Source organism: Mesocricetus auratus, unplaced genomic scaffold (assembly GCF_017639785.1).
Source record: "Mesocricetus auratus isolate SY011 unplaced genomic scaffold, BCM_Maur_2.0 Super-Scaffold_100003, whole genome shotgun sequence".
Lineage (NCBI taxonomy): Eukaryota > Metazoa > Chordata > Mammalia > Rodentia > Cricetidae > Mesocricetus > Mesocricetus auratus.
In genome coordinates, this window is record NW_024429188.1 from 43,531,317 (window position 1) to 43,603,405 (window position 72,089).

Below are 72,089 nucleotides of genomic sequence, written 5' to 3' on the forward strand. Positions count from 1 at the left end.
AATCTGAGGTCTGAAATCAATAAAAAAGAATTAAAGAAACCAATATAAAGAATAAATGAAAGAGCTTGTTCTTTGAGAAAATAAACAAGGTAATAAAACTCTTATCAAAAGTAACTAAAAGGGAGAGACTGAATATACAAATTAACAAAATCAGAGGCAAAAAATGGGGACATAACGACAAATATCCAGGAAATCTAAAGAATCATTAGTCATACTTCTAAAATCTGTATTCTACAAAATAGGAAAATCAAGAAGAAATAGTCAATTTTTTATTGTTATCACTCCCCAAGGTTAGAACAAGATTACATAAAAAGCTTAAATACCTATAGCCACTAAGGAAGTAGAACCAGTCATTAAATATCTTCCAGCCCAGAAACCTACATTGCCAGAGTATTTTACACAGAATTCTATAAGACTCTCAAAGAAGAGTAAATTACAATATTCTTCTAATTATTCCACAAAATAGAAGCAGAATGAACATTGTCAAACTCATTTTGTGAGGTCTTAGTCCCCCTGAAACCCAAGTCCCACAGAAAGATTCAACCAAGAAAAACAATTACAGACTAATTATCTTCATGTACATAGATACAAAAACACTCAACATATTCTTGCAAACGAAATCCAAGAACATATCAAAAAGATCAAATAGACTTCATTCCAGAAATGCAAGGATGGTTCAATATATTAAAATCAGAAAAGGTAATCCATCACATAAAAAACTGAAAGAAAAAAGGATGCATGATCATCTCATTAGATGCAAAAAAAGGCCTTTGGCAATATCCAACAGACATTCATAATAAATGTCCTGGACGATATTAGAGATAAAATGGACATACCTAAGCATAATAAAGAAAATTTACAGGAAGCTCGTTGTCAACATCAAATTAAATGGAGATAAACTCAAAGCAATTTCACTAAACTCTGGGACAAAACTCTCTATATCTATTCAATATAGTACTTGAAACTTTAGCTAGAGCAATAAGACAAGACAACTAAAGAAGATCAAGGGGTTACAAATTAAAAAAAAGAAATCAAACTATTGTTATCTGCAAGTGATATGTTAGTACACATAAGCAACACCAAAAATTCTACCAAGGAACTCCTAGATCTGATAAACACCTTCAGTGATGTGACTGGATGCAAGATTAACTCCAAAAACAGTTAACCAAACAAAAACAATAGTGCTCTTATACACAAGTGACAAATGGACTAGCAAAGAATTCAGGAAAACATCACTTCATAATAGCTAACAAATAATATAAAATATCTTGAGGTAGCCATAACCAAGCAAGTGAAAGACTTGTATGACAAAATCTTCATGTCTTTGAAGAAGGAAACTGAAGAAGATATCAGAAGATGGACAATCTCCCATGCTCATGGATAGGTAGAACTAACAGTGAAAATGGCCATTTTATTAAAAGTAATTTACAGATTCAATGCAATCACAATCAAATTTCCTACTCAATTCTTTACATACATACTCGATTTCATATGGAAAACCAAAACAACCCAGGATAAATAAAACAATCATGAACAGTAAAAGAACTTCTGAAGGTATCACTATCATTTCAAGCTGTACTACAAATCTATATTTTTTTTGAAAAAAGCAAAACAAAAACTTCATAGTATTGGCATCAAAACAGACACATTGATAAATGGAATTGAATTAAAGTCACAGTCACAAATCCATACACTCATGGATACCTGATTTTTGCTACAGAAGCCAGAAATGTACAATGAAAGAAGAAAGCATGTTCAACAAATGGTGCTGGCATAACTGAATTTCTGTAAGTAGAAAAATTCAAATGGATACATATTTATCATCTGGCACAAAAGTCAAGTCCAAGATGTCAACATTAAACCAGAAACACTGAACCTGCCAGAAAAGAAAGTAGGAAATAGACTTGAAAGCATCAGCACAGAAGACAACTTCCCAACCATCCATAGAACAGGCACTACGATCAACAATTAATATAAAACTGAAAAGCTTATATAAGGCAAAGGACACTATTAATAGGACACGCACAGCCTACAGAGAGGAAAAAGACTTCCCCCAACTCCACACCTAATAGAGGGCTAAAATTCAAAATATACAAAGAATTCAAGAAATTGAAGTGTCAACAAAACAAAGAATCAAATTAAAAATTGGGGTACAGATCAAAACAGAGAATTCTCAAAAGAAGAATCCCAAATGGCTGAGACAATGTCAAAAATACTTAGACATCAGGGAAGTGCAAATCAAAACTACTTCTTTGATATTTCATCTTATATTGCTAAAATGGCTAAGATCAAAAACCAAATGACAGCTTAGGCTGGTAAGGATGTGGAACAAGGGAACACTCCTCCATTGCTGGTCAGAATGAAAACTTGTACAGCCACTTTGGAAATCAATGTACTGGTTTCTCAGAAAGCTGGAAATGTATCTACCTCAAGACCTATCTATACCAACCTGTAGCATATATCCAAATGGCTCTCCATTGTACCAAAAGGACATTGCTCAAATGTGTTTCTAGCAGCTTTATTATTAATAGCCAGAAACTGAAAACAACCTATATGTCCTTTAACTAAATAATTGGTAAAGAAAATATGGTATATTTATACAAATGGTGCTATTACTGAACTGTTAGAAAAAATGACATCATGAAATTTGCTGGCAAATGGATGGAATTAGAAATAAATCATCCTGAGTAAGGTAACCCAGACCCAGAAATACAAACACAGTGTGTTCTCAGATATAATTGCATATTATCGTTTATAGGAACTATATTTACATTATAGTTATTAAAGAAGCAAAAAACCTCTATAATGAAAACTAAAAATCCACTATAAGAAATATATTCTGCGTTCATGGATAAGAACTAATATTGTGAAAATTACCATCCAACTAAAAAAATTTATAGATTCAAGGCAATCATAATAAAAATATTCACAATAGTCTTCACAGAAATAGAAAAATATCCTAAAATTTACATGGAAACAAATAAAATCCTAGCTACTCAAAGAAATTCTGAAAACAAAATAACACTGGAGGAATTGCTGTTCTACCTTGAAAGACATATTATAGAGCTATAGTAATAAAATAAGACAAAACTGGCACAAAAGTAGATATGTAGAACAATGAAATAAAATAGAAGACAAACATAAGTATTCATAAGTACAGCTATCTGATATTTGACAGAGGTAAAAAACAAACATTGTAAACAATAATTTTTCATTTTTGTTGGAAAAATTGCATGTCCACATGCAGAGAATGAAATTATACCCACATCTGTCACCCTGCACAAGCAATAGATCCAAGGCTAACATAGAATCTAGCTTAAATATTGAAATACTAAAACTGTTAAAAGAAAAAATAAGCATCACTCTATAAGATACAGATGTAGGAAAGGGCTTTCTGGATTGGATTCCATTTTTCAAGGAATTAATGCCAACAACTGACAATGGGGACCTCATAGATCTAAAAGCTTATGTACAGTTAAGGAAACAATCAATCATATTAAAACAATCCACAGAATGTGAGAGAATCTTTGCCAACTTTGCATGTAACCGGTTATTAATATCAAGAAAATACAAATGACAGAATTAAAGATGAAATTAAAATTTGACTAGGCATATAAATAGAATTCTCAATAAATAAATAAAAATTGCTAAGACATACCTCAAAAGTGCTTATTATCCTCAGAAATTAGCAAAATATAAATCAAAATAACTGAGATTTTTGTCTCATTCTAATCAGAATGGCTAAGATAAACAATGCTGGTATAATGGCAAATGCTGGTGAAGCTGTGAGAAAGATGAACCCTTACTTACTGTTGGGGTCATTGCAAACTGTTCCAGTCACCCAGAAAATCAGTATGAAGAATCCTCAAAAATCTAAAAATTAATATACAATATGACCCAGCTATACTACTCATTGGCACACATTGAAAGGACTTGACATCCTACTCGGTAGGTACTTGTTCAGCAATGCTCATAGCCACCCTCTTTATTATAGCCAATTAATGGAAACAATCAAAATTTCCCTCAACAGGTGAATGAATAATGAAAATACGGTACATACACATGATGAAGTATTACTAAGCTACAAGAAAACTGATTTTTGCAAGTAAATTGATATGGCCCTAGAAAAGAGCATATTAAGTGAGGTATCCTGGACCCAGAAAGACAATTGCCTCACAGTCTGTCTCTTCTGCTGCTGACAGTGTTCCCTACAATATCCATGGACTAACTAATATCAAGTACCAAACTTGAGAAACCTCCTTGCCCATGGTTGGTCAAACAGTTCCCTAATGAATATAGATTATTGATGTAGCACTTAGGTGCATCTCAAGGTTGAGTATGGGCTCTTGTTGCTGAAGACACAATACACTTAGGGCATAGACCTCAGATGATTATAGCTGAGACAACCTGGAAAGCCTATTTTTGCTTCCCTAACTCTATAAAACACTATGCAAGCTGCCAAGGGAAGGAAGCAATTAAACAGTCCTATCCAGTTGCAACACCTAAGAACTGTGACAATTGCAATCATGGTAACATATACCTAAAAGGGCAATAATTGGCATGCACATATTGGTGACAACTAACAGTTGTCTGATTGAACTTAAGGCCCACTCAACAGGAGGGGATTAGAAATAATGCCTGGTATTGGAAACTTAACCAGTTTCCTGGGGCTAGTAAGGCCATGAACTTTACTCCAGTTTACTAGACCAGCATAATTCCTTAGTACATTCTAAATCTTATCCTTATACCTAGAGATAAGTATAGTCACCTCTTATCAAAGAAGCCTCTTTTTTACAGAGTGTGGATGGAAAATCATGACTAGACACAATGCAGACATCAATAGATCCCGGGGAGCCCAACCTTACTGGATACATCTACATCGAGTCTTGCATCTATGGATCAAGGAACATCATGGAAGTGGGCAAAAAAGATTATGAGAGCCAGAATTTCAGAAAGTCAACTGTGAAATAGTGTCTCTTATTAATTGCTGTATAGACAACACGTAAGAATGTCAATATCAGTGGACAAATTAGCATGGAAGGGGGTAATTTTCTTGGGATTGTGCCCCTACACAAAGAACAATAGGCACCTAATGACTTCTAAGAGAAAAAGAATTAGCTTTTCCAGGGATGCAACTCCTTATTGTTTGCCAAATGCATATTGATATGCATTGAAACCATACACATACAAACAGTAAAAACAGAATCAGAGTGTTTAACATATATATATATATACATGTATATGTAATAATAATAATCAAAGTAAATGAGGTTATTGACTTGAAAATAGGGTGACATGAGGATTTCCACATTTCTTGAATTTGACAAACATTACTTCAGTCAATTGGGAGACAGACAAGGGGCTTTTTTAATGTTTTAAAATAATACCCTTTGCCCTTATGTAGTGCATATATAAGAGCCAAAAGTAGGATAAAATATCCAAAAGAGATCTCAGAGGACACCTTTACTTTCAGCAAAATATTTGTGTCCATTTTTTTTTGCTGACAAGCATTAAGATAATTTGACTATAATATTATTATCCTGACAAAGGCTTCTGAGATTGTATAAACAACCCTAAGGTAGGAAAATATGATGAGACTGAAGCTCAGAGAAAGGAAAACTATTTGACAGAGTCACATTGCCTAGATCTGGGCCAAGCTGTGAAAAGAAATTTTTTGCTTTAATTATGCCACAACAAAATTGTTATTTCTCTGTGTCTGAATAGCTGTTCTTCCACAATAGCAATTTGTTCATTCTCATTCTTTATATTATGCAGGTTAATGCATGTTTACATCTCTGGAAACACTGAATATGGATCCCCTCTCAGAATAAATTAGGTCCCCAACAAATATGTATCCTTATGCTGTCATTATTTCTTTCCCATTAATGGAACAAATGACCACAACAATACTTACACAAACAGTAGCAGCTGGCACAGGGTACACTGTGTCTATCACATTAACATTTGCAACATCAATAGATACTCTTTTTCAAAAATGAAGCTTAGTGTGATATTTTGTTTCCAGGGCTCTTTGTGTTCATTTTTATTTCTTTTCAAAGTTTCCAGACCTACATATCATTCTGATGCAGTATGTTATTCAACCATGTCATAATATAAGGCAAACAAGAGAACAGAAAATTAATATTGAAATGAGGATAATAACAGCACAAAGTAGGTTCTTCACCATGATTGACCTGGATCAGGCCCTCATACTTAAACAGACACCTACAAACAGCATACTAATAATTTTCTCTTCTGTAATCTACCTTACATCCCTATTATCCTTGGCTTCATTACTCTCAACACATTTTTCTCCCAGATAACTCTTTCTGAAACACATTTCTCTTTACATTTATTCTAACATTCTTCTCCAAACCAAATAGTGACTCAAAAACTTTAATTGAATCATACCCAAGTTCTGGATCAACATTAAGCATCTTCTGTATTCGGGATCCTGCCATACACTGTAGGATGTCAGAGCCACCACCAATACCTGAACATGAATAAAATTCAGCTATTATCTTTCTTTGTGATCATGTTCAAATGTAGAGCACAGTTACTTTTTCTGTGAAATATATTGAATACCTAAGACCGCATAATTGTTTTAAGAAAAATAAATTATATAATACGTATGAAATTAACTTTGTAAATTTCATACAAATAAGAAATTTTTGTAATTTTATTAAGACCTTATGCCCCATCGTACTCCTGCAGAATCTTTCATAACATAACCCCTTCCCAATTTCATGTACCCTCCATCTCTTGCATGTACACACACACACACACACACACACACACACACACACACACACACACACACACTTCTACCAAACAATGAAAGAAGAATTAATAGCAATCTTTCCTTTCTCAGGGAGCCTCTAGTTCCAGAAAGATCAGAAATCATCTGACCATGAGACTTTCAGCTCCTGCGGGACCAGAGAGCACCCCATGACCAGGAATCTAGTGTAGTGGTCTCAGAAGTCACTAACAGCCTCAATTTCAGCTCCAGTTTGCCAACATTTCCTTTAGAGAATGGAGCTTTGGTTCCAGTGCTCTCTGAAGTCACTGTGGGTATGGGGTTCTGATTTCTGAGTTTCCAGTGGCCACTTAAGAAAATGGAGTCTAAAGTTTTGTGATCTCAGCAGTTGTTGTGTGCCTGTGGTTCTAATCCCAGCCTTCATGTAAAACACAGACTCAGTGAGTTTGATATTTAGTACCCTACCTTCAGTGGGTTCATATAATTCAGGGATGACAAAATTTTGATTCCACATTTGTCATTTGTCCTATTGACACATAATCAAGTAAGATCAGATTAGCTACTAAATTTGACAGGCAACACCAAGTTTCTTGAACCCATGAAGATATTCTAGAAATTGTTTCAGAAAACCACCACCCATCAAGACTCAGGAACCCATGCTCAAGAAGAGGTAAAAAGACTGTAAAAGTCAGAAGTGGTAGATGACTCCAAGCAGACAACGGCATTTTCCAGCTAGAACAGAACTGATACACATGTGAATTCACAGAATCTGTGACAGTAGGCACAAGACCTGCACAGATTCTTACCAGACAAAATCCTAGCACTGGGAGTGGGGAGCACACTTAAAGTCCCACCACATATTTGCAATACTTTACTTCTAGAGAAAGGAAAGCCAGTTTTCTCCAATCTAATGTGCCTGAGTATACCCACTGAACTACAGAGCCTCAAGCTCACAAGTAGTTGACAAACAAAAAATGGACTCCGTGTTTTGTGATGTGTGTGTGTGTGTGCGTGTGTGAGTGAGTGAGAAAGAGAGACAGAGAGAGACACACACAGAGAGATTTTATTTTATTTTGTTCTATTTCTGCTGTATTGTTTTGGTTTGTTTTCTCATTTTTGGAGACAGAGAGAGAGAGAGACAGAGAGAGAGAGAGCCAGACTCCCAGCCAGCCACACACACACACACACACACACACACACACACACACACACACACACACACACAAAAACACAGAGGGGGGCATGGGGTCACTTATGTAAACTAAAAAGATAGCATCTTCAACAAATGTTTCTGGCATAACTGGATATTGGCATGTACAAGACTACAGATAGATACATGTCTATCACCTTGCCCAAAACTTAAGTCCAAATGGATCAAAGACCTCAACATAAATCCAGCCACACTGAACCACTTAGAAAAGAAAGTGGGAAATACCCTTGAATGAATTGGTACAGGAGACAGCTTCCTGAACATAACACCAGTAGCACAAACACTGAGATTGACAATTAATAAATGGGATCTCCTGAAACTGAGAAGCTTCTGTAAGGCAAAGGACATAGTCAACAAGACAAAAAGGCACCCCACAGATTGGGAAAAGATACTCAACAACCCCACATCTTACAGAGGGATGATCTCTAAAATTTACAAAGAACTCAAAAAGCAAGTCTACAAAACACCAAAGGATCCAATTAAAAAGTGGGAGACTGAACTAAATAATCAATTCTCAATAGAGGCGACTAAAATGGCTGAGAGACACTTTAAAAGGTGCTCAACATTCTTAGTCATTAGGGAAATGCAAATCAAAACAACTCTGAGATATCATCTTATTCCTGTCATAATGGCTAAAATCAAAAACACCAATGATAGTTTATGCTGGAGAGGATGTGGGGAGAGGGGAACACTTCTACACTGCTGGTGAGAGTGCTGACTTGAAACTTCTACTGCTACTTTGGAAATTAGAATGGAGATTCCTCAGGAAAACAGGAATCAGTCTACCACAAGACCCAGCAATTCCACTCTTAGGCATATACCCAAAAGATGCCCATTCATACAACAAGGATATGTCTGTTCAACTATGTTCACAGCAGCATTATTTGTAATAGCCAGAACCTGGACGCAACCTAGATGCCCCTCAACCAAAGAGTGGATAGAGAAATGTGGTACATTTACACAATGAGTACTACTCAGTGGGGAAAAAAAGGAATCTTGAATTTCTCAGACAAATGGATGGCACTAGAAGAAACCATACCGAGTGAGGTAACCCAGTCACAAAAAGACAAACATGGTATGTATTCATTCATATATGGATTTTAGATACGGAACAGGGAAGTGTCAGCATACAATCCCAATGCCATTCCCAAGATATATGCATGGTACCCCAGAGAAGTGGAATGAGCTAAGATCTCCTGAGCAGATTGGGAACATTGGGGGAAGGAAAGGGAACCAGGAAAAACAGAGGGGGATAAGAGGAGGGGAGAAGAAGGCATGGGGGAGCAGGAAGCTTGAGTCGAGGTAAGAATAGAGGAGAGCAGGATGAGAGATACCATAATAGATGGAGTCATTACAGGTTTGAGGAGATACCAGACACTAGTGAGATGTCCAGACATCTACAAAGATAACACCAACTGGCAAACTAAGCAGTAGTGGAGAGACTACATTAATGGGTGCTCCTTGATGATAAGGTTGAAGACTACCTTATATGCCATCCTAAAACCTTCATCCAGTGACTGACAGAAGCAGAGACAGATACCCACAGCTAAACACTGAACTGAACTGGAACCCAATGACAGAGATGGAAGAGTGATGAGCAAAGGGGTCAAGACCGTGCTGGTGAAACCCACACAGACAGCTGAATGGAAAAGGGGGAGCCCTTTAACCCCAGACTGATGGCTGAGAGGCCAACAGGGGACTGATCCAGACTCCATGAATGTAGTGTCAGTGAGGAGGCCTCAGAAATCTCTGGGGCCTTGGCTAGTAGATCAGTTCTTACCATGGTGTATGAATGAACTTTGGGAGGCCATTCCACATAGAGGGATGCTCTCTCAGCCTGGACACATGAGGCAGGGCCTAGGTCCTGTCCTGGATGAAATGTGAGACTCTCGAGAACCCCCCAAGGAGTGCCTCACCCTCCCTGGGGAATGATATAGGAATTTGGTGGTGTGCTGGAGGGGTACATGTAGAGGGACAAGGGAGGAGGGGTGGGAGAGGGAACTGAGATTGAAAAAATGAATAATAAATAAATAAAAAGTCGTGTGGGGGAGACCAGGATACCAGCAGACCCAGGTAGACCAGAGGACCAGCTGTTCCAGCGGGAGCAGCCAAATCAGGCCCTACATCTGGGCCTGTGTCCCAGTGTCTGGGGATTGCCTGGGAAAGGCACAGAGCTTCCAATCCTGGCAGGAGCCAAGCACCACAGATTCCAGTTCTTCTCTCCCACCAATAAGACCAGGAAACCAGGGGATCCAGAGGTTCAGGGAGACCAGGGGACCAGCTGTTCCAGCGGGACCAGCTGTTCCAGCGGGACCAGGTACAACAGGCCCTGAATCTGGGCCTGTGTTCCAGTGCCTGGGGATCGCCTAGGAACTGCACAGAGCTTCCAATCCTGGCGGGAGCCAAGCACACCAGACTCCAGGTCTTCTCTCCCACCAACGAGACCAGGATACCAGCAGATCCAGTGGATCCAGGGAGGCCAGGGGACCAGCTGTTCTGGTGGGACCAGGTACAACAGGCCCTGAATCCAGGCATGTGTTGCAGTGCCTGGAGATCACCTGGGAACTGCACAGAGCTTCCAATCCTGGCGTGAGCCAAGCACCCCAGATTCCAGGTCTTTTCTCCCACCAACGAGACCAGGAAACCAGCAGATCCAGCAAACAGACCAGGGGTCCAGGTGGGAGGCTAAGCACCCCAGATTCCTAGTCTTCTTCTCCACCCATGGGACCAGGATGAGGACTAGGAATAGAAGAACTACCAGATTATTGGACTTGCTAGCACCCACCAGAAGGGAAAAGGCAAAACATGCAAGAAATGAAAGAAGACACAAAGCAACAAATGCAAGAAATGGAAGAAAAAACACAGCAAAATATGCAAGACATGGAAGAAGAAACGAACCAAAAAAGGCAGGATATGGAAGAAAAACCAAAAAAATACAAGAACTTAAAGAAAAAGCAAACCAAAAAATGCAAGAAATGCAAGAAAAAACAAACCAAAAAATGCAAGAAATGGAAGAAAGAACAAACCAAAAAATTTATAAAAGGCAACAAATGGACAAAAAGATAAACCGAAAATTGCAAGAACCAATGCAAACAGTACAAGGGTTAAAAACTGAAATAGAGACAATAAAAAAACACAATATGAAGAAAGGCTAGAAATAGAAAAGCTGGGCAAAAGGTCAGATACTACCGATACAAGTATTACCAACAGAATACAAGAGATGGAAGAGAGAATCTCATGTATTGAAGATACACTAGGAGAAATGGATTCATCAACCAAAGAAAATCTTAAATCCAACAGATCCTTAACACAAAACATCCAGGAAATATGGGAAACCATGAAAAGACCAAACCTAAGAATAATAGGTATAGAAGAAGGAGAAGAAAACCACCTCAAAGTGGCAAAAAACATCTTCAACAAAATGATAGAAGAAAACTTTCCCAACCTTAAGAAAGACATGCCAATGAAGGTACAAGAAGCTTACAGAACACCAAATAGAGTGGATCACAAAAAAGTCCCCATGCCACATAATAATCAGGACCCAAAATATACAGAATAAAGAAAGAATATTAAGAGCAGCTAAGGAAAAAGGCCAAGTAACATATAAAGGCAAACCTATGAGAATTACACCTGACTTCTCCATGGAAACCCTGAAAACCAGAAGGTCCTGGATAGATCTTCTACCAACACTAAAAGACCATGGATGCCAGCCCAGACTACTATACCTGGCAAAGCTCTCAATCACTATAGATGGAGAAAACAAGATATGCCATGACAAAACTAGATTCAAGCAATACGTATCCACTAACCCAGCCATACAGAAAGTTTTGGAAGGAAAAATCCAACCCAAGGAACTTAACTACAACCAGGAAAACATAGGCATTAGAGAATCCCTCTCTACCAACAGCCAAAAGAAAAAAGGGGTAAAATTCCACCAACAACAGCCATCTCAAATCAAAGAAAAATGAGGAATTAATGATCATCAATATCCCTCAACATTAATGGCCTTAACTCACCCATAAAATGACACAGGCTAGCAGAATGGATTTGAAAACAGAAACCATCCTTCTGCTGCATACAAGAACCACACCTCACCCTCAAAGACAGACATTACCTCAGACTTAAAGGTTGGGAAAAAATTTTCCCACCAAATTGACCCAAGAAACAAGCAGGGGTAGCAATCCTAATATCTAACAAATTATACTTTAAAATAAAATCAATCAAAAGAGATGAAGGAGGGCATTACATACTCATCACAGGTGAACTCCACCAAGATGAAGTGACCATCCAGAACATCTATGCCCCCAAATAAAAAAGGCATCCACATTCGTAAAAGAAACATTACTAAAACTTAAATCACATATAAATTCCCCCACACTTATAGTGGGAGATTTCAACACACCACTCTAACCACTAGACAGGAATACCAGACAGAAACTCAACAAAGAAGCAAAGGGTCTAATAGAAGGAATGACCCAACTGGGATTAAGAGACATCAATAGAACATTTCATCCACATAAAAAAGAATATACCTTCTTCTCACCACCACATGGAACCTTCTCAAAAATCGACTACATATTTGTCAACATATCAATCCTCAGCAGCTACAAAAACTTGGAATAACTCCATGCATCTTATCAGACCACCATGCTTTAAAATTAGAATTCAACAACAACACAAATTGCAGAAAACCTACAAACTCATGGAAATTGAATAATGCACAACTGTACCATTCTCCTGGATCAAAGAAGAAATATAAAAAGAAATTAATGACTTCCTAGAATTCAATGAGAATGAAAACACAACATACCCAAACCTATGGGACACTTTGAAAGCAGTGCTACGGGAGAAGTTCATAGCACTAAGTGCCCACATAAAGAAACTAGAGAATTGTTACACTGGAGAATTAACAGCACAGCTGAAAGTTCAAGAACACGAAGAAGCAAACTCCCCCAGGAGAAGTAGATGCCAGGAAACAAGCAAATTGAGGGCTGAATTCAATAAAGTAGAAACTAGGAAAACAATACAAAGAATCAATGCAACGAAGAGTTGATTCTTTGAGAAAATCAGCAAGATAGAAAAAACTTTGTGCAAACTTACCAAACAGCAGAGAGTAAACATGCAAATTAACAAAATCAGAAATGAAAATGGGGACATAACAACGGACTCTGAGGAAATTCAGAGAATCATCAGGTCATACTTTGAAAACCTGTACTCCACAAAATTTGAAAATTTAAAGGAAATGGACGACTTCCTGGATAGCTATCACTTGCCAAAACTAAATCAACAACAGATAAGCAATTTAAATAGACCTATAACAACTATGGAAATAGAAGCAGGCATCAAAAGTCTCCCAACCGAGGGAGCCCAGCTTCAGGTGAGATTGGGTCTCCGGCTGGGACCGCCCGCCCATCACCCATCCCCCTCCATCTTCGGGGCTGCTCCCGGCTTCCAGAAGAGCTGCCCACACAGGAAAGAGATCAGCCCCTCCAAGACCCCAACCCAGCGAGCCCAGCTTCAGGTGAGATTGGGTCTCCGGCTGGGACCTCCCGCCCATCACCCATTCCCCTCCATCTTTGGGGCCGCTCCCGGCTTCCAGAAGAGCCGCCCACACAGGAAAGAGATCAGCCCCTCCAAGACTCCAACCCCAGGGAGCCCAGCTTCAGCCCGCAGTAAGGAAGGAGACCAGTGGAGACGGAAAGACTCCACCAGCACCCACTGGAAGAAGAGATGGGAAGAAGACAGAATAAGAGATCACTCAGCAATAGAAACACCAACATGACCCCACCAGAATCCAGGGATCCAACACCAGCAAGACCCGAAAAGCACTACATAGATGAAGAAGAGGAGACAGACCTTAAAAATTATTTCATGAAGATGATGGAGAGCCTCAAAGAAGAAACGAGGAAATCCCTTAAAGAAATAGAAGAAAAAAAAACAAAAAAATCCATGAAATGGGGGAAAAAATTCAAGAAATAAACAAATCTCTCAAAGAATCTAAAGAGCACCAAGAAAAAACAACCAAGAAAATTAAGGAAACAGCTCAAACAGTTGAAGGATTGAAAGCTGAAATAGAAAAGATAAAGAAAACACAGAATGAAGGGATGCTGGAAATAGAAAAGCTCGGTAAACGGTCTGGAACTACAGATGCAAGTATCACCAATAGAATACAAGAGATAGAAGAGAGAATCTCAGGTGTTGAAGACTCATTAGAGGATATAGAGTCGTCAACCAAAGAAAATCTCAAAACCAACAAATCCTTAACACAAAATATCCAGGAAATATGGGACACCATGAAGAAGCCAAACCTGAGAATAATAGGTATAGAAGAAGGTGAAGAACTTCAACTTAAAGGTACAGAAAACATATTCAACAAAATCATAGAAGAAAACTTCCCTAACCTAAAGAAAGATATGCCTATGAAAGTACAAGAATCTTACAGAACACCAAATAGGCTTGACCAGAAAAAGAAGTCACCTTGCCATATAATAATCAAAACATCAAACCTACAGAGCAAAGAGAAAATATTAAGAGCAGCTAAAGAAAAAGGCCAAGTAACATACAAAGGCAGACCTATCCGAATTACACCTGACTTCTCAATGGAAACGATGAAAGCCAGAAGATCCTGGTCAGATGTCCTACAAACACTAAGGGAACAAGGATGCCAGCCCAGACTACTATATCCAGCAAAGCTCTCAATTACCATAGATGGAGAAAACAAAATATTCCATGACAAAGCCAGATTTAAACAATACGTATCTATGAATCCAGCTCTACAGAAAATGCTAGAAGGAAAATCTAGAACCAAGGAAGATAACTACATTCACAAAGACACAGGCAATATATAATCGTACTTTACAAAACACTAAAAGAAAAAGGGAGGAGAAACAATGCAAAATAACTTCACTAACAATAAATCAAGCGCAAACAAGGATCACCAATCAATGGTCATTAATATCCCTCAATGTCAACGGCCTCAACTTGCCTATAAAAAGACACAGACTAGCAGAATGGATACGAAGACAGAACCCTTCCTTCTGCTGCATACAAGAAACACATCTCAACAACAAAGACAGACGTTATCTCAGAGTAAAGGGCTGGGAAAAGATCTTCCAATCAAACGGCCCCAAGAAACAAGCGGGCGTAGCAATCCTAATATCTAACAAATTAGACTTCAAATTAAAATCAATCAAAAGAGATGAAGAAGGGCACTTCATATTCATCAAAGGGAAAATACATCAAGACGAAGTCTCGATTTTAAACATCTACGCCCCAAATACAAAGGCACCTACATTCGTGAAAGAAACATTACTAAAGCTCAAAATGCACATAAAATCTCACACACTAATAGTAGGAGACTTCAACACTCCGCTCTCACCGCTAGACAGGACCTCCAGACAGAAACTTAACAAAGAAACAAAAGAATTAATAGAAGTTATGACCCAACTGGGTTTAACAGACATCTATAGAACATTCCATCCAAATACAAAGGGATATACCTTCTTCTCGGCACCACATGGAACCTTCTCTAAAATTGACCACATAATAGGAAACATAGCAAATCTCCATAGATACAAAAAATTGGAATAACCCCCTGCATCTTATCAGACCACCATGCATTAACATTAGAATTCAACAATAACACAAATCGCAGAAACCCTACAAACTCATGGAGATTGAACAATGCACAATTGCACCATCCCTGGGTAAAGGAACAAATAAAAAAAGAAATTAAAGACTTCCTCGATTTCAATGAGAATGAAGACACAACATACACAAACTTATGGGACACTTTGAAAGCAGTGCTGAGAGGAAAGTTTATAGCACTAAGTGCCCACATGAAAAAACTGGAGAACAGTCATACTAGAGAATTAATAGCACAGCTGAATGTTCTAGAACAAAAAGAAGCAAACTCCCCCAGGAGGAGCAGACGCCAGGAAATAATCAAATTGAGGGCTGAAATCAATCAAGTAGAAACAAGGAAAACATTGCAAACAATCAATGAAACAAAGAGTTGGTTCTTTGAGAAAATCAACAAAATAGACAAACCTCTGTCCAATCTAACCAAAAGACAGAGAGAGAACATGCTAATTAACAAAATCAGGGATGAAAAAGGGGACATAACAACGGACTCTGAGGAAATCAAGAGAATCATCAGGGCATACTTTGAAAATCTGTACTCCACAAAATTTGAAAATTTAAAAGAAATGGACAATTTCCTGGATAGATATCACTTGCCAAAACTAAATCAAGAACAGATAAATAATCTAAACAGACCTATAACCCCTAATGAAATAGAAGCAGTCATCAAAAGTCTCCCAAACAAAAAAAGCCCAGGCCCAGATGGCTTCAGTGCAGAATTCTACCAGAAATTCAAAGAAGAGCTCATTCCAATACTCGTCAAAGTATTCCACACAATAGAAGCAGGAGGCTCACTGCCAAACTCTTTCTACGAGGCTACAATTACCTTGATACCCAAGCCACACAAAGACACAACTAAGAAAGAGAACTATAGACCAATTTCCATCATGAACATTGATGCAAAAATACTCAATAAAATACTTGCAAACCGGATTCAAGAACACATCAGAAAAATCATCCACCATGATCAAGTAGGCTTCATTCCAGGAATGCAGGGATGGTTCAACATTAGAAAATCTATCAATGTAATCCACCATATTAACAATCTGCGAAAAAAAAACACATGATCATCTCACTAGATGCTGAAAAAGCCTTTGACAAGATCCAGCACCCCTTCATGATAAAGGTCCTAGAGAGATCAGGGATAACAGGAACGTACCTGAATATAATAAAAGCAATATACAGTAAACCAACAGCTAACATCAAACTAAATGGAGAGAAACTCAAAGCAATTCCTCTAAAATCAGGAACAAGACAAGGCTGTCCACTCTCTCCATATCTCTTCAATATTGTACTTGAAGTTCTAGCTACAGCAATAAGACAACAAAAGGAGATAAAGGGGATACAAATAGGAAAAGAAGAAGTCAAACTTTCATTATTTGCAGATGATATGATAGTTTACATAAGTGATCCAAAAAACTCCGCAAGGTTACTCCTAGAGCTGATAAACACCTTCAGCAATGTGGCAGGATACAAGGTAAACTCAAAAAAATCAGTGGCCCTAGTATATACAGATGATGAAGTGACTGAGAAAGAAATCAGAGAAACATCACCTTTTACAATAGCCAAAAACAGCGTCAAATATCTGGGGATAATGTTAACCAAGGAAGTGAAAGACCTGTATATCAAGAACTTTGTGTCTTTGAAGAAAGAAATCAAAGAAGATACCAGAAAATGGAAAGATCTCCCATGCTCTTGGATTGGTAGGATCAACATAATAAAAATGGCAATCTTGCCAAAAGCAGTCTATAGATTCAATGCAATCCCTATCAAAATTCCATCACAATTCTTCAAGGACCTGGAGAGAACATTAATCAACTTTATATGGAAAAACAAAAGGCCCAGGATAGCCAAAACATCCCTATATAATAAAGGAACTTCAGGAGGCATCACCATACCTGACTTCAAGCTCTATTATAGAGCTATAGTCCTGAAAACAGCTTGGTATTGGCACAAAAATAGGCAGGTAGACCAATGGAACCAAATCGAAAGCCCTAATTTTAACCCACACACCTATGAACACCTGATTTTTGACAAAGAAGCTAAAACTGTACAGTGGAAAAAAGAAAGCATCTTCAACAAATGGTGCTGGCATAACTGGGTACTGGTATGCAGAAGACTGCAGATAGATCCATGTTTATCGCCTTGTACAAAACTTAAGTCCAAATGGATCAAAGATCTCAACATACATCCAGCCACACTGAAACTTTTAGAAGAGAAAGTGGGAGATACTCTTCAACGAGTTGGTACAGGAGACCACTTCCTAAACATAACACCAGTGGCACAGGCACTGAGATCGACAATTAACAAATGGGACCTTCTGAAACTAAAAAGCTTCTGTAAGGCAAAGGACACAGTCAAAAAGACAAAAAGGCAGGCCACAGAATGGGAAAAGATATTCACTAACCCTACATCTGACAGAGGGCTAATCTCCAAAATTTACAAAGAACTCAAGAAACAAGTCTCCAAAACACCAAAGGATCCACTTGAAAGGTGGGGTACAGAGCTAAATAGAGAATTCTCAGTAGAGGAGGCTAAAATGGCCAAGAGACACTTAAGAAAGTGCTCAACATCCTTAGCCATCAGGGAAATGCAAATCAAAACATCTCTGAGATACCAACTTACTCCTGTCAGAATGGCTAGAATCAAAAACACTGAAGACAATTTATGCTGGAGAGGATGTGGAGAGAGAGGAACACTCCTCCACTGCTGGTGGGAGTGCCGACTCATACAGCCTCTTTGGAAATCAGTATGGAGATTCCTCAGGAAAATGGAAATTAATCTACCACTAGACCCAGCAATTCCACTCTTAGGCATTTATCCAAATGAGGCAGGTTCATACAACAAGGGCATCTGCTCCACTATGTTCATAGCAGCATTGTTTGTAATAGCCAGAACCTGGAAGCAACCTAGATGCCCCTCAACTGAAGAGTGGATAGAGAAAATGTGGTACATTTACACAATGGAGTATTACTCAGCAGAAAAAAACAATGGAATCTTGAAATTCGCAGGGAAATGGATAGCACTGGAAGAAACCATCCTGAGTGAGGTAACCCAGTCGCAAAAAAGACAAACATGGTATGTACTCACTCATATATGGATTCTAGATATGGATCAGGATAGTGCCAGTCTGCACTTCCACAGATAGAGAGTCTGGGAAACAGGAAAGAACCTAAAAGATATGCATATATGCATAGTACCCAAGAGAAGAGGATGGAGACAAGATCCTCTGAATGGATGGGGACACGGCGAGGGGTGGGGGGGAGTGGGACCTGGGAAGAATAGAGGGGGTAAAGAGGAAAGGAGTTGGTCATGGGGGAACAGGAAGTTGAGGGGGTGGGGGTAGAATAGGGGGAAGAGGGAATCATAGGATCGAAGACAGATCAGGCACCAGAGTGACCTCGAGTGATCTAAAGGTATAACATCAATTGGCAAGCTAAGCAATAGTGGAGGGACCACCTCGAATGCCCATTCCTGATAATGAACTTGATGTCTATAACCATCCGGGAGCCTTCATCCTGTGACTGATGGAAGCAGAGGCAAACACACAACTAAGCACTGAACTGAACCCAAGGAACCCAGTGACAGAGAGAGAGAGGAGCGATGAGCAAATTGGCAAAGAATGGGCTGGCAAAACCAGCAGAGACAGCTGATCTGAACAGGGGAGAGCTCTTGGACCCCAGACCGACAGTGGGGAGGCCAGCATGGGACTGATCTGGACCCCCCAAATGTGAGTGTCAGTGAGAAGGCCTGGGCAACCTATGGGGCCCTGAGCTGTGGATCAGTGTCTATCCCTGGTATACAAACTGTCTTCAGGTGCCCATAGCACAAAGAGAGATGCTCTCTCAGCCTGGACTCTTAGGGGAGTGCCTTGACCCTACCAAGAGTAAAATGACAGACTCTAGATATCCCCTATGTGGAAGGATTTGGCAATAGGGTGGGAGGGAGGGGGGAAGGGGAGTGTGGGAGGAGGGGAGGGAGAGGGAACTGGGATTGGCATGTAAAACAAGCTATTTAAAATTAAAATAAAAAATGATAAAAAAAGTCTCCCAACCAAAAAAATCCCAGGTCCAGAAGGACTCAGTGCAGAATTCTACCAGATATTCAAAGCACAGCTTATACCAATTCTTCTCAAAGTATTCTACGCAATAGAAGCAGAAGGTTCTTTGCCAAACTCTTTCTATGAGGCTTCAATAACATTGATCCCCAAGCCAAAGACACAACTAAGAAAGAGAACTTCAGACCAATATCCCTCATGAACACTGACACAAGAATACTCAATAAAACACTGGCAAATCGGATCCAAGAACACATCAAAACAATCATTCACCGCAATCAAGTAGGTTTCATCGCATGGATGCAGGGATGGTTCAACATATGAAAATCCATTAATGTAATCCACCATATAAACAGGCTGAAAAACAAAAACCACATGATCATCTCACTAGATGCTGAAAAAGCCTTTGACAAAATCCAACACCCCTTCATGATAAAGGTCTTGGAGAGATCTGGGATAACTGGGACATACTTAAACATAATAAAAGCTATATACAGTAAACCAACAGCCAACATCAAACTAAATGGACAGAAACTCAACACCATTCCTCTAAAATAAGGAACAAGACAAGGCTGTCCACTCTTTCCATACGTTTTCAACATTGTACTTGAAGTTCTAGCCAGAGACATATGACAACAAAAAGGGATCAAGGGGACACAAATTGGGAAGGAAGAGTTTAAACTTCAACTATTTGCAGATGACATGATAGTTTACATAAATGACTCAAAGAACTCTACCAGGGAACTCTTATAGCTGATAAACACCTTCAGCAAAGTGGCAGGCTACAAGATCAACTCAAGAAAATCAGTAGCCCTACTATATACAGATGATAAAAGGGCTGAAAGAGAAATCAGAGAAACATCACCCTTTACAATTGCCACAAACAACATAAAATACCTTGGGGTAACACTAACCAAACAAGTGAAAGACCTGTATCGCAAGAACTTTGAATCTTTAACGAAAGAAATTAAAGAAGCCCTCAGAAAGTGGAAAGATCTCCCATGCTCTTGGATAGGTAGGATCAATGTAGTAAAAATGGCAATCCTGCCAAAAGCAATCTACAGATTCAATGCAATCCCCAACAAATTCCAGCACAATTCTTCACAGACCTTGAAAGAACAACAATCAATTTTGTATGGAAAAACAAAAGACCCAGGATAGCCCAAACAACCCTGTTCAACAAGGCAATGTCCAGAGGCATCACCATCCCTGACTTCAAGCTCTATTATAGAGCTATAGTCCTGAAAACAGCTTGGTATTGGCACAAAAAGAGACAGGTAGACCAATGGAATCGAATTGAAAACCCGGATATTAACCCACACACGTATGAACATCTGATCTTTGAAAAAGAAGCTAAAAATTTACAATGGAATAAAGAAAGCATCTTCAACAAATGGTGCTGGCATAACTGGAGGCTGGCATGTAGAAGAATGAGGATCGATCCATGTCTATCGCTATGCACAAAACTTAAGTCCAAATGGATCAAAGACCTCAACATGAATCCAGCCACACTGAACCTCTTAGAAGAGAAAGTGGGTGGTACCCTTGAACCAACTGGTGCAGGAGACAGCTTCCTGAACATAACACCAGTAGCACAGACAGTAAGATCCACAATTAATAGAGGGGACCTCCTGAAACTGAGAAGCTTCTGTAAGGCAAAGGACACAGTCAGCAAGACAAAAAGGCAATCCACAGAATGGGAAAAAATATTCACTAACCCCACATCTGACAGTGGTTTGATCTCCAAAATTTACAAAGAACTCAACAAGCAAGTCTCCAAATCACCAAAGGATCCAATTAAAAAGTGGGCTGCAGAACTAAATAGAGAATTCTCAACAGAGGAGTCTAAAATGGTTGAGAGCCCCTTGAGAAAGTTCTCAACATCCTTAGCCATCCGGGAAATGCAAATCAAGACAGCACTTAGATACCATCTCACTGCTGTCAGTATAGCTAAAATCAAAAACACCAACGTCAATTTATGCTGGAGAGGATGTGGTAAAAGGGGAACACTCCTCCATTGCTGGTAGGAGTGCCAACTCGTTCAGCCACTTTGGAAATCAGTGTGGAGATTCCTCAGAAAAATGGAAATAAACCTACCACAAGACCCAGCAACTCCACTCTTAGGCATATATCCAAAAGATGCCCATTCATACAACAAAGATGTCTGTTCCACTATGTTCATCGCAGCATTATTTTTAATAGCCAGAATTTGGAAGCAACCTAGGTGCCCCTCAACCAAAGAGTGGATAGAGAAAATGTGGTACATTTACACAATGGAGTACTATTCAGCAGAAAAAAACAATCGAATCCTGAGATTTGCAGGCAAATGGGTGACACTAGAAGAAACCATCCTGAGTGAGGTAATCCAGTCACAAAAAGAGAACCATTGCATGTATTCTCTCATATATGGATTTTAGACATAGATCTGGGGAACACCAGCCTACAATCCCATGGCCGGAGAGGCAGGGAAATAGAACCTTCATTTTGTGGCTGATGGAAGAAGAGGCAGACTCCCACGGCTAAGCACTGAGATGAACTCAAGAAAGCCAGTAACAGAGAGGGAGGACTGATGACCAAAGGGATTAAGACTGGGCTGGTTTAACACCCAGAAACATCTGACCTGACAAGGGTTAGCTCTTGAATCCCAGACTGATGCCTGGGAATCCAGCATGGGGCTGATCAAGACCCCCTAAATGGGGGTGTCAGTGAGGAGGCCTAGGCAATCTATGGGACCTTTGGAAGTTGACCAGTATTTATTCCTGTCATAGAAATTGACATTGGGTGCCCATCCCACAATGAGAGATGCACTCTCACCCTGGACTCTTGGGGGAGGTTCTAGGCCCTGTCCTGGATGAAATGACAGACTATGGACACCCCCATGGAAGAACTCACCCTCCCTGGGGAAAGGAGGTGGTAGTGGGTGGGTAGTGGTAGGGGGTGGGAGGAGGGGAGGGAAAGGGAGAGGAATGTGAGATTGACATGTGAAGAAACCTTGTTTCTAATTTAATTTAAATTTAAAACTAATATTTTTTAATAAAAAAAGTTGTGTGGGGTTTAGAATTTCCTGTTTCAAAAGGCATATTTTTTAAAATACTTGGATATATGAGAATAAAAATGAATATGCAGATAGGATTTGGGCATGTAAGGTAAGGGCTAAAAGAGGAGTATGGGAAAGAGGGATCAATATGATCAAAATACATTATACAGAATTCTAAAAGAACTAATTTTAAAAAGAATAAACCAAGTTAAGAGGAAAAAACAAGTTGGTATGGTGCATGCTAGTTGAAATTACCCAGATTTGGAATGGTAAATACAGTATGATTTTTAAGAAAATACATACGAAATGTAAGAAAAATTTCAACAACATAGGAATAGTATAAATTTGTGGTTACCAAAGACACAAGAGGGAAGTCCAGAGATAAAAATAAAAGGTTACAAAGCTTTAGCTATGTAGGATGAATAAGACTAGTCACAAAATGTATATTAAGAAGACTATAATTAATATTCTTTCCTTCATAGTCAATTCATTTTTTTCTTGCCAACACCAAATGCCATCAGTGAATTTTTTTCCTCAGTGTCAAAAAAGGGTGCATAGAATTTGCCAGGAGATAGGGTTGTTTGTAGGGAAATCTCTCTTCTTGTCAAATACAATGGGATATGCAATGCATGTCATTATTTATTTGGTTTGGTTTGGATTTGGTTTGTATTCTTCTCAGTTTTATGGTTTTTCAACTTTGGAATTGTGGCTTATTTTAGTTTAATAATAATTGTTTCACTTATTTTAAATAACAACTGCAGTTTCCCTTCCCTCCTCTCCTCTCAGACCACCCACTCCCACTTCCCATCTACCCCCTCCCTTTCCACTCCTCCTTCATCTTGATTCAGAAAGGGGCAAGCTTCCTATGGGCTTCAGCAAAGCAAGGCACATCGAGTTGAGGCTCCTCCCCTTGCAAGACTGGGCAAGGTAATCCAGCATGATGAACAGATGATCAGAAACCAGGTGAATGGCAGGGATAGGTCCTGATCCCACCATCAGAAGTCGTAAAAAGAGACCAAGCTGTGCAACAGTCACACACACGCAAATGGCGTAGTTCGGTCCCTTGCAGGCTCCCTATCTCTTGGTCCAGAGTCCATGAGCTTCCACAAGCTCAAGTGCTATCTCTGTGGGTTTCCCCATCATGACCTTGATGTCCCTGGCTTGCACAATCCCTCCTCCCTTTCTTCAACAGGACTCCCAGAGCTCGTCCCAGTGCTTGACTGTGGATTTCTGCTTCTGTCGATTACCAGATGAAGGCTCTCTGATGACAATTAGGGTAGTCACCAATCTGCTTACAGTAGCTGGCCAGTTCATGTCATAGTCAGTTTCTATAGGAAGTAGAAAGTAGATTTTCAGTACAGTGTTTTTAATATGACAATTAGTGGCTATGTAAAATAGCATACTTAATTATGAGTTCAACTCATAAATTAAAAGGGAATGTTACACACCTTAAGTATACACTATTCAATTAGATTTTAGCTGTTAGAGAAAGGGCTGAGAATAGGAGGGAGTACAATGGGATATAAGGGTACACTGTGGAGTGATAAATATGCTATCTTAATTATACTATTTTATATACATGTAATCTACTATAAATTAAGTATTATCTCAATAAAATATTTTTAAATTATTATGCTAAAATTGCATGGAGACTTTTTAAATTTAAATTAGAAAAGCCATAGTGTCTTTATGAACAGAAAGACATAATAATTTACTAGAGATTTTGTTGGTTATTTTATTATTTACAATTTAGTCATTATAAATTTAAAAACTGATCACCTCAAGTGAGGATTAAAAATAAACAGGATTGTGTTTTTTGGGAAAAATTTCATGGAGTCTTTATATTTTTTCATGCTGGCTTTTGCTAAGGAGCAACAACAAGTCTGGCACTTACTATGTAGCCTGAACTGGATATAATCTAGTAGTAATTTTCCTACCTTAGCCTTCCAAATCCACTGCTTACAGACTGAGGTTGCTATAGCCAGGTTGGAGGCTTTTAAATGCAGATTGTAGCACCTACCATATTTTAATTTCAGTATATCCTGAATGGGAATTAATATTTCTAATATAATTCCACACAAGTTGAAATTCCAAATAGTATTCTTTTAGAAGATTACTATTGGAAACAAAGCTAATTTCTTTTAACAAATTATCTAAAAAAGAAAAGCAAAACAGGAAGATGGACCCAAATATTAAAGGAGAAACAAGAAACAAATCAACCACATGCTATGTGTGGACATTTTATTCTGATCCAATAAAAACTGATCCAACCAAAACAACTACAAAATACTGAGGATATAATTGAAGGAATTGGGATTTTTATAATACTGAGCTTGCTACAACATTTGAGATATGATCATAGCATAATGTTTATATTACTTTTAAGTCACAGAGATGCAGGCAATTTATATATAATATGCTGAGTTATTATTTGAATGATATGTAATTATATGATTATATTTCCCAAGGCATCCATTATGAATAAAACCTTTTCCCCAAGCATACCTCTATAGGAGGTGATGGAAGCTGTGAATGGTATATGGTAGAAAGTCCTGATTGCTTTGGAGATGCCCTTAGAAGATATTTTTGGATCCTAGTCTCTTTTATTATCTTTTTTGAAAATATCTCGTATTAAACATACATTTTTACATGTGAACAGGCACACATAGCTACACCCAGAAACACACCTCCTTACATTATATTGTAATTGTGCTACTGTGATCTACCACCTACCTTCAGCCTTTTGCTAGATTAAGAAACTGTGCCACTCTGAACTTTTTGCCTCAAAAAACTGAGCTAAAACTTTTATCTTCATAAATTTTGTTTCCTAAATATTTAATTAAAGTAGCACAAAACTAATAAAATTTACTTAAATAGCAGTTGGGGGGAGACAATTCAATAGGTAGAAATGTAAAGTAGAAAAAGTTTTGTCATGAGTTCGTGATTGTTCCCACCTTATTCTAGGTACATGGAAATCCATCATAATAGTGTCTTTACTCCTGTACACGTGTGAAAACATCAATAAGAATAGGTTCATATATACGATGAAATTCAGAATGGTAATACTCAATAATAATAAATGTCATTGGACTATCACAAAACTATTGAAACCAGTAGGAAGGGTATAAAACTTTTAAATGTATTTGTATACACAAAGGAAACAAAGGAAGAAAGGGGAAGAGATTGATGATTTCCTTGGCTGGCTGAGCTAGCCAACTCCTAATGTTTTTCTCAATTCAATACAAATTAGATTTACATGCAGTATGTTTCTCAAATACAGAGGGCAGCCAGAGACAACTTCACAAATACTCAGTTAGTGTAATTCATTTGGAACTGCCTGAATCAGTTGTCACAATATTGTGTGTTTCTTTTTCTCAGAATGTAATACCCAGTTTGTGAAAAGGATCTCCAGAATACCAGATCAATGTGCCCAGACTAGTCAGCCAAAAACTACCCTACTACAAGTGCTAAGAAACTGTTAAATACAGGAGACTGATATATATATATATATATGTATATATATATTAATCTATACTGGTCCAGTAAGTCCTTTATCTTTATATCTTCCCCTTCTCTCCACTATATAATGGAAAATAAAGAATATATTTAAAGTCCATTTTTATTTGACTCATATATTTCAAAGGGAAAATGTCCTCTAATTTATGTTTGAAAGTAAAAATCGGTCCTAACCAGGCAAGACTGTGTGCCTAACATCTTTATGTTCCTCATTAGGCTATAAGCTTTGCCACCTTAGAATGTTTTCTGATAAATAGTAGGTAGTCAGAAAAACAGAGAACAGGTGAAATAAAATTGTAATTTACTCAAAAAATTACTTTTCTACATGATTCATTTGTCTCTATTTAGTTCTAAGTTTATCCTAACATTAAAATAAGAAATGAGTCACTTTTCAAATTTTAGAAGCATTTAGAAATCTCTGAATAAATAATTAATCTTATATATATGTAATTAAATGGACTTTAATATTTCCTTGAATATATATATATATATGTATGTCTGTGTGTGTGTGTGTGTGGGTGTGTGTGTTTACAAATTTTCTCTCATTACAGCCTTGGCTGCTTCCCAGAGATTATGCATCTCTACCTTCAACAAATCACTAGGTAATCCTTGAGTATTTCACATATTCTGTTTGTATTTTATGGGAATAATTTGTTCATAACATACGAAAGACAGCCATGAGTGATTATTATGATGATCAGAGTTTTGTAATAAATTTACTATTTCCTATGAAGATATAAAATGCATCTCTCCTGCTTTATGATTCACAAAATCTCCAACTGCAAAAACGTTAAAAGTGCATTATGATGGTATCAAAGTTCCAACTTCTGTAACACCAGACTTGTCTTTTTTCCCTCAGAAATGATTGTGCCAAAATGGCTGTAGTCTACCCTTATGAGATGTCATGATACCAATCATTGCCCTTCTCATATTTGCTTACCTTAGGCAATGCCTTTTGATATGTTTTAACAAACCCCATTTTGCCAATATACAGACAAGAACCCAATTCATAAGTGACATCTTCCTCTTTCGTGTTTATAGTTTGAAATCTGTCTAATTTGTGAGGCAATTAACCATGTACTAGCCAAGACCTTTCTACTATTATCATCTTAAATATTGCTCAAGAATGCTAAGAAGACTGACTTTCCCAATGTGGCAAAAGAATACTCCAACTAGGAATCGAATATTTGCTAGATTTGAATTCCATATTTGTGGAAAATGTTCAAGTGTTTTCTTTGTTTTCGTTCTAATTTGCTTTCTGTACAAATAAGGAGAGGAGGGTACAGAGAGTGGTAAGGCTTATACATGGATTCTTTAGCTTTCTTGATCTTGATAGCACACATCAATATTTTGTTACTTGAACAAGAAGGTGAACAACTAGATGGATACATAGATAGTTCATTTTTGTTCATATCCATGTATGTGTCATAGTGAATTTTACTAAGGAGACATTCAGTACATATTTGCCATTAATTCTGTTTCCAGTATTTTATAGTTAATGTTGCCATGCAATAGAGGAAAAACAGCTTGTTTTATTTCCAGCTGTTCTCTTCTAAGTCACTAGCTTAGGGAAAAATAATATGTACTAGATAGAAAACCAATCCATTCCCATTTGATTTCATTTCATCTCTTTTACGTCAGGAAAAGCATGAGGGTTTAATGTTGGATTTGAGGTACATGTATTTCTTTGATATTTTTCAATTTTTAAACTACCCAATGCCAGTAACAGCTACAACCTCTTTCCCCGCATTTGTATTATTTTATTCATAATTGTGCATACTTGTCTAAAGCTTGTTTTTGCATACCTTTATTTTGAGGGTGCATATTTATTTTTCTAATTATAAGAGTAATATAACCACATTACAAAACTGCAGCAAATAAAGGAGAGAAAAATAACACCCTTAATTGTAAACCCTAATAAAGGCACTATTATCGTTTTGATGTATTTTCCATTAAGTTTGTTTCACTTGTTCACAGATTTTTAAAAATATACATATATAGCATTTTCATTTTTCTCCTGCTCTTTTCATTCCTCATTATAGAAAGAGTTTATTTCATTACCTAATTTTTGAAAGCATTATTTTAATAGAAAGAACTCTGTAACAATAAAATCTGATATAAAAAGATATAAACAGTTCTTATGCCATCAACTTAATATAGCACTTAAAAATTATTTTTGAGGTCCATTGTCTCCTATTTATACTTGTACATATTTTTATCTTTCTATAAGTTTTATTTGCCCTTTATTTAAACTGCATATTTTTTCATAGAGCTCCATTGTTTTACTATAAAAATATAAAGGTTTTGCAGATGAAATGATAGTCTATGTAAGTGACCCAAAGAATTCTACCAGGAAATTCCTACAGCTGATAAACACCTTCAGCAAAGTGGCAGGATACAAAATTAACTCAAAAAATCAGTAGTCCTACTGAATATAGACAATAAAGGGGATAAGAAAGAAATCAGAGGAACATCACCCTTTACAATAGCCACTAACACCACAAAATATCTTGAAGTAACTGTAACCAAACAGGTGAAAGACCTGTATAACAAGAACTTTGAATCTTTAAAGAAAGATATTAAAGAAGACACCAGAAGGTGGAAAGATTTCCCATGCTCTTGGATAGGTAGGATCAACATAGTAAAAATGGCAATCTTACTAAAAGCAATATACAGATTTAACGCAATCCCCATTAAAACCCCAGCACAATTCTTCACAGACCTTGAAAGAACAATAATCAACTTTGTATGGAAAGACAGAAGAACCAGAATACCAGAAAATGGAAAGCTCTCCCATGCTCTTGGATAGATAGGATCAATGTAGTAAAAACGGCAATCTTACCAAAAGCAATTTACAGATTCAATGCAATCCCTATCAAAATACCAGCACAATTTTTCACAGACCTCGAAAGCACAATCCTCAATTTTATGTGGAAAAACAAAAGGCCTAGGATAGCCAAGGCAACCCTGTACAATAAAGGAACTTCCGGAGGCATCACCATCCCTGACTTCAAACTCTATTATAGAGCTACAGTCCTGAAGATAGCTTGGTATTCGCATGAAAAAAAGACAGGTAGACCGATGGAATCGAATCAAAGGCCCTGATATCAACCCACATACCTTTGAGCACCTGATCTTTGACAAAAAGCTAAAATTATACAATGAAAAAAAAAGCATCTTTAACAAATGGTGTTGAAGTAACTGGATGCTGGCACGTAAAAGACAACAGATAGATCCATATCAATCACCATGCACAAAACTTAAGTCCAAATGGATCAAAGACCTCAACATCAATCCAGCCACACTTAATCTCTTAGAGGAGAAAGTGGGAAGTACCCTTGAATGAATTGGTACAGGAGACCACTTCCTGAACATAACACCAGTAGCACAGACACTGAGATCCACAATTAATAAATGGGACCTCCTGAAACTGAGGAGCTTCTGCAGGGCAAAGGACACAGACAACAAGACAAAAAGACAGTCCACAGAATGGAAAAAGATATTCACAAACCCCACATCTGACAATGGGCTTATCTCCAAAATTTACAAAGAACTCAAGAAGCAAGTCTCCAGAACACCAAAGGATCTAATTAAAAAGTGGGGTATAGAACTAAATAGAGAATTCTCAATAGAGGAATCCAAAATGGCCAAGAGATACTGGAGAAAGTGCTCAACATCCTTAGTCATTAGGGAAATGCAAATCAAAACAACTCTGAGATACCATGTCACTCCCCACAGAATGGCTAAAATAAAAAAACACTAAATACAGTTTATGCTGGAGAAGATGTGGAGAAAGGGGTACACTCCTCCACTGCTGGTGGGAATGCCAACTTGTGCAGCCACTTTGGAGATCGGAATGGAGATTCCTCAGGAAAATGGAAATCAGTCTACCACAAGATTCCACTCTTAGGCATATACCCAGAAGATGTACCCTCATACAATAAGGACATCTGCTCAAATATGTTCATAGCAGCATTATTTGTAATAGCCAGAACCTGGAAAGAACCCAGATGCCCCTCAACTGAAGAGTGGATAGAGAAAATGTGGTATATTTACACAATGGAGTACTACTCAGCAGAAAAAAATGGAATCTTGAAATTTGCAGGCAAATGGATGACACTAGAAGAAACCATCCTGAGTGAGGTAACCCAGTCACAAAAATTCAAGTATGGTATGAACTCACTCGTACATGGATTTTAGACATGGAGCAGGGCACTGCCAGCCCACAACCCCACCACCATTGAGTCTGGGGTGCAGGGAGGAACCTAAGAGAGATATGCATGTTAACCCGGAGAAGGATTTGGGGATGTGATCTCCTAATTGGATTGGGGGGGGAAGAAAGGGAGGGCAGAAGGAGATGGGAGAAAGAGAGGGAGAAAAGAGGAGGGGAGTGGAGGACATGGGAGAGCAGGAAGGTTGAGCCAGGGTAAGCATAGAGGAGAGAAGGATGGGAGATACCATAAAAGAGGGAGCCATTATAAGTTGGAGGAGAGATCTGGCACTAGTGAGATCTTCACAATTCTATAAGAATGACACCAACTAGCATTAAGACTACCTTAAATGCCCTCCCCTGATAATGAGAATGATGACTACCTTCTATGCCATCTTAGAATTCTCACCCAGTGTATGATGGAGGCCGAGGCTGACACCTACAACTGTGAACCGAATTGTACTCCTGGAAACCAGTTGCAAAGAGGAGTGATGACCAAAGGAATCAAGATCAGGCTGGCAAAACCCACAGAAACAGCTGACCTAAGCAAGGGGGAACACATGTACCCCAGACTGATGACTGAGGAGCCAGCATGGGACTGATCCAGACATCCCTCCCACCGAGCCTGGTGACAGAAAGGAGGCCTTGGCAATCTGTGGGAACTTGGAGAGTAGAGAAGTATTTATTCCTGGCATAAAGATGGACTCTTGGAATGCATACCACGTGGAGGGATGCTCTCTCAGCCTCTACACATGGGGAAGAATCTAGGCCTTTCTCGGGATGATGTGGCAGACTCTGAAAATCCCTCATGGAAGCCCTTGCCCTCCCTGGGGAGCAGAGGGGCATGAAGTGGGGGTGAGGGGTTGGGAGGACTGGGGGTGGGAGAGGAGGGGAGGGAGAGGGTACTGAGAGTGACATGTGTAAAAAGTTAAATAAAAAATAAGAACAAAATCTAAAAGCAAGCAAACAAAAAGGAGTCGAAATACACTATAAGCCTAACTAAATATGCTCATGAAAATATCTCATGTTTCTGTTATCTTTTGTATCAATAGATTTTCATATTATAGGCATTGATTACACAGTATTTCAACATCATGTTTTCTCACTTCCTTAAATATTAAACCATCCTCATAGTGTTACACAAACTGTATAAAACCTGCTTTAATAAAAATGAAGAAACATTGTAATCTAAATATAATAATATTCTCCAACTCTTGGAACATTCAACAAATTTTCTTTTTGTTTTCATGAAACACTTTCAGCCATGCTTTATACTTAAGGAAACTATTGACCTAACAACAAGCAGACCTTTAAAATATCTGAAATATACTATAACATCTTAGTAGTACATCATAGCTGTATTACAGATGTACATAGTCTTCATGAATATCATTTTAAATGTAAAAAATACTATAGTTTCTTCTAGTTCAATTCATAGATTCCATCGTTTTTTTTCTTCTGAATAGTACTCCTTTGTGTAAATGTACCACATTTTCTTTATCAGTTTTTCAGCTGAGGGGCATCTAGGTTGTTTCCAGGTTTTGGCTATTACAAATAATGCTGCTTTGAACATAGTTGAACAGATGTCCTTGTTGTATGAATGTGCATCCTTTGAGTACATTACTAAGAGTGGAATTGCTGAATCTTGAGGTAGACGGATTCCCAGTTTCCTGAGTAATCATCAGCAATGGAGAAGTGTTCTTCTTTCTCCACATCCTCTCTAAAATAAACTGTCATTGGTGTTTTCATTTTAGCCACTCTGACAGGAGTGAGATGGTATTCAGAGTTGTTTGGATTTGCATTTCCCTGATGGCTAAGGATGTTGAACACTTAAGTGTCTTTCAGGCATTTTAGATTCCTTTATTGAGAATTATCTATTTAGTTTTGTACCCTAATTTTTAACACTTTTAATTATGTATTTAAGTTAGAAACAAGCTTGCTTCCAATGACAGTCCCAGTTCCCTCTCTCTCCCCTCCATGCCTACTCCCCCCACCAACATCCCCAGCTCCCCACTCAATCCCCACTCCATTCCCCAGGGAGGGTAAGGCCATCCATGGGGATTCTCTAGAGTCACTCATTTCTTTCTGGGGAGGGCCCTGGTCCTCCCACAAGTGTCCAGATTGAGAGAGTATCCCGCATTGTAGGATGGGCAACCAAAGTCCATGTGTGTGCCAGCGATAAATACCGATCTACTACCTAAAGTCCCGTAAATTGCCTAGGTCTCCTCACTGACACCCACATTCAGGGGATCTGGATCAGTCCCATGCTGGCCTCCCAGTCATCAGTCTGGTGTCCAAGATCTCCCCCTTGTTCAGGTCAGCTGTTTCTCTGGGTTTCACCAGCCCAGTCTTGAACCCTTTGCTCATCACTCCTCTCTCTCTGTCACTGGGTTCCAGGAGTTCAGTTCAGTGTTTAGGTGTGGGTGCCTGCCTCTGCTTTCATCTGTCACTGGATGGAGGCTCATATTTGTCTTTTTGTGACTGGGTTACCTCACTCAGGATGGTTTCTTCTAGTGCCATCCATTTGCCTGCAAATTTCAAGATTCCATTGTTTTTTTTTCCGCTGAGTCGTGCTCCATTGTGTAAATGTACCAAATTTTCTCTATCCACTCTTCAGTTGAGGGGCATCTAAGTTGCTTCCAGGTTCTGGCTATTGCAATTAATGCTGCTATAAACATAGTGGAGCAAACGTCCTTATTGTATGAATGTGCACCTTTTGGGTATATGCCTAAGAGTAGAAGTGCTGGTTCTTGTGATAGACTGATTCCCATTTTTCTAAGGATCTCCATACTGATTTCCATATTGGCTGAACAAGTTGGCACTCCCACCAGCAGTGGAGGAGTGTTCCCCTTTCTCCACATCCTCTCCAGCATAAACTGTCACTGGTATTTTTGATTTTAGCCATTCTGACAGGAGTAAGATGTTTTCTCAGAGTTGTTTTGATTTGCATTTCCCTGATAGCTAGTGATGTTGAGAACATTCTTAAGTGTCTCTCAGCCATTTTAGTCTCCTCTATTGAGAATTCTCTAGTTCTGTAGACCACTTTTTAATTGGATCCTTTGGTGCTTTGGAGACTTACTTCTTGAGTACTTCGTAGATTTTGGAGATCAGCCTTCTGTCAGATGTGGGGTTAGTGAATATCTTTTCCCATTCTGTGGACTGCCTTTTTGTCTTGTTGTCTGTGTCCTTTGCCTTACAGAAACTTCTCAGTTTCAGGAGGTCCCATTTATTAATTTTGGATCTCAGTGTCTGTGCTACTGGTGTTATGTTCAGGAATCTGTCTCCTATACCAACTCATTAATGTTTTCATACAATGTATTTTGATCATATTCACTCACTTCTCAACACCTCCCAGAAGCCTCCCACGCCCCTACACAACCAAGATCATGTTCCTTGTCTCTTTCAAAAACTATAAAACAAGCAGCCAAAAAACCCCAAAACTAAGAAAACCATAACAACAAGAGAAGAACAAAACACACACACACACACACACACACACACACACACACACACACACACACACACACACCACATAGGATTCCATTTTGTGTTAGTCAACTACTGGTTATTCATCCTGTCCTGATATGTGATTGGTGAAAATGAGAAAACCCCTTTTTCTTTTCCCAGTGGGTATCATTTGCAAATACCTTCTTAGTTGGGTGGTGGGTTTTGTGTGATCTTTCTCTTCTCAGTGGTAGGATGTTGTCTTGTTTGAACCTATGCAGGGCTTGTACATGTTGCTAGAGTCTGTGAGTTCATATGTGTATCAGTCTAGTTTTGTTTGTAAAATAATCTTTTCCCTAAGTTATCCACCACCTATAGCTCTTACAATCTTTATGCCCCCTCTTTTGCATAAATTCTTGAGCATTGAGAGGAGGGGAGGTTGACAAAAATTTCCTAATTATGGATGAGTGTTCCAAAGTGATTCACTTTATGCACAGTTGCTATTCAGTGTCTCTGTTTAATTTACATTACTAATAAATATATTATATATAATAGAATACAAGGTTGTATGAGTAGGGAAGGGAGTGGATATGAGAAATACTTGGGGAGGATTGTGAATATGATTAAAATTCATTGTATGAAACTCTAAAAGAATGTAATAAAAATGAGAAAAATAAAACCACGTTTTTCCCAAACCTCTATTAATGAGTATTTACAATTTTTGAAAGAGACAGAAGCTAACAAATCTATCTATTCACATGGTATTCTTTATATCCCCCTGTCGTGTTAATACTATTTCATTAAAATATATTTGACTAACATTTTGAGCAGTAGAAGCACTTTAAGAATTTTTACATACCCTTTCCAGTTCCTTTTTGTGAGATGATTCTATCATTTTGCCCAGTGGTCAGCAACTTACATAAAGCTTTCTTTATTTTCACATTCTTGTCAGTTTGAGTTCATTTTTCTTTGATTCCAGGATAAGAGAATGTGTCACTCACCCTTTGCATTCTTTTTTCTACTCTTACTCAAAGTCCTTAAGAATTCTAGCTGATAAAAGCTTTTATCTCAGGTATTTGGAAAGAAACCACTCTGCTAAAACTGATCCTGTTAGGTACAAGTAAATAAAGCCACGGATGTTGTCAGATGTCAAAACTCACTTATTTTTCTCATATGACCATGGTATCATTTCTTTTCTTCTTATTGTTGTATTGAACACAAGAGTTATTTACCTAACACCCACTCTGTACAAAGTACTGTGGCTAAGCAATAGATAAGTGATTCTCCAGTATTTATCCAAAACTCTATTTACTCATAAAATTCCTTCCTCATATCTGTATTGATTCACCCCTGTTATGGTTTCTTTCTTTCCTTCCTTCTTCCTTTCTTTCTCTTTCTTCCTTCCTTCCTTCTTTCTTTCTTTTTCTTCCTTCCTTCCTTTCTTTCTTCCATCCTTCCTTCCTGCCTTCCTTCCTTCCTTCCTTTCTTTCTTCCTTTCTTTCCTCTAACTTCGTTATTCTTACTTAGTTTCTTCTTTGCTTTTGTTTTCTTCAAAGTCACCCTCCCCTTTACATAAGTCATCATATAATTTAAGGTGGCCTTCAATTTCATATCTTCCTGCTTCTATTAACTGTGAGCTCATATTACAACTTTGAACCACCATGCTGGGTTTTCAGGATAGCTTGTTAACCAGACATTATTTCTTCATGCAGTTTTAACAGTGATAGCACGTTTTACTTTTTTCCTACTAACTGTTAACTGTTGCCGTTCCTGAAGTTAAAGAGGAGTTGATTTCACCATACTTCTCTCATTTTCTCTCTGGATAAAAATATATGTTTTACCTACATGCTTGATTTTCTCACAGTCTTTGTTTATTATTTCTAAATCTCAAGCTCTTATTTAAAAATATATTTTGGCATTCTGCTGGAGAGATGGTTCAGCCATTAAAGGCTAGACTCACAACGAAAATGAAAATATATTTTGACATTACGAGAAAAGCACAGGTGGTAAGTTCAGCTCACAAGTCAGTTCTGCCTCTACTATAGATGTGCTCAGAGGTATTGAGATAGTTCTTTATCCTGTCTATGCTCCACTTTGTCCATAGTCATACAAGGAGTTAGGAAAATTGGTTTATTAGACCCCTTCCTGCTTTGCCAGTCTGTGGTTTTGCTGCTCTGGAAGCATTTTTGTGTAATGGATTGTAAATCTCTCCTCTATGTTTCTCTTTGTCACAGGTATTGTCAAGAATGCTATTGCATGAGACAGTTCCCACTCTCTGTACAATTTTTGTATATATTCATTCACCTTGTTTTGTTGCATGTTTTCTCCGGAGCTTAGCAGAGTTCTACTGCACATTAAATTCTGCACTAACCCCATTTCCCACTCGGAGACCTTATGCAATTTTCACAGAAATAGAAAATGCTAGTACTGGAAGTGTAATCAGAGTTTAGGGGTAAAAGCTCCATCTCTAGCAATCTCACCAGGTTGGGACCATCCACCTATTCTAAAGAGATGTGTAGTGGTGGAAAGCAGAGAAAAGAGGCTTAATCAATGTGTTGTGAAGAGGCAAAATAAAGGACTCAATGTCCCAGAGTTTGTCTTTAGAGTATTGACAAAAGCTTCAGATTTAAACAGGAAGAATTTGGACAACGGGGAAGATACATTTATAATTAAGCAGCCCTGTTAAAAGTGTGTTCTGGTTGATCATTGTCTCAGTTATGATTCTGCAAAGTGGTCTGAAGGAATTATTATCAATGTCATTGCTTGGGGGAATCCATCTATTTCTTACACGATGATGACTTCTAGTCCAGGGTGTTGCCTTATCATTGTGGGTAATTGGCCTCATGAGGGGTTGGTCTGTCTTATGAGGGTTTGATATTCATGAAATCTAAAGTGTCTGCAGATTTAGGATAATGATTTTCCTTCACTTTCAGCCTTGAAGAGAGATGAGATGGTGTCACACATGCACTTTGTCAAAAACATAGAAGAATACACTGTGTCTTTTCACGATGTCAGAATCTATTAAAAACAGTAAGTTTACAAATTTTCAACAGGTTTAATGAGAGAAATTTGTCATATAATCCCGCCTAAATTGGTAACTGGGTCAGGGTGAAGGCAAATTCTTTTATTCTAATCTTGATTACTAATATTCCACAGCAAACATATCTCTGTGCATATATATGATTTACAAAATGAATACAAATGAAAGAGTCTACAACAGAGTTGGTGACAATTCAGAAGTGGATGAGGAGAGTCAGTAATGGTAAGATAACCAAACTGATTAATACCTGCAGGGAGCTTCAGCTGCTGGAGTCAGGGTTTGAGAATAACAGCAGCAGAGTTCAGCTGTGAGATGAAAGGCCAAACTAGTTCTAAAGCAGCAAATGGAGGGCTCAGGTCCATGTTCACATGAGCCAATATATGTAATGTTTATACACACATACATCCATAATATATACACATATATATTCTACACAACAAAATGCTAGATATTTATTACTAGAGAAAGGAGTTCAAAGATGTTATATGATCTGACCCTTCATTATATATCATCTTCTACTACTTGCCTTTTATTCACTTTCCAAAGACACATAGCATACTTCAAAAATAATATATGAACAGCCACGTGTGTTGGCTAGATTTCTGCTACCTTGCCACAAGATAGAATTGTTTGGGAAAAAGGAACCTCAATTGATAAAAATGTTCCCACAAAAGTGACCTGAAGACAAGCCTGTGATACATTTTCTTGGTTGATGGTTGATGTGGGAGGACACAGTTTACTGTGGTTTGTACCACCTCTGGATAGTGGTCCTTGGCCTTGTAAGAAAGCAAGTTGAGCAATCAATAGAGTGGTCAGTAATCACCACTCCTCCATAGCTTCTGCCCCATTTACTGCCTCTAAATATCTGCAATGACTTCCCTCAGTGATAGAATGTGACCTGAGAGCTATAAGATGAGATAAACCCATTCCTTCCAACATTTCGGTCATGGTGTTTTATCACAGTAGTAGAAACCCTAAGACAGAAGTGGGCATCAGTTCATGGGGCATTGTTGAGACAGACATAAACATATGTTTTGTGAGGACTGTGATAATATTTTGGAACTTTGGAATGGAGAAACAATTGAATGTTCACAGCTTACTGAACTGTTCTGTGGAAACTTTAAAGGATAAGAATGTTGAGAGCAACATGGATAATGGAGGCTTGGCTTGTGAAGTTTCAGAGCAGACTTTGAGTGTTCTTTAAAGACTCTACTGAAGCTGATACTTTTAGGGTTAAGAATCTGTAACTCAGCTGGAGAGATGGCTCAGAGGTTAAGAGCACTGGCTTCTGTTCCAGAGGTTCTGAGTTCAATTCCCAGCAACTACATAATGGCTTACAACCATCTGTAATGAGATTTGGTACCCTCCTCTGGCTTGCAGGTATATTTACATACAGAATAATGTATATATAATAAATAAATCTTTAAAAAAAAGAATCTGTGGCTCTAGTCAAATGGGACTGGCAAATTGGCTGTGGTTAAAAGAGACCAGAACCACAAAGAGAAATCTTTGTTTTACTGGAATAATTGATTATAATCATCTGGGGCTGAGAAATTACTGGTGATTAATAAGAAAGCAATATAGCTGAGGATTTTAAATCTGAGAACATTTCGCCACTGTCAGAAAAAAGAAACTGTGGTCCTTAGGTATGCAACGTTGTACTTCATGCCAGCAACTAAACTTGGCAATGTGTAAGAATTTCTTAGGTACTATCGATTTTTTAAAATTAACTTTTTTATTTAATTTAAAACAATATTATTTTACATATCAATCCCAGTTCCCTCTCCATCCTTTCCTCCCATTCCCTACACCATCTCCCCATCCCATACCCATCCACTCCTCAGAGAGGGTGACACCCCCCCATGGGGGATCATCAAAGCCTGTCACCTCATTTGTGTCGGAACCAAGACACTCCCCCTCTATCAAGGCTGAGAGAGTATCCCTCAATAGGGAATGAGCTCCAAAACTCAGTTCATGCACTATGGATAAATGCTGGTTCCACAGTCAACAGCCCATTGACTTCCCAAACACTCCCCAACAGACACCCACATTCAGGGGATCTGGTTCAGTCTTATGCAGGTTTCTCAGCTGTCAGTTGTGAGTCCATGAGCACCTACTTACTCAGATCAGATGTTTCTGTGAGTTTCCCCAGCATGGTCTGGGCCCCTTTGCTCATCACTGCTCCCTCTCTACAACTGGATCCCAGGAGTTCATATCAGTGCTTAGCTGTGAATCTCTGCTTTTGCGTCCATGAGTTACTGCATGAATGCTCTATGATGGTATTTAAGGTGGTCATCAATCTCATTATAGGGGAAGCGCATTTAACTATTGCATTTGAGGATAAGAAGGGATTATAGACAGTATCTGAGGCTTTGCATTGTGAATGGCAAGGACAGAATCTTCCTAAAGGCAGAGATTTGATAGCAGTGAAAACTCCATGTTTGAAGGCTTAATGGAAAAAGGCTGAGATTTGGCACCATGTGACAGGTTAGAGTACCTGAACATAGCTCAGGAGAGGCTATTGGAGAAAGTGTATTTAATTTGCAGCAGACATTTCATGGAGCTGGACCAAGACTAGGAGAAGAAGTGAATCCTGTGCATGGCATAGCTAGAGAAATGCAACCTTGTTGGAATTAAGTTTTCGTATTTTTTTGTGATTGTGTCTAGGTTCTTCCTTCTTGAAGTAAGAGAGCATCTAATTTGTTTCTAAAACTTATAACATTTATTTTTTGAAGTTATGATTGTATTTCCCATTCCATCCTTCAAACCCTCCCATACATCCTTCATTGTTCTCTTTCGTCAATTATTCACACACATGTTTATGTTTATGTATACATGTATGCTTGCATGCACATATGTATACATCTATCATCTAGCTAGCTAGTTATGAAAACATAAGTACAACTTACTCAACTTTTATAATGTTTCATGCATGTATGTTTTCATGGCTGACCATTTGGTATTAGATAACCAATCAGTATGCATTTCCCTGAGAAAGAATCTTTATCTTGCTCCAAGCATTCATTATTTGCTTAATGAAGGATCTCATTGGATTCTTCCACTTACATGCAAATTTTTTATTTATTTTTCAGTTTAAATTTAGATTAGAAACAAGGTTGCTTCACAAGTCAGTTCCAGGTCCCTCTCCCTTTCCCTCCCCTCCTCCCTTGCCCTCCCCCAACCCCCCATTATCCCTTCATTTCCCCAGGGAGGGTGAGGACCTCCATGGGGGTGCCCATAGTCTGTCATTTCATACAGGGCAGGGCCTAGACCCTCCCCCAAGAGTTCAGGGTGAGAGTGCATCTCACATTGTTGGATGGGAGTCGAAAGTCCGTGTGTATACTCGGGATGAGTACTGATCTACTGCCCAAGACTCAATAGATTACCTAGGACTCCTCACTGACACCCCCATTCAGGGGGTCTTTATCAGTCTCATGCTGGATTCCCAGGCTGATGCCTGGGATTCAAGAGTTAACTTTGTCAGGTAAGCTGTTTCTGGGGGTTAAACCAGCCCAGTCTTAATCCCTTTGGTCATCAGTCCTCCCTCTCTGTTACTGGCTTTCTTGAGTTCAGCTCAGTACTTAATCTTGGGAGTCTGCCTATTCTTCCATCAGTCATTGAATGAAGGTTCTGTTTCCCATACTCTCTGGCCATGGGATTGTAGGCTGGCGCTCCACAGATTTATGTCTAAAATCCATATATGAGAGAGTACATGCCATGTTTCTCTTTTTGTGACTGCTTTACCTCACTCAGGATGGTTTCTTCTAGTGTCATCCATTTGCCTGCAAATCTCATGATTCCCTTGTTTTTTTTTCTGCTGAATAGTACTCCATTGTGTAAATGTACCACATTTTCTCTATCTACTCTTCGGGTGAGGGACATCTAGGTTGCTTCGAAGTTCTGCCTATTACAAATAATGCTGATATGAACATAGTGGAACAGACATCCTTGTTGTATGAATGGGCATCTTTTGGATATATGCCTAAGAGTTGAGTTGCTGGGTCTTCTGGTAGGTTTATTCCCATTTTTCTGAGGAATCTCCACAAAGATTTCCAAAGTGGCTGAACCAATTGGCACTCCCACCAGCAATGGAGGAGTGTTCCCCTTTCACCACATCCTCTCCAGCATAAATTGTCCTTAGTGTTTTTGATTTTAGCCATTCTGACAGGAGTGAGATGGTATCTCAGAGTTGTTTTGACTTGCATTTCCCGGATGGCTAAGGATGTTGAACACTTTCTCAATTGCCTCTCAGCAATTTTAGACTCCTCTATTGAGAATTCTCTATTTAGTTCTGCAGCCCACTTTTTAATTGGATCCTTTGGTGATTTGGAGACTTGCTTCTTGAGTTCTTTGTAAATTTTGGAGATCAACCCTCAGTCAGATGTGGGGTTAGTGAATATTTTTTCCCATTCTGTGGGTTGCCTTTTTGTCTTGCTGACTGTGTCCTTTGCCTTACAGAAGCTTCTTAGTTTCAGGAGGTCCCATTTATTAATTGTTGATCTCAATGTCTGTGCTAGTGGTGTTATGTTCAGGAAAGTGTCTCCTGTACCAATTGGTTCAAGGGTACCACCCACATTCTCTTCTAAGAGGTCCAGTGTGGCTGGATTTATGTTGAGGTCTTTGATCCATTTGGACATAAGTTTTGTGCATGGTGATAAACATGGATCAATCCGCATTCTGCTACATGCCAGCCTCCAGTTATGCCAGCACCATTTGTTGAAGATGCTTTCTTTATTCCATTGTATATTTTTAGCTTCTTTGTCAAAGATCAGATGTTCGTACGTGTGTGGGTTAATATCCGGGTTTTCAATTCGATTCCATTGGTCTACCTGTCAATTTTTGAGCCAATACCAAGCTGTTTTCAGGACTATATCTTGATAATAGAGCTTGAGGTCAGGGATGGTGATGCCACCGGATGTTGCCTTGTTGAACAGGGTTGTTTTGGCTATCTTGGGTCTTTTGTTTTTCCATACAAAATTGAGTATTGTTCTTTCAAGGTCTGTGAAGAATTGTGCTCGTATTTTAATGGGGATTGCATTGAATCTGTAGAATGCTTTTGGCAGGATTGCCATTTTTACTACATTGATCCTACCTATCCAAGAGCATGGGAGATCTTTCCATTTTCTGAGGGCTTCTTTAATTTCTTTCTTTAAAGATTCAAAGTTCTTGCAATACAGGTCTTTCACTTGTTTGGTTAGCGTTACCCCAAGGTATTTTATGTTGTTTGTGGCAATTGTAATGTTTCATGTTTCCCTGATTTCTTTTTCAGCCCCTTTATCCTCTGTATATAGTAGGGCTACTGATTTTCTTGAGTTGATCTTGTAGCCTGCCACTTTGCTGAAGATGTTAATAAGCTGTAAGAGTTACCTGGTAGAGTTCTTTGGGTCATTGATGTAAATTATCATATCATCTGCAAACAGAGAAAGTTTGACCTCTTCCTTCCCAATTTGTATCCCCTTCATCCCCCTTTGATGTCGTATGGCAATGGCTAGAACTTCAAGTACCATGTTGAAAAGGTATGGAGAGAGTGGACAGCCTTGTTTTGTTCCTGATTTTAGATGAATTGCATTGAGTTTATGTCCATTTTGTTTGATGTTGGCTGTATATAGCTTTTGTTATGTTTAAGTATGTCCCTGTTATCCCAGATCTCTCCAAGACCTTTATCATGAAGGGGTGTTGGATTTTGTCAAAGGCTTTTTCAGCTTCTGGTGAGATGATCATGTGATTTTTGTTTTTCAGCTTGTTTATGTGGTGAATTACGTTGATGGATTTTCATATGTTGAACCATCCCTGCATCCCTGGGATGAAACCTACTTGATCGTGTTGAATGATTGTTTTGATGTGTTCTTGGATCCGATTTGCCAGTATTTTATTGAGTATTTTTGCATCAATGTTCATGAGGGATATTGGTCTGAAGTTCTCTTTCTTAGTTGTATCTTTGTGTGGCTTGGAGATCAAGGTTATTGAAGCATCATAGAAAGAGTTTGGCAAAGACCCTTCTGCTGCTATTGCGTGGAATACTTTGAGAAGAATTGGTGTAAGCTGTTCTTTGAATTTCTGGTAGAATTTTGCACTGAGGTCATCTGGACCTGGACTTTTTTTGGTTGGGAGACTTTTGATGACTGCTTATATTTACATAGATGTTATAGGTCTATTTAAATTACTTATCTGTTGCTGATTTAGTTTTGGCAAGTGATAGCTATCCAGGAAGTCGTCCATTTCCTTTAAATTTTCGAATTTTGTGGAGTACAGGTTTTCAAAGTATGACCTGATGATTCTCTGAATTTCCTCAGAATCCGTTGTTATGTTCCCTTTTTCATTTCTGATTTTGTTAATTTGCATGTTCCCTCTCTGCTGTTTGGTAAGTTTGCACAAAGGTTTGTCTATCTAGTTGATTTTCTCAAAGAACCAACTCTTCGTTGCATTGATTCTTTGCATTGTATTCCTAGTTTTTACTTTATTGATTTCAGCCCTCAATTTGATTATTTCCTAGTGTCTACTCCTCCTGGGGGAGTTTGCTTCCTTGTGTTCTAGAGCTTTTAGCTGTGTTGTTAATTCTCTAGTATAACTGTTCTCCAGTTTCTTCATGTGGGTGCTTAGTGCTATGAAATTCCCCCTAGCACTGCTTTCAAAGTGTCCCATAGTTTTGGGTGTGCTGTGTCTTCATTCTCATTGAATAGAGGAAGTCAGTTGAGCATTATTCAATTTCCATGAGTTTGTAGGTTTTCTGCAATTTGTGTTGTTGTTGAATTCTAATTTTAAAGCATGGTGGTCTGATAAGATGCATGGAGTTATTCCAAGTTTTTGTAGCTGCTGAGGATTGATATGTTGCCAAGTATGTGGTCGATTTTTGAGAAGGTTCCATGTGGCGGTGAGAAGAAGGTATATTCTTTTTTATGTGGATGAAATGTTCTATAGATGTCTGTTAATCCCAGTTGGGTCATTCCTTCTATTAGACCCTTTGCTTCTTTGCTGAGTTTCTGTCTGGTATTCCTGTCTAGTGGTGAGAGTGGTGTGTTGAAATCTCCCACTATAACTGTATGGGCTTTCGATGTGATTTAAGTTCTAATAATGTTTCTTTTATGAATGTGGATGCCTTTGTATTTGGGGCATAGATTTTTCAGGATATACTCTTCATCTTGGTGGATTTCACCTGTGATGAGTATGTAATGACCTCTTTCATCTCTTTTTATTCATTTTATTTTAAAGTCTAGTTTGGTAGATATTAGGATTGTTACCCCTGCTTGTTTCTTTGGGTCCATTTGATTGAAAAAAATTTCCCAACCTTTACCTATCAGGTAATGTCTGTCTTTGAGGGTGATGTGTGTTTCTTGTATGCAGCAGAAGGAAGGGTTCTGTCTTCGAATCCATTCTGCTAGTCTGTGTCTTTTTATGGGTGAGTTAAGGCCATTAATGTTGAGGGATATTAATGACCATTGACTGATCATCCTTCTTCGATTTGCAATGGTTGTTGGTGCAATTATGTGTGAATTTCACCCCTTTGTTCTTTTGGCTGTTGGTAGAGAGGGATTCTCTAATGCCTATGTTTTTCTGGTTGTAGTTAGCTTCCTTGGGTTGGAGTTTCCCTTCCAAAACTTTCTGTATGGCTGGGTTAGTGGATATGTATTGCGTGAATCTAGTTTTGTCATGGAATATCTTGTTTTCTCCATCTATAGTGATTGAGAGCTCTTAGTGTTGGTAGAAGATCTATCCAGGAACTTCTGGCTTTCAGAGTTTCCATGGAGAAGTCATGTGTAATTCTGTTAAGTCTGCCTTTATATGTTACTTGGCCTATTTCCTTAGGTGCTCTTAATATTCTTTCTTTATTCTGTATATTTTGGGTCTTAATTATTATGTGGCAAGGGGACTTTATTTTGTGGTCCACTCTATTTGGTGTTCTGTAAGCTTCTTATACCTTCATTGGCATGTCTTTCTTAAAGTTGGGAAAGTTTTCTTCTATCATTTTGTTGAAGATGTTTTCTGCCCCTTTGAGGTGGTTTTCTTCTCCTTCTCCTATACCTATTATTCTTAGGTTTGGTCTTTTCATGGTGTCCCATATTTCCTGTATGTTTTGTGTTAAGGATTTGTTGGACTTAAGGTTTTCTTTGGTTGATGAATCCATTTCTCCTAGTGTGTCTTCAACACTTGAGATTTTCTCTTCCATCTCTTTTATTCTGTTGGTAATGCTTGTATTGGTAGTACCTGACTGTTTTCCCCAGCTTTTCTATTTCTTGCATATTGTGTTTTTTTATTGTCTCTATTTCAGTTTTCAACCCTTGCAGTGTTTGCATTCCTTCTTGCAATTTTCGGTTTATCTTTTCATCCATTTGTTGCCTTTTATGAATATTTTGGTTTGTTCTTTCTTCCATTTCTTGCATTTTTTGGTTTGCTTTTTCTTCCATTTCTTGCATTTTTTTGCTTTGTTTCTTCTTCCATTTCCTGCCTTTTTTTTGTTTGTTTCTTCTTCCATTTCTTTCATTTTTTGCTTTGCTTTTTCTTCCATTTCTTGCCTTTTTTGCTTTGTTTCTTCTTCCATTTCCTGCCTTTTTTGGTATGTTTCTTCTTCCATTTCTTTCATTTTTTGCTTTGTTTTTTCTTCCATTTCTTGCATTTTTTGCTTCGTTTCTTCTTCCATTTCTTTGAGTGATTTTCCTATATCCTCTTTTAGGGCCTCTATCATTTTCATGAAAGTGGTTTTATGGTCATTTTCTTCTGCTTCGTTCTCATTGGAATGTTGGAGTCTTGCTGGTATGGAGTCTCTAGAATCTGGTGGTGTCATATTTGTTTTTCTGTTGCTGAGTGTGTTTTTGTATCATCTCTTTCCCATCTCTTCTTCTAGTGGGTGCAGAAAGAGCCCCTTACTGGTCTGGTGGTTAGGGGACCAGAGTTCCCTTTTGGTGGGTGCTAGCAAGTCCAGTAATCTGGTGGTTCTTCTATTCCTTGTCCTTGTTCTGGTCTCGTGGGTGGAGAAGAAGAAGAGGAATCTGGGGGGGCTTAGCCTCCCACTTGGTCCCCTGGACCCTTTGCTTGATCCTGTTGTACCTGATCCTGCGGACGGAACAGCTGCACCCCTGGTCTCCCTGGCTCCTCTGGTTTCCTGGTCTCATTGGTGGGAGAGATGTCCTGGAGTCTGGGGTGTTTGGCTTCTGCCAGGATTAGAAGCTCTGTGCAGTTCCCAGGTGATCCCCAGGCACTGTAACACAGGCCCAGAAGCAGGGCCTGTTGTACCTGATGCCGCCACCTGAACCCTTACATGCAAATTTTATGATTTTAGTTTTCTTCGCAGCTCAATACTATTCCATATAATATATGTACAACACTTTGGTTATTTATCTGTCAGTTGAAGAATATTTAGGTTTTTTCTATTTCCAAGGTATTGTAAACAAAACAACAATGAACATGGCTGGGAATGTGCTTATAGAGTCTGATGCAAAGTCCTTTGGGTAAATTTATTTTTTATTTAAAATATTTATTCGTATTACATACCAACCACAGTTCCTTCCTTCCCCTCCTCCTGCTCTCCCCACCTCCCCCCAACCCCCACCCTGCACCATACCTCAGAGGGGTAAGGACTCCCATGGGGACTCAACAAAGTCTGGCACATAAAGTTGAACCAGGATCAAGTCTCTCTCTGCTGCATTAAGCCTGAGCAAGGCCTCCCACCATAGCGAATGGGCTCCAAAAAACCAACTCATGTACTAGGGATAGGTCCTTTAGGCAATTTCAAAGAGTGGTAGAACTGTATCATACACTAGATTTATTTTTAGTGATTTATATTTTGTTGCAGAATTCTCTACAGTGATTTTCTGAGTGGTTGAACAGTTTACAATCCCACCAGCAGTGAGTGAGTTTCCCTTACTCCGTATCCCCATGCAGTACCTGTTGTTGTTTTTTGTTGTTGTTGTTTTGATCTTTGCCATTTTAATAGGAGCAAGATGAAATCCCAGGGCTGTTTTGATTTGAATTTCCTCAGTAACTAGGGAATTATTTCTCTTTTGTGAACTCTATTTGTACAAATCACAGGCCCATTTTTGAATGGGTATTTTTTTACTCTAATTCTTGAGATCTTCACATATTCTGAATAGTCATCCTTTGTTAGATGAAGAGATTGCAAAGAGGCTTCCTCATCACTGAAAAGATTGTTCTTTTGTGCTAATTTTTTTCATTAGTTTTTGTTTATTTTTATTATTTACTTCTTTCAAATGGGTTTGGATTTCATTTGCTCTTGTTTCTCCAATTTTTTGTATCATTAACTATTTATTTGTGCTCTTTCTGACTTTTTAATGTAGGCGCTTAGGGCTACTATTATCCCTTCTTAGGGTGGCTTTCAATATGTCACAGAGATTTTGTTGTACTACATTTTTTCAGTTTCACTAAGTTTTAGAAAATTCTTATTTTTTCTTGATTTTTTTTTATTTAACACATGCATCCTTCAGCAATGAGTTGTTTACTCTCCATGAGTTTTGTATTTACCAGAGATTTGTTTGCTGTCAATTTTAAGGTTTATTACATTGTAATCAGTTATAGCAGTATAGGGTAACTCTAACCAAGCAAGTGAAAGACATGTATGACAAGAACTTTGTGTCCTTGAAGAGGATATCAGAAGATGGTAAGACATCCCATGCTTATGGAGTGAAAGGATTAACAAAGTAAAAATGACCATCCTAACCAAAGCAATCAATAGTTTCCACACAACTCCCATCAAAATTCCAGCACAATTCTTTACAGACCTTGAAAGAATGATACTCAACCTAGTATGGAAAAGCAAAACAAAACAAAACAAAAAACTCAGGGTAGCTAAAACAGTGAAAAGACTTCTGTTGATATAACCATCCCTGATTTCAAGCTATAGTTCAGAACTACAGGACTAAATAACACATAGTATTGCCATAAAACAGACACATTGATCAATGTAATCAAATTGAAGACATGGACATAAACTCACGCACTCAGTGACACTAGATATTCGATAAAGAAGCAAGAAATATACAATGGAAAAAAGAACTCATCTTCAACAGCTGTTATTTTTTATTTTGATTTTCCATATCTTTTGCTTATATGATCTAGGTCTTATACTTTACACTTTGTTCTGATATTCTACATTGTGCTCAGTTTACTCTACTTCTAATATTTTTCTTTGAGTTTTCCCAACAACTGACTCTTGAAGTTTATGAACTTTGTCACACTTCATACCAGAAGGCTGACTTGCTTGACCTTGTGCAGGTCTTAATTCAGGCAGCTACAACTGCTGTAAGTTTATGAGGGCATTATTTTGGTCATATCCAAATGCCATTGTTTTGTCCCAGGCTTCCTAGTCTCTGTCTCATAAAGGTTTTCTATTTCTTCTTTATATTACTAGGCCTGAGTCTTTTTATCTTGTTTTTAATTTTTAAACTTATTTTAGGTATTGAATTTTTTATAAGTGTTATTTCAGAAGTGTAAAGAGAAGCTTTTTTCTTGAGAGAAGCCTTTCCGCCTGCCTGGTTCTAGATGCGCATCAGTCCCAAATAAACACACAGGAGGCTATATTAGTTATGAAGCTGTTGGCCTTGCTTGTCTCTTACTGGCTAGCTCTGCTTTAAGTAATTACCCCATACTTGTTAATCTAAGTATGTCTATTACCGGAGAATAGTTCCGGGCTCCTACCCCATGGCATTACATGTCGAACTCTTGTGTTTCTCCTTCCCAGAATCCTCCTGGACTCCTAGTCCCACCTATCTAGATTCCTATTGGCTCAACAGTACTTTATTGACAAAGGACTTCCCCAACACAGAAGGTTTTTTTAAATTGTTTTTTATTTAGGTTAGAAACAATCTTGTTTCACATGTCAACCCCAGCTTACTCTCCCTCTCCTCCTCCCCCACCCTCCCCACTAGGTCTACCAGTCAATCTCCACTCCAATCCCCAAGGAGGGTGAGGTACCCCATGGTGGATCTCCAGTACTGTCATTTCATCCAGGGCAGGGCCTAGGCCCTCCCCCAAGAGTCCCAGCTGAGAGAGCCTCCCATATTGTGGCATGGGCACTCAAAGTCTATTTGTACACCAGGGATAAATACTACCCAAGTCCCCATAGATTACCTAGGGCTCCTAAATGACACTCACATTCAAGGGGTCTGGGTCAGTCCCATGCTTTCCACACAGCCATCAATCTGGAGTAAAAGAGCTCCCCCTTGTTCAGGTCAACTGTTTCTGTGGGTTAAACCAGCCCAGTCTTAACTCCTTTGCCCATCAGTTCTCTTTTTCTGACACTGGATTCCAGGTGTTCAGTTCAGTGTTTGTCTGTGGGTATCTGCCTCTGCTTTCATCAGTCAGTGGATGAAGGTTCTGTTTCCTAGACTCTCTGGCAGTGGGATTGTTTGCTGGCACTCCCAGGATTCATGTCTAAAATCCATAAATGAGTGAGTACATACCATGTTTCTCCTTTTATGACTGGGTTACCTCACTCAGGATGGTTTCTTCCAGTACCATTCATTTGCCTGCAAATTTCAGGATTCCATTGTTTTTTTTCCCACTGAATAGTATCACATTGTGTAAATGTACCACATTTTCTCTATCCACTCTTCAGTTTAGGGGCATCTAGATTGCTTCCAGGCTCTGGCCATTACAAACAATGCTGCTATGAACGTAGTGGAACAGACATCCTTGTTGCTTGAATGTGCATCTTTTTGGTATATGCCTAAGAGTGGAATTTCTGGGTCTTGTGGTAGACTGATTCCCATTTTCCTGAGGAATCTCCATACTGATTTCCAAAGTGGCTGTACAAGTCAGCACATCCAATAGCAGTGGAGTAGTGCTCCCCTTTCTCCACATCCTCTCCAGCATAAATTGTTGCTGGAGTTTTTGATTTTAGCCATTCTGACAGGAATGAGATGGTATCTCAGAGTTGTTTTGACTTGCATTTCCCGGATGGCTAAGGATGTTGAACACTTTCTCAAGTGTCTCTTAGCCGTTTTAGTCTCCCCCAATTGAGAATTCTCTAGTTCTGTACCCCATTTTTTGATCGGATCCTTTGGTGTTTTGGAGACTTGCTTCTTGATTTCTCTGTAAATTTGGAGATGAGCCTTCTGTCAGATGCGGAGTTAGTGAATATCTTTTCCCAGTCTGTGTGTTGCCTTTTTGTCTTGCTGACTGTGTCCTTTGCCTTACAGAAGCTTCTCAGTTTCAGGAGGTCCCATTAATTAATTGTCTGTATTAGTGTCTGTGCTACTGGAGTTATATTCAGGAACTGGTCTCCTGTACCAACTCATTCAAGGTTGCCTCCCACTTTCTCTTCTAACAGGTTCAATGTGGCTGGATTTATGTTGAGGTCTTTGATCCACTTAGACTTAAGTTTTGTGCATGGTGATAGACATGGATCTCTCTTTATTCTTCTACATGCCAGCATCCAGTTATGCAAGCACCATTTGTTGAAGAGTCCTTTTTTCCATTGTATATTTATAGCTTCTTTGTCAAAAACCAGATGTTCACACATGTATGGGTTAATGTCAGGGTATTCAATTCAATTCCATTCGTCTACCTGTCTATCTCCTTGCCAATAGCAAGCTGTTTTCAGGACTACAGCTCCACCATAGAGCTTGAAGTAAGGGATGGCGATGACTTCACATGTTGCTTTGTTGAATAAGGTTCTTTTGGCTATCCTGGTTCTTTTGTCTTTCCATACAAATTTGATTATTGTTCTTTCAAGGTCTATGAAGAATTGTGCTGGGGTTTTAATGGGGATTGCATTAAATATGTATATTGCTTTTGGTAAGATTGCCATTTTTACTATGTTGGTCCTACCTATCCAAGAGCATGGGAGATCTTTCCACCTTCTGGTGTCTTCTTTAATTTCTTTCTTTAGAGACTCAAAGTTCTTTCTATACAGGTCTTTCACTTGTTTGGTCAGCGTCACCCCAGGGTAATTTATGTTTTTTTGTGGCTATTGTAAAGGGTGATATTTATAGAATGGTATGTGATATAGATTTGCAGCTGATGAATTTATTCTAAGACTCTTTTTCTCTGAATTTTGATGAATTGTTTATGTAGTAACCATTGTCTACTGTACAAATAAACTTTCTTTATATGGTCTTAAATCTTCACTAATCTGTAGCTATACAGATGATGATTTAGAATATTTAGAGCAAAGTTTGATACAATAACCATGTAGCAAAATTACCCCTGGGGAAGGTCTGAGCTCCCTAAACAGAGAGGAATCATGGAGGATCTGGCTTTGGGCTCATGCTTAGTTTCAGGCAGTGGGGTACATTGGACCATATCTCAGAACAAGAAAGGAAAGGTAGATTCTGTAACAACTTTTACTTCATTATTATAATTATGTTACATTAAAATCATACAACAATGAATAATCATGTTTGGCTGACTTTCTCCTTGTTACTTATTTGTTTAGTTATTAATAAGTGGTGTGTGTGTGTGTGTGTGTGTGTGTGTGTGTGTGTGTGTGGTGTTATTTGACTGGCTTACAAGTTGGGGTAACACAATGGAAATGCTGAGAAGTCTATAGTTGGGCTTGAAGAAACTGAATGTACTACTGGCTACCGTAACATGCTAGATGATGAATTTGCCTACCAGAGTGAGGGCAGGCAGGCCCAAAGCAAAGTTTCCTTCTTTCATGTCCTTTCATGTGAGCTGCCACCAAAACTTGCAGAACAGCTTTATGGTGGGATTTCTTTCTTTAAGTTAGCTTATTTGTAAAAGCCCTCTCAGGAATGCCCAGCATCTTGGGTTTTAAGGATTACAGATGTAGTCAAATTGACAACCAAGATTACCAATCACAACCAATTGTGCATCTCACCATTGACAGCTCTTCACTGCAAAAATCAAGCTTCTTTAATCAAGGCTGATCTATTAGTATGAACAAAATATTTGGAATACACTTTGGAATCATACCTATTTATCAAAATAACAATAGAAGATACTACTCTAGGGATAAGGACTTTGAACCATGATTACAGTACTAGGCATGAAATGCCATAGTATGGATTAGGACTCAAATCTAGTTTAAAACTGACTTCTTATCTGAAAAGCCATATTATTGCATTAATGTATGCATATAACTTGGCATGTTGGTGCTGTAGCATATGGTGTCCAGTGTTGCGTAAATATCCACTGATATTTTTCTCCACCATAAGCCTGAATTGTGCTTTCAAGCAGTATAAAAACTAGCCATCATAGAAAAAATTTCCCAGTCAGTACAAGATTAGATTCACCATGTCCTGCAGCAAAAATGTATGATGTCTTCATCAGTAGGGTTTTATCATGTAGTTAAGGTGGGTAACGAAGGTCAATAGGAATATCTTGTATTGTTTTAGAGACATCTGTGGCCTCTCTAACCAATAGCTCATATGGAGGTACTCCATGATTGTTCTATGAGTTTCATTTAATAATCATATCTTCTCAGAGCAACATTGTCTAACCATGCAGTTCAAACTCTTTTTGATGTTGTATTTTACATTTTCAATGATTTTGTGGTTTATTTCTCCTCATGTTTGAAAAATATAGTAGACTGAATTAAGCCTATATTTGTGGCAAAGGAGTATAGGGAATCAATATATAATTTGATTAAAAATCATAGAATCATTAACTTCAACTATTTACGTTGTAAGTGAAACTACCACATTCCCAGGATTTGTCATTTCCAAGCAATTAATCTTTCACTCTCCATCTAAACTTCTCACTTAATAACCTTTATAACCCCTCACAATCCCTATTGTCCAGTAAGTCTAGGACATCTGTACTTTCTGACAACTTTGGCATATGATTTCATTTTTCCCATGTCAAATTCTTCCATCAAGTTTGTTGATTTTCATTTTTAATTGATGCATATTAAACTATTTCTTTGGTTGAATTTAATGATTTTAGATGCGTTTCAATTCAGTTCTTTCTTCACACAGGCAAACTGTTATGTTATGCTATGCTGTTATGTTATCTTATGAATAGCCAGAAGTATTGCCAATTGGAAACATGAAGTTACATTTTCTTCTCTCCCTGTGATATTTACTTCACAACTACATTTCTATACCTGTTCTTCAAATCATAAAAAATCCCAGTCCTTTGATTGTTCCATCAATTCTGATTCTAGCAGACTTATATTCATTTATCCATTCCTGATAAATAAAAAGCCGAGATTTTATAACTTAAATCTGTTTAGCACTTAGGTTCTGTCTAGCTGGCTAAGTTATGTTAACATTTTTAGCTTTTGTACTCTAAATATAAGAAAAAACTGTGACTATAAGTATACATTTTTATGTATGTGTACAAAGCACAAAAAGGAATCAATCTATGGAAGTCCATGACACACTTCCTGAAACATATTAACATTAGCCAAATATTAGTAATTGTTTTTCAAATTCTCACCCTAAACTAATTTATTAATTCTCTTTTCCCTATGTATACGTCTTCTCCAGAAATGCAAAATTATGTAAATTGGGGATGATACAAGTTAGTGATCTGCAATATGATCTGGACTCTCATCTCGTGACCATGTCTTAGAAAATGTCACCTTGACTTACATGGCAACTTCTCTCCTCTGAATTTTCTTCAACCTGAATAAATTTTCCTCATCAACATTCATGAAATCCTCTTAAATCTAATGATTTTTAAATTGGTGATTCCAGGGTATGTACTTGAATTCGTGATTTTTATGTATATCCTTCTTGATGTCTTTACCCATGATTCTCACTACTAGCAATAGCTCCCTAATTTACGCATGTCTTCATCCAGGACAGATCTCTACTTAGGTTGTTCACAGAGTTAATGGACTTATCTCCATACCACTATATCTTTCTTTCATTTTGCTGAGGTAAGAATAATCACGATTAGGGGCCTGGGAGGCATCCTTACCTTCTAGTTTCCTACCACTTTGCATACTCTCTTCATGACAACTACATTAACGTATCATAGAGCTTTGATATTTAGTACCTAACTGAAATCAAACATCTTTGAAACAAGAATATGTGGGATTTATTCCTCTTTACTTTAACTTATTTAATTCTTTGCTGCCGTGTTTTCCCTCCTATTACAATGGGAATAATGTGAGCCCCTATTTCAAAGAGGTATTTTAATGTTTTATATAAGTAAATAATGAACTCACATGTACAAAGTATCAGTATTGTGTTAGGGATCATTTTGGTTTGTCAGCTTCCATTTTTCTATCTGCTTCTGTTTAGAATGTCACTAACTAGTTCAGACTGTCATCATCTTCCTGTATATATTACTACAATAACCCTTAATTTGTTTCCCTGCCAACAGTCTTGTCCTTATTCAATGTACGTTCTTTGTTGTAATCAGAGTAATCAGTTTAGAATGAAAACACACAGAGGAGTTTTGTTACATAGAAGTGTATCCACACTCTTTCAAATGTCACAGCAGTTTCTAGGCCAATGTCTCATTTTCTTTGGCACTTTCTTTGTGTTTGATAACCATATTTTTTAAAATTAGTTTCCATTATTTCATTGCTCTATGTTTGCTCATGCCTCCTTGCCTTTGTACAATCCATATTATATAAACGGCACCTGGAAAATGATATCTTGAATATAAAACAGAGTACAAAGTATCATATCCCCATGAATTGTTTTGTAAACTTCTTTCTCCATCAGAATTCTTAGTGCTTCCTGAGCACCCAGCTAGTTTATGCCCAATACATGTCAGGCTCTCTCCATCAGTTCACAAGCTCTGGTAATCAGGCATCATTGTTCTATTTAATCTCTCTGCATCTCCAATTTAGTACTATAATGAACATGAAGTGTATGCTCAAAAATGCCCATACATTAAATCATGGAGATGTACTTTAATTAGTAGATTTTTCAAAAATGATATTAATCTTTAGAATGTAGGTACATCAAATAGGATCTAGGGACAGCATCATTGCCATTGAATGGTAGATTTTGGAGCTTGTAAAGAACATTGGCTGGCTTAAGAAAAATGAAATGATAAAAGGATCATTAAAAAGAAAAATATCTAAGACTACCAGTCTAAAATCCATACCTCCAGGGAAGTTAGGAAACAAGGAGGACCCTAAGAGAGACATACATGGTCCTCAGCAGAAGGGGAAGGGGACAAGAGCTCCTGAGCAAATTGGGAGCATGGAGAGGGTGAGAGGAGTATGAGAAGGGAGGTAGGAAACAAAGAAGGGGAGAAGAGGAGGGGAGAGGAGAACATGAGGGATCAGGAAGACTGAGTCGGGTGGGAGAGAATAGAAGAGAGCAAGAAAAGAGATACCTTAATAGAAGGAACATTACAGGTTTAAAGAGAAATCTGGCACTAGGGAAATGTCCTGAGATGCACAAGGATGACCCCAACTAAGAATCTAAGCAATACTGGAGAGGCTACTTTAAATGCCCTTCCCCTATAATGAGATTGATGACTACCATAAATGCCACCTAGAGCCTTCATCCAGTAGCTAATTGAAGCAGAAGTAAATACCCATAGCTAAGCACTGAGCCTTACTCCTGGAATCTAGTTGTAGAGAGGAAGGAGAGATGAGCAAAAGGGTCAAGACCATGCTGGAGAAAATCACAGAAACAGCTGACCTGACCAAGTAAGACCACATGGACACCAGTCATAAAGATGAGAACCAACTTTGAACTGAACTAAGCCCTCTGAATGTGAGTGCCAGTTAGGAGGCCTGGGCAGTCTATGGAACCTCTGACAGTGAGACCAGTATTTATCCCTAGTGCACAAATGTGCTTTGACAGCCCATTCCCCATGGAGGGATATTTTCTCAACACACATGGAGGAGGATCTAGACCTGCCCCCACGTTATGTGACAGTCTTTGATTATCTCCCATGGAAAACCTCACCCTCCCTGGAGAGTGGATGGGGGGATTGGTGGTGGCCATGAAGGACGGGAGGGAGAGACAACTGGGATTGATATGTAAAATAAGATTGCTCCTAAAATACATAAATTTTTAAAAAGAAGAAATATCTCTATGATAACTTTATCTTTGAGAAATCCTTGCCCAACTCCATAGTGTCATTGCCCCTGATTGATTTTAAGATGCCCTTTGCATACCAAAACTTGTATGGGCTTTCATTCTTTACATAAAGCCAACATAATATTTATGTAGAGTCTCTCATACACTTTAAATCTTCTCTAGACTGTTTACGATGTCAAAATGCAATATAAATGTAGCATAAATAATTGTTGCTGTATTGTTGCAGAAACAATAAGCAATGTATCTCTGTGTGTTCAGGATGGAAAGAATTTTTACCAAATATTTTCAACCTGAGGTTGAATTTAGATATGTAACTTGCAGATGTGAAAAGCTGAGTATATTTCAACCCTGTTCTCATTTTTCTTGCATGTTTTGATACTCAATTTCTATGCTTTTTGAAACAAAATAAAGAAATTTATTGGAGAGTATTATTTGTATACGTACATACTCATACCCTAAAACAAGCCTTTGTTTTCATCAATTCCCAGACTAGAATTTATCTGTTAAGTTTAAAGAGCTATATCATTTGTAAACCTAATAACCCACAGAAGATACTTTTTCTGTTGAAAAGCTTCCAGCATTTTCAAGTAAATTTTGCTGTCATCTTCCTAGGAAGCCAGTCTGTGATGTAAAAATGAAGAATGCCTATTTATGTATTAATAGAAGTAATCTTAACACTAAGAAACTATACTGGGAGTCTTGTCAATAATTCTGTCCCCAGCAAGAGAAGCCTCAGTGGTTAATAATCAAGGTAGTTTTAAAATAGAAGCACTGAACATCACATACATACACGTAAGCACATTTGCACAAATACACGTACACTGTCCAAAGCTTTTCAGCAGGTTAGATGCTGAAATAAGAGAGCGAAAGGACCACACAGGCAGTCGTGTTTCCTGCTTCCTATTTTTGGATCAACGCAATCACAGAGTGAGTCACCATCAGTGATGGTTAAAATTTTTACTGACGCATTTAGCAGGGACAGGCCAGAGAGTCATTTATGTGGAATGATTTGAAGGGCACTTGGAGACCTCCTTGTTCCTTCACATATCATGCCTTACAGCCTACTAATGGCATATGCAAAATCTACCTCCTTGTCCCTCAAAGGATACATTGCCACATTCTGAAGTGTTAGCTCACTGAATCAGGCAGCTATCAAACAAAAAGGATTGGGAATGGAAGGAAAAACAGAGATTTTTTTTAATGTAAAGCATAGGTAGTAACAATTTGTTGGAATACCTAAAGAAAAGGACTTCAGGGGCTTCTCAACCTTTAGAATTAACAGGTGTGGGTACACAGACCAGTCAGGAATGCCATAATACATGTTCACATAACAGCCACCATTTTCCCCAGAATGCTTGTCTCTTTCCTACCCCTAGCAGGCATTCTGTTCTAAGCATTCATTACTTGCCTGTATTTCTTTGTTTAAGATTGAGGCTCCTTCTGGTGTTTCCCTGTCCCAATTAGCAAGCCTATTACTGGTATCCTTGTTCAGTTCATGTTTAGGTAGCTGTTTTGGTGAGACTTTATAAGTGTAGCTTCTGATATTCCTAGGAAACACAATATTACAGCAAACTTACTGATCTTCTGTGTCTTAAAATCTTTTCCCCATCCTTTTTTCTGCAATAATGTCTGAGTTTTAGGTACATAAGTTGTGTTTGATATGTTTCCATTGGGATTGGTTTCCACTAATCTGCATATTGATTGGATGTGGTTTTCTTTAATCATCTCTGTTGCAAAGAGAAATTTGCTTCATGAGGGGTGAGGTGTACATTTATCTCTTTGTAAAGACAAATACTTAGCATATAGCAAGGGATTGTGCTGAGTTAGCAAAGTGCTTGCAGGTTCTCCTCCCAGATCCATGACTTCATTAGCCCCAGTAACTGGCTAAGTTTTCAATGCGGGCATGTTTTCCCTCTTGTTGAATGGGTCTTAAGTCCAATTAGAGAGCCATTGGCTACCAACACAGTATGCACACCACTACTTTTAGTTAGACGCTAAATTTGTCATGTTGCTCTGGCCATTGTGGTTCATTTGCGTCATATCCAGATAGCACTATTAGTTGCTTCCCTACTTTGGAAACACACATGACTCTTTTTGGTACCATGAAAGCTAATACACAGGAAGGAGGCTTTCAATCAGTTACAGTTCAGAAACCCATCGGCCCAGTGTCTCAACTGAACAGTATTTTCAGCAATAGGTACCCTTGCTTCTTCTACTTCTGGGGTATAAACTAGGGAATAGAGATAACCTATAATATTTGGGGAAACTCTTGGGCAACACTAACCAACAACTCAGAAGAAGCTTATGATGCCTGGTTTTGATGTTTTTGTTAGATATTCTTTGGCTCTTGGGGAAAATTCATTTAAACTCTATATGAATGGTGACTTATGTTTATTTTAATTATATTAGGTAAATCATTAATAGTATGATTCCTTATCACTTTTCAGACATCCTTATTGTTATTTTACCCTTCCCCTCCCTTCTCCATTTATCTTCTTCTCTCCTCCTTAATTAGAGCACCCTCATTTTTCCTGTTTTCCCTATCCAATAATTTACTTTTTTGTTTTGTTTACTTTTTATTGCAGTGATAAAATATCTGACAAATGCAACTTAATGAAGGAAGGCTTCTGGATCATCATTCAAGGGTAGAACATATCCTGGTAAGGAAGGCATGGTGGCAGCAGCCTGAAGCAGGTGGTCACATGGCATCAGCAGCTGAGAAGAGAGCAGTGAATGCTGTATCCAATCATTTATACCATGCTATTTCCCTCAGAGAAAAAATTTATCACCACTTAGTGTTCTCTGATCCAAGAAAGGCTTTAAGGACAATAATACGTTTTTAACCAATATAGTAACTGAGTAGTCTAGGACATATGTAAAATGTGAAAGTAATTTCCTTTCATTCATAGAAAGAGCCACATGTAAAATTTGCTATTATAGGTCCTTCCTGACACTGTTTCTACCCAGTATAAAGCATATATGAAGCAACTTGATTTGGTTCTGCAAGACACTGAAAGAACTGGAAAGAATAATTATGATTTATTCAATAGGCCAATGAGTAAAATGACTAGGATTTAATGTGATATAGTCATGGGTTTAATCTCTTGAAAAAATATATGTATATGTGTGCATTTCTATATAAAATAGGTACCCACATATCTGATACATGTTTGTGCATTCACTATAATAAAGGTCATGCAATCATTGCTGTCAAGTATATATAAGGAAACAAGTGAATACATTTAAGAAAATACACTGTTAATTCCTGACTTATACTCACACTTTACCTAACCCATACCTAAGTTTAACTTTGAGAGATGTTAAGGCTCTTTACTAATAAAATTAACAGGTCCTTTTAAAACTATGCTCCAGAACAAATGGATTTTTATTGATTCTGTAAATGTATAATTAATTTCTTTTTGTTGGCATACAAATATGACATTCAATACACAAATTCCCATGCACAGATATCATTGCATATTGCTCATGTTTGCTTCAGTTGCCCTTCCTTATCTTCTCGTCTCCTCACGTTTGTACTTTTTCCCTCTCAGGAGAAAAAGACATTGGTGGGATTTAACCTTGTGCTTAGCATTAATGCTAAAATGATATTTCAGTTGTGTGTTATTGTATCCAACCTCCTTAACTCTGGTTGTACCTTACTTCAGCAAGAGTAAGCAATCACTTTCCCTTGTATATATCCTTCCACCTCCTGAAAAGTTTATTTCTTATTTAATCAAGATACATTGTGTTGTGAGGAAGTAACGTGCAAGGCATGGCATAAGGACACCTTCACTTTCTGTCAAGATCTTACACTGAATAGTTTGAGATGTGAAAAGCCATTTACTGCCTTGAACATTTTCATATAATTTATGAACATTGGGATGGATGGTTCTAAGATATCTTCTATCTCTAATGCACACCAGACCTAACTCCATATTCCCCTTTTCCTCAGTTTTATATTTTCATTTTCACAAAATGAGAAGCTATGTCCTAAGAAGCATCAAAATCATTTTTGTTCTCCATATATATCTTATGAACAACATTTTGCCAATTTACTTTCCATTAAAAGACTTGAGTCAGTAATACCATAAATTCCAATGAAGTCCACAGCTAGTACTAAGTGCCTACTTATACATAATTCTAGACTCAGCATTAATTGAAAGCAAAAATTATTAAACCAAACTAAAACATTATGTTATCAAAAGAAATAAAGACAGGATTTATTTCTTGGTACAGCACAGAAACACAAAGAATAGCGTAGAGAATCACAGACTATGCATGCAAAAGTAATGCTCCAGGGCTATCTGGCTCAATTGATCTATTTTGTGGATGAAAAGACTGGCGTCCAAAGAAGTAAAGGGATTTTCCAAGACACAGAGTAGATCAAATTCAGAGATAATTCTCAGCCCAAGGGCTTCAACAAATTTGTGAATTAAACTTGGGTCAGAGCCATACTAACTGACAGGGCCTAGATCATTCTCTCTGCTACACTAAAATGCCAAACTCCCTCTGGGAGAAGGGAAGAAGAGAACTGACATACAATTAAGTTTAACATTGAAATATTTTCTTTTCTTATTTAATGTTGAAGAACTGCTGAGACATGAATTGTTCCTATTTCACATACAAAGAAATTAATGATTAAAGTGATTAATTGGCTTGCCCATCTATGATCACATTTCAAGCTGGTGGTAGAAGTGAATACTTAAATAGTGCTATCTTTTTCCAAAACCCATTTTCTTCTTGACACTCCATACAAATTCACTGAGTACCTGTGGACACATTTGTGAACATATGTATATGCAATCAATAAATATTATGACAGTGCATGAGTAAGTTAAGGTTCCTGTGTGACTTGAATTCTGAGGAATATTTTATTTTGCATTTTTTCTAAACCTAATATATACCAGGTTCTTATAAGACTAGTTAGTATATCAATGGAACAATCATTAAAGAAGTCAAGATTTACATATCATTTAAAGACTTGTAACAATTTATCAAGCCTAAAACACATGAAACGATTTCTGTACTTCAGCATAAACCTTGATAAATTTGTTCTAAAACACAGACACACACAGACACAGACTCACACACACCCATACACACACACACACACACACACACATTCCCTCTCTCTCTCTCTCTCTCTCTCTCTCTCACACACACACACACACACACACACACACACACACACATTCAAACACAGAATAGCTGTTTTGACATAGTAATGCACATCATTATATGGTCATATTATGTGCTTTAAGGTCTTATAATAGATATTTTATGTTCATAATCCTCTTGGACAAATGAACCAAAGTGGATGGGCTGTTAAAATAAACAGGCTATATTTAGACGTCCCAGTCTAGAGAACTGACAGTCTATTTTGCCCTCTTTTGATATGGATAGCTAGATATGAAGAAAATCTGCTTTCACTTGCCATGCTGAGGTTTCAGAAAATAGAGATATGTGGATTGGAGTTGTAGCTCACTGGTAAAAGGCCTATTGATATGTGGGAGAGGCCCTGAGTTCTATCCTCAATACCAAAAAATGAATGATAAAAGAAAATTGAGATATATATCCCTAATAGAAAAGTATTCTCAAAATACTTTTTTAGAGTAAGGTACACTGTCAGTGCTGGGACAGCTTCTGCTTATCCAAGAGTACAAAACACAACTCTAATTAATACCCTCAAAACACCCTCAAAACATGCATAAACATTGCCATTTCTGTATAAGAGACACTTTCACTAGCCCACTAATTAACATGAAGTAGAGTAAAATGTCTTGATTCATCTTTAACCTATACAAAATAAAATATTTAGAATTAAACATCCAAGAATGCAATCCAGAAAATTTAGTAGAGAAGCTTTATCGATCCCAAATGTATTTCTTATTCCTCTGTTCTTTGGAGGGGTGTGTTTCATATATTATCCAGTCTAGAATACATAGTTTATCCTGTTAAAATTTAAATTCATTTTACTGTTTGAGTAGTTTTATTATTAAGGATCTGCCAATACATTGGTGGGATGGTTGATAATCAGCTTGGACATATGGTGGAATTTGTAGAAGAAGGGACTTGTGTAAACAATGGGAAGAAGAGTGTAAGAAAAAACCAAGGATGGGAATGTGGATGGGTAGCAATAGAGAATGTGAAGAAAAGCTATTGCTCCAGTGGGGGACAAACCATTATTGATTCCAAAGCTGTTCAGCTGCTTCTAGCCTCAGGGCTGTGACATTATTAAAAACTTCAATTTGGTGACAAATACCTTGCAGAATCTCTTGAAGCTGACTGAGGAAGTGTGGCAGTTTCTTGACAGGCTGAAATTGTATTTGTCAGTTCAAGACAAGCTATGGAGACTGAGTATGCTTTTAGTACATCCCACTCCATTCTACCCCCAACTGTGCCCACATAGGCAAACTCACATGCACAACACTTGGAGAAGGTTCCAATATTCCTGGCAAGGAAATATTTGCTGCAGAAAGGGATAGATTGAGGAAAGAATGGTGTTTGAGCTGAAGGAGACCGATAAGTCATCTAAGAAGACCTTTAGAGGGCCTGTCTGAGGTGTTGTCCAGTCTGGGCCTTGGTTCCTTCTTTGTGAAACTTTATCTTTCCTCCTTAGAATTTCGAGGCAATATTGCAGAGGGGTCTGTATACAAAAGCTTGAAGAATGATTTGTGGAGAACCAATTCCCCAATGATAAACCAAACTAGATACAGAATGTTAAATGAGGAGAAGGATACAGGATGCCAAGAGGGGAGGAAGGACAGAATGTAGGAATGAGAACATGGGAGGAAGAAGGGTGAACAAACAAGGTTTGATGAAATTTCAGATTAAAGAAATCTTCTAAAAATCTTAGACTGCAATGAGACAGTCTGGAATCATGGATCTGACAAGGCTGTATAAGGTAGAATGAGGAGAACCATTACCTCCAAGCAAAAATCTTAACTGTTTTGTTCACCACAGTACCCTCAGAATGAGCAGTTGCTCTGACATACAGCAAGCCCTGATATTTACTGAAGAAATATATGTATTTTGGGATATGACTCTAATATAATAGGGTTTAGATTCAAAAAGAAACACTACCACTACTACTGTTGTTACTACCAACACAACTACAATAGTCTAGTGGCAACTCTTTTACTACCAGCATGGAAATCTTCAGTGACAGCTGCTATTCTGAGTGTTTTAAAAGAAATATCCCTTTTAAGATCCATAATATTCTCATGATCCCATTCTCTTTGGATGGATAACCTGCTCAGCCTAGATATAGGGGAAGGGGGCCTTGATCCTGCCTCAAAGTAAGGCACCAAATTTCATTGGTTGACTCCCCATGGGAAGCCTTACAATCTCTGAGGAGTGGATGGGGGTGGGATGAAGGGAAGGAGAGGAAAGCAGGAGAAGAGGGGGTGAGAACTGGGATTGGTATGTAAAATAAGAAGAGATTGTTTTTAAAAATAAAACATGATAAAAAGATTCATGACATACCTATGATGTTGGTTAGTATTGTTATCAACATTTATGAAAGATAGTATTTTGTTGCTTAGGGGCATAGATTTTTTTTTTTTACAAATCTTCGCTTAACCTTTTCCCAGAAGGATGACCTTGCTCAAGTAACATAAACTTTGTCTCTGCTTTTCAGAATACACGTGTAGAGTCCTTGGCTCTCTTGCTGTTTTCAGTTTGCAGATGAGAAAACTGAAGCACAAAGTAAATAAAAGTAATATGCACAAAGTTGAATAGTAAATTAAGGGCAGAGACAAAATTTAGAGCCAGGTAGCCTGTCATTCTACATAGCTAAAGTGACACAGGATCCACTTAGAAGTTTACATATGTGAGCACTGAATCTAGTTTTCAAGTCCTTAGGACATCCAAGTGCATTTCTTCATATGGGAAGATATGCTTCTTTTTTATTTCTCCATTTGCTAATACAAAAATTATTTACACAGCTGTAAAATGTTTTCTTTTTTAATGTTGACTCATCCAGTATCCACATTCTTTAAAAAACTTGGTCCTTCAATTCAGTCATATGACAATCTTATTACTCTTCAAATTTCTTATAGTTCTGTGACATCAGTAAACTGTAGCAATCTAGTTCTCTAATGCCACTCCCCAACCCCAACACACACACACACACACACACACACACACACACACACACACACACACATACACACACAGAGAGAGAGAGAGAGAGAGAGAGAGAGAGAGAGAGAGAGAGAGAGAGAGAGAGAGAGAGAGAGAGAGAGAGAGAGAGAAAGGATCTGGGAGGCTGAACATGAATTGAGGATTTCTGAGTCTTTATTAGTGCTACATTTCCTGTTTCTTGTTTTCTGCATTATCTCCAAATTGAAATCATCCCTTAATCCAACTATGTGACTAATAGACACCATTCTCCAACATTAATATTAATAGTCTTCTGTCATTTTCATACTTAAAACATTTTAAAGTTTTCCCTTTTTCCATAGTATTGAAAAATCTCCATGATCTAGGTCTTGATATTATATTATATCTGATTTAACTTCTATAATACTCATAATTTTCCTTCTGTATTCAGTTAATATTAGTAAGGGGAGAGGAAGAAAATAGAGAAATGCCATACACCCTCACTAAGCTTAAAGCTCCTGAGGAGTAAAAATTATACATTTAAAAGTCTCTGTATTACTGATGACCAGAATGGTTAATGCATAGTAGATACTGAGTTAACAATTAATTATTAGATTAGAGGAAATATAATCCAAATACGTAAAATAACTAACTACAAGTGACTTAATTCATTAATGATTAGTAAAAACAAATTCTGTGAATTCATTCTCATGACAGATATGGTAAAGACTTCTGAATTTTGTAAAGTAGTATAAAAATGAGGCAAATTTTCCTTTCATTAAGGCACAAAGAAAATTGAACAGTTATATAGTAAAAGTGTTATACACCACTGATGGAGTGGGAAAAAACTTTGGGACAATCAGAGAATTCACTCTCAAAGAAGTAACAGCCTGTACCAGAACACTGCAAGAGTATTAACACCAAGAAAAAACATAGTAAGTGTTGCAGAGACACTCTCAGGCTCATACAAGCTCAGGCAAGATTAAATTGACTGTTCAGAAAACTACACTTCAATGTTAGTCAAAAATCAGTATTGTACCATGTTGGTATTGATACCTGACAATTAGTGGGAAGATGCTGACTTTTGCCAAAATGCTTGCACCTCTCTAAATTTTCCTTTCAACTACATATTGGCATTTACTGTACATTTTTCAGAGGTTCAAAGAAATACAGATTTTGTATAAAATGGCTATGCTTATCCAATATATTTTGTCTACGTCTATCCATTGGCTATTAATATATCTATAAAAGTTTCCAAAACTCCTTGACAAATTTATACTTTGTTCATTAATAACAAACTTTTTCAAATGTGTTTACCTTGTAGCTCTAGCTAGAGACAATAATCACTAAGATTAAGAAGCAGTATTTTTGTCTACTCAGAACCTGACATTTGCATAATTTAATTAATTAGTGACTCAGGCAAAGAAAACACTCAGGCATTCCTCTGAATGTAACAGCTCTTGTGAATATTATGCAATGTGTTTGGAAATATTTATGTGCAATAGGTTTTTTTCCTATGGTGCTGTCCAGTAAGGATATTTCTAATTACTCAGTAAAACAGAATAAAAAGAATAACAAGGCCAACCTGGTCTACAGAGCGAGTTCCAGGATAGCCTCCAAAACAATACAGAGAAACCCTGTCTCGAAAAACCCCCCTGTGAGTCCCCTTAGAAGAAACTCGATTTTCATTTCGTCTTTATCAATTGGAGATTGCTACTGGGTTAGAGATTGGGGAATGTGACCATTTTTCCTTTTGGCTCTAGGTCCCCAGCTGGTGCAGACCCATGCAGGCCCTGTACATGCTGCCTCAATCTCTGATGTTCATATGAGATTTGATCATGTTGTTTGTTCAGAGGGCTTTGTTTTCTTGGTGTTTTCCATGTTCTTTGGTTCTTACACTTTCTCCTTCCTCTTCTGAACATTCCCTGACAACTGAGGAAAGGGATTTATGAAGACATCCTATTTAGGACTGAGTATTCCCAGGTCTCTAACTGTCTGCACAATGTATGGTGGTGGGTCTCTGTTCACATCTGTGTTTGTTATAATTTGCTGTAGGAGGAAGCTTCTCTGATGACAACTGAGCACTGATCTGTGAGTATAGCACAATGACAATACAAGTTATTTTAGTGTTACATTTTTTGAACAGTAGTATTTGGCTTTACCCTATGTATCTGGGCTATTTAGTCTTAGGTTCTTGGTTACTCAAATAGTGTTGGATATGGTTTTATTTTGTGGCTTGGGACTTCAGTCAAATCAGATAATGGCTGCTTACTTCCACATATTTTGTGCCAACTTTTCACTAGCATATCTTGCAGTTAGGGCACCGTTATAGATCCAAGGGTTTAACTATGATTTGGTGTTTACATTTGTCCTTTAGTAATGTTCAGAGTACCTTCCTCTACCAAAGACAGTAACATGTAGGGGTGAATGCTATATGTAGGCAGAAGCTTGACTTGTCCACATTCAATGTGTAGGTGTTGTCTTCAGGAATGAAGCTTAGCTGTCAGTTTGTTGAAGGCAACCTATATTCTTGGCAACATCCTGGGTAATTCTGGGATTCCCATGAAACCCCACTGGCCAACAATTTGATATACCCCAATCACTACATTGGAAGATTCATTTGGTAATGAGCAATCATTATTTTGGGCTCTGTCTCCCCAACTGTTTGGTGATTTCTTTTAGATTGCCTTCACATATGAACATATTTTAGGAAGCTTATACTGTATTAGGTTTCCATAATACTCTTCAAATGGCCCTTAATTTCAGTTGTCTCCCCGTATTCCCTTACCTGTGCCTCTCCTTCCACTTGCACGAAATCCTTCATTTCCTACCTCCTTCACATTTATCCATAGCTATCTACTCTATTTTCCTTTCCTAAGATGTGCTATATGCCCCTATTAGTCCCGTAACCTATACCTAATCTCTGTGGTTCTATGGATTGTAGTTTGGTTATCATTGATTAACAGCTAATATCCACACAGAAGTACATAATGCAATATTTGCCTTTCTGAGTCTGGGTTACTACACCCAGGATGATTTTCTTTTCTACTTCCACCCATTCAGTAAGGATAGTTAATAGTTTTTTTTTTGTGTATGTGACTGGGCTAAGAATCTCAGATATCTGTTAAAACATTACTCCTAGAGGCTGAAGCTAGATCTTGGTGGTAGAGTGTTTGCCTATCTTAAGTGAGACTAGAGGTCTAGTCCCCTGCAGCAATAAATAAACAAGCATTACTGCTAGGTGTGTTCGTATAATAGTAGAGATTGCAGCAGACTGAGTAAATAAGATCTGCCATATCCAAAGTGAGTAGGTGTTACTAATCTCTTCAGAGACCCCAAGAGAACAAAATACTGGAAAAAGTCAAATGCATTTTCTGTTTTAGACTTGGTACATACATCTCCTGCCTTAATACATTGAAACCATGGTTCCTGAAACTGGGACTCAGATTGTCAGGCCTCCCTCAGGATATCAGTTAGTTTAGGACTTCCCTTGTTCTCCAGCTTGCAGATGATGCATTAAAAGATTTCTCAGCATCCACAATCACACATGCCAATTCCTATAATAAATATCCTCTTTAATATCCATGTATAATCTATTAATTTCATTTCTGTAGACAATGTTGGTGGGTGCAGATATTTCTTGGCATTATCAATTTTGTTAATTCCGTGCTTATTAATTTCCATTCTCTTATATTTCCTTAGCAATCACCACAATGAAACCTTAATACAGCTTCTATAGTGACTACATTCATTTAAGCACTTTAGAGAAAAAGTGAAGGAGCCTGCATGATTCATCCAGGTCTAATATTAGTAACTTTAAACTCAAAAACAAATTCATCCAACACTCCAAGGAGGAACAAAAGTGCAAGGAGTGAGATAATCATTAAGCTCACAGCAGTCTACTGTGACTGGAACCTTATGAATAAGGTATCAGTCATACAGAGAATGGGTATAAGACTCATGGGCTACTTGCTGGAACTCATTCTGTACCAGGAACGAAATGAAAATGCATTGCTAAGATCTAAGTTAATTAGCTATTTAACAGTTAACAAAAAGCAAATGATTCAAATATATATAAGATGCTGGGCCCTGTAAGAAGTCTGTCTGGTAATCTAGTTTACTATCTTTGACATTGTACAATCTATAGAGCTAGTTATGAACCTTGAGAAATATTTGAGATATTTAGGGGCTTAAACAGGATCAGAAAATCATTAGTCTGGGTGACAGCATAATCTTTGTAAGGATACCCACAAAAGTACACATATTAGGAGAAGGGAGTTATGACCCAGGTGGACCTTTTGCATTACTGAAGAGCTAACTTTCACTTTAAAACTTAAGAAATAAATTATTATAAATATAAGCCATGACCATGAAAGTCAGTTCCAAATGTAAGAGCCCTTTATATACAAATCAATGAATAGCAGAGAAATTGCAATGCAGATTTGATATGGACAACGTGTGGTGCAATTTTCTGCTAATTCATTTGTATATTACTTCTTTTGACACTCTCAGTAGTTCTATGATAAAATGCCAATTCTTTATTATAATTGAAGAAATGGAATCTCTAAGATTAAATTAATTCTTCAGGTGAGTTTTAAGAGGAATAATGAGTACTTGAAACCTTCTTGGTCTAATCTATAGTTTATGCTATTTATTATTCCTACATAGTACCAGAGTAGAGATGGATATACAATTAGCAGGAATGAGAACTCTTGAATCTTGGATTGGGAAACTCAGAATTCAGTATTATAATATGGAAAGCAGTAATTCAGAACTGTTGGTGTTGTAAACACACCCATTTACCTGCATGAATCATCTGTATTGTCAATTATCCTACTTTGTCAAATAGGAGGTTCGCATCCTACTAATTCCACATTTCAGTGCATAGGCTACATCTTGATACGAATCTGAGATATGAAATCAAATAGGATTTGAAAGTAAAGTTTCATCACTTTTAAGTCATAAAACATATTCTTAAAGCAAGTAAAATGATTTATTGTTATCCAAGGTCATTCCATCCCCCCGCAGTAACTGCAGTAACATTCATATAGCCTGAGTGATATTGAGTGTGGAGTCTGTGCTATTATTTTTTCTCCATCTCATGTTAAAGTGATCATTTTAAAAATGACAGTGTAACCAAATTGCAAAGAGATAATTAAGGGACTGAAGAGAAATATTTTCCAGCATGTTAGGCAAACTGTTACACTCTACATACTAATTGCAACTCGTTCTTAAACACTCATTTAGGGAGTTTCCCTAAGAATCTATAATTGTACCATTTTTTAGATACTGAGTACAAATAATCAACATTTTTACCAATGCTCTGTAACTCGTACTTTTCCAAGTCAGAGTCCTGTACATAACAATCTCTTAGCGAAAATGAGTATTTAGTGAATGCTTATTCATGAAGTGGAATAAATTCCAAACACACTTGGCATATCAAGGATACATGCTTTCTCTTCTTAAGGAGACGTTCTGCTTAAAGATCATTCTGAATATCTTTGCCTGACCATGCACACTTCAATGTCTGGAAGATTATCCCAGTGTCTGTAAACAATTCCTATCCCTTTATCAGGTTCTTTGTGTTTCCTTAGTGGATCATTATATCATCATCCACTTCTTTTTTAAAGGCAGAGAAAGAACACTTACAGCAAGTGCACCCACCCTGGAATGAATCCATGTGTCATCCATGTTTAGCTTGGTTTCCCAAGAAATTGAGCTTTGGTGTGTTAAACCTCAATAGCATTTAGGCTTGGCTGAACTAATCTTCCTCAGTTATCTCAGTCTACTACACCAAGAATTCTGTAGTTACCTGTGGCATAAGACAGAGCAAGTCCTGGCTGTCTATAATGCTTGTTTTATACAACTATTTTATCTATGTATTTATTTATTTAGATTTGCATTTAAGCATTAGTTTCTCACAGCATGCAGTTATCTAATCTCAGAGGTAGTAGCTCTATTTTAACAGTGGAAAACCGAGAAGCATTTGGTCAGACGGTTTTAGGACCTTCACATTCACATACAAAAGCTATCCTACCCAAAGTCTCTGGCAATCAGAGACAATACCTTCAATCTTCAGCATATTGATCTAAATAGATTTGCCAAGAGGAAGACTGTTTCGCTTTGTTTCCAGTTTTTCAGAGAAAATGTATTGTAAATTTTCCCCTTCAGGACTAGGATAACACACTAATCAGCATATTTATATAATCCATTTATATGTTGAAATAGAAGCTGGATATTAAAATAATAGAGATTACTTATTGGGAAGGAGGCTAATTTTAGTAAATTGGGGTTCTTATCAGACAGAAAATTTAGAACACTCACTAAGATAAAAAGAACTTAGGTATTGCATCCATATTGCCTTAGGTGGGGTGCTCATTTGGTTATTTGTACATGGCACTGTGCTAGGTACTATGGAGAACTGTGCCAAACAGATCTTTTCCTACTCACTTCAAAAATGTGGAATCAGCATGCCCCAAACCTTTAAGTACTTGCACATAATGATTTTATTAACTTCCCTCAACACTCTATTTGTACTGGTTCTATTTGATCTCATCTTCTGGGCTAAAGACAGATTTCTTCAAGAATTCTAGCCCATGGGAAGAATGACATAGTCAAGCTCTGTTCATGGCAATCCTGAGACAGAGCTGGTCTGCAGCTAGCTCCTAGTTATTCTCTCTGTATTTAGTCTGTCTTCTAAATCCAAACCTCCTCACCGAAGTTCTACATTTCATTCTGTCCTTCTCCTCATACCCACAAATGATTATGCTCCAGTTTCATCTATTCTCTGGCCTTTCTGTCTCCCTGGATATTCAAACTCACGCAAGCTCTTGATAATCAAATTGCTTTTATTAGTGCGAATGAGTCAGGGTTCTTCAAGCCAGAAAAATGATGAAAATTACTTCTCTCATCTGCAAATCATTGGATTTGAAAGGACAAACCAAATAGGCTCTATTTTGTTTACACACAGATGCTCAACAAAGACCAAATGTTATTAAATTAATTTCGTTAATATGCCTAAACTACTGCTCTCTCAGTTGGTATTCGGTTCATTTCTGTTGAAGCATACTACCTCGAGATGTCCAGGTTTATCAGTCTGTTTTATTGTTTATTTTTAAGCTTCCATATACATGTATACATTTTATCTCGAGAATATATATCTTCATACTACTTTAACCCTTTGTCCTCCCATCCCACGAATATTTTTTTCCTCAATATATGCTTTTATTTAAATTAGAAACATGAATGCTTCACATGGCAATCCCAGCTCCCTCTACCACCCCTCCTCCCTTGTCCCTCCACCACCCCCCCTCCAGTCTCCCATCCAATCCCCATATCATTCCCCAGGGAAGGTGAGGCCCTTCTTGGGGGGATCTCCAGAGTCTTTCATTTCATCCAGGGCAGGACCTAGGTCCTTCCCCATGTGTCCAGGCTGAGAGAGCATCACTCTATTTAGAATGGGTTCCCAAAGATCATTCATAACTCATGGTAAACATTGATCCTCAGAGATTTCTGAGGCCTCCTCACTGACACTGCATTCAGGGGTCTGGATCAGTCCCCTGTTGGCCTCTCAGTCATCAGTCGGTGTTCAAGAGCTCCCGCTTATCTGGTCAGCTGTCTTTGTGGGTTTCACCAGCACGGTCTTGACCCCTTTGCTCATCACTCTACCACCTCTGTTACTGAGTTCCAGGGGATCAGTTCAGTGTTTAGCTGTGGGTATATGTCTCTGCTTCCATCAGTCACTGGATGAAGGTTCTAGGATGGCATATGAGGTAGTCACCTTCCTTATCATCAAGGAGGAGCTATTAATGTCGTCTCTCTGCTATTGCTTAGTTAGCCAGTTGGTGTCATCCTTGTAGATCTCAGGAAATCTCACTAGTGTCAGCTCTCTCCTCAAGCCTATAATGACTCCATCGATTATGGTATCTCTCATCCTGCTCTGCTATATTCTTACTTCGATTGAACCTTCCTGCTCCCCCATGCCTTCTTCTCCCCTCCTCTTATCCCTCTTTCTTTTTCCTGGTTCCCTCTCCCCTCCCCCGATGTTTCCAATCTGCTCAGGAGATCTTGCCTCATTCCACTCCTCTGGGGTATCATGCATATCTCTTAGGAACCTCCCTGTTTCCCAGACTCACTGGCACT